At 49.5% G+C, this 69,688-nt stretch overlaps 2 protein-coding genes across 4 annotated transcripts; both read right to left on the reverse strand.

Moving 5' to 3' along the window:
• Positions 1–23,758: 23,758 nt before the first annotated feature.
• LOC113198916 (putative serpin A13) lies at positions 23,759–31,968 on the reverse strand. 3 transcript variants are annotated; one of them, XM_077800088.1, is made up of 6 exons: positions 31,655–31,968; positions 29,754–30,343; positions 28,412–28,682; positions 27,506–27,626; positions 27,336–27,414; positions 27,020–27,111 (listed from the first exon to the last, which is right to left on the reverse strand). In XM_077800088.1, the coding sequence occupies exons 2-6, from the start codon at positions 30,307–30,309 to the stop codon at positions 27,086–27,088; spliced, it is 1,053 nt and encodes a 350-aa protein (XP_077656214.1). In that variant the 5' UTR covers positions 30,310–30,343; positions 31,655–31,968; the 3' UTR covers positions 27,020–27,085. The 3 variants fall into 3 exon arrangements, with proteins under 3 accessions (XP_026267565.1, XP_077656214.1, XP_026267564.2); XM_026411780.2 differs by lacking the exons at positions 27,020–27,111; positions 27,336–27,414 and adding an exon at positions 23,759–24,306; XM_026411779.2 differs by lacking the exon at positions 27,020–27,111 and having other exon boundaries at positions 27,113–27,414.
• A 7,671-nt stretch (positions 31,969–39,639) lies between these two features.
• On the reverse strand, positions 39,640–47,415 carry LOC113198915 (alpha-1-antichymotrypsin). The gene is made up of 5 exons (XM_026411778.1): positions 47,327–47,415; positions 43,968–44,572; positions 41,912–42,185; positions 40,555–40,705; positions 39,640–40,061 (listed from the first exon to the last, which is right to left on the reverse strand). The coding sequence occupies exons 2-5, from the start codon at positions 44,560–44,562 to the stop codon at positions 39,864–39,866; spliced, it is 1,218 nt and encodes a 405-aa protein (XP_026267563.1). The 5' UTR covers positions 44,563–44,572; positions 47,327–47,415; the 3' UTR covers positions 39,640–39,863.
• Between the last annotated feature and the right edge of the window lie 22,273 nt (positions 47,416–69,688).

Consider the following 69,688-nt stretch of genomic DNA (forward strand, 5'->3'; position numbering starts at 1 on the left):
GATAGTACATTGCTTAAACAATGTATTCGGTTATCTATTGCTGCAAAGACAAAACAACCCAAACTTGGCAGCATAAAACAGTGGTGATTATTTTGTTATTATTGTCCACATCTGAGGATTGACCAGGCCCAGCCGGGCAGTTCTCATCTGGGTCTCCTGCACAGTGGCAGTCAAGCAGTCCTGGTGGCGAGGTCAGAACCATCACCAGGCTTTCTCACTGTCTGGCAGACCTTCCCTGCAGCGGGGCGCTGGGCTCTGAGATGGAGAAGCAGGTGGAAGCCCCGTGAGCTTTATGACCTATCACTGCCGCCTGGGAGGATGGAGTCTGCAGGGGTCTGTGGGCTCTCTGTCCTCACCTCACAGCTGAGTGGCAGCCTGAAGGTCATATGGTGCTGCCAGGGAGGCTGGGACAGAGACTTACTGGTGCTTGATCTTGGCTCCAGCCCTCGCTAGGACGCCTAAGAGGAACATGCTGACCCTCAGGAGGTGACTGCAAGACTTCTGGGAAGCTAAGGTGCAGCATAGTGTCTTCCAGATGTACTGGGTCCCTCTCTGGGTCTGTGAAATCTCATGGCTCTCCACCGCCCTGGTTCCCTTCCATGGCTGCTCCCTGCCCTTGTTCCCTGGTCACCCCTTCAGAGCTCTTCCTAGTCCCTCCTCCTGTCCCCTCTTTGGTGCCCCAGGGACCTGTGCTGACCTCCAGTCCAGACCCACAGGGGCCATCGTTCCTATTTATTCTTGTGTCTCCTCCCTGTGGAGCTGAGCCGCAGGGTGGGCAGACCAGATGGCTTCTTCCCCATCTCCGAATGCAGCACACGCAGCAGTGAGCTGGCACACAGTAGGCGCTCTGTGCAGGCCTGTGATGGAGACTTGTGCCGCCCACTTCAGGGAGGGACCTGGGAGCCCTGGGAGCCCTGGCATGGCCTGCCCTCTGCCGGCAGGCTGCATTCCCAATGTTGATTTTCTTTCCATTCCTCAAAGAAAACAGCGTCCAAGGAGGTCCTTCCACCCAGAAGAGCACTCGGGGCGAAACCAGAGAGAAATCGCCCACAGGAAATGGGGGCCGGTTCCCAGCTCAGTAGTGGCCTCTTGATGGAAGGGTGACCCTGCTTCTCTGGATAAACACATTTTCCTACAAGAGCCAGGGAAGAGGTGGCAGTCCCAGGCTCCTGGAGCCCCCTGGGGGGTCCCTCTGACCTCTCGCAGGGGAAGGCCGTGCTGTTGGCAGGCACCGCCCGGCTCTGGCACTCCGTAGGTAATTAAAAGTGAGGCCTTGGATGTTTTCCTAATGAGCGAGAGCCGTCCACCACGCTGCCCTGCAGTCTCTCTCATCAACATTGTCTTCACATTTAATGGCAAATGACAGTGTTTATATAAAAGAAAGGAGGAAAAGGAGGCATATGGATCCCACCCACCCCATCTGTCTCCTTTCCGCTCCCCCCTTCACTCCCCCCCTAGCCTCCTCTGTCCAGTTGGCCTCAGCAGGATAGAATTCAGGTCAGGGGTGGGCAGTGTTTGAGGGCCCCAGAGGCAGTGACACCTGCTTGCTAGGGTCAGGGTCAGAGAATAGAGGCTGGCCCCAAAGGGAAAACAAACGACTGTGTGTGCACACACCGAGGTGTCCATTCTCCTGTACCTGCTGAAATGACCCTGCTTACGTGTTTTTCTCAGGGAAGGGGGAAGGATTATGTCCCCCCAGGGGAGGAAAAACTCAGCTAGTCTGCAGCTCTCCCCAAGAAACCCCCTCTCTCTGTCTCCAACCTAGCTACCTGGTAAGATGCTGCGGTCACCAACCAGGGTTCTCTCTACCTTTTCTGCAAATCCTGATTAGGCATCACCTCGGAGCGTGGGAATATTTGGTGCACATTGTGCCCCTATAGGTGTCCGGGCTTCAGTGAAAGGTAACTCGTGTAACATTTGACCATCCTGTGTGGGGAGGTTGGAGCCTTCAAAGTGTCCTGCTCATCCTTGATGACTCGTGGCCACCCCACCCACGCCTGTCTCCTTGACATGGGGGACGTGCATACAGCGCAGTTAAATTTGTTCCTGTTTTACAGTTGAGGAGACTGAGGCTTAGAGAGTCAAGAAATTTGCTGAAGATCTTAGCCCCAGGGATCTCAGTGTCTTGACTTGGTCTCTGATCTCCTGACACCGCCCCACCCCACCCAGCATCCACAATGAGTGCTCTTGGGGGGCTTGCTCACTCACACTGTCTTATGCTTCCTGCTATCAAACTTGGATGGGACACCTGGCATAAATTACATTAGTATTACCCTGCTCCTATTCTGAGCTCTGTTAGCTTCTGGACGCCCTTATTCATTGCTCCTTTGGAGTGGCACAAAAATAGTAAAAATTAATTTATTCCAGGTATGGTGGCCCATGCCTGTAATCCCAGCTACTGGAGAGGCTGAGACAGGAGGATCACATGTTTTAAAAATAATATTAAAAATAGGCTGATGCTCAATGGTAAAGCACTTTCCTAGTATGCACGAGGCGCTGATTTCAAGCTCTCAAAAATTTTTTTACACTGAATTGCAGGATTGCTTATGCATCTGCCTTTCCGTCAGGACTTCCATGGGAAGGTGCTTAGGCACCTCCCTGAATCCTACAAGGCAGGGAACCTGATCCTACCAGTTTTCACCAGGGGCTTGGTGAGGCCCTAAGGGCAGTAGGTGGACAAGACCCAGTCTTTTTCTTTCTTCCTTTTTCTTTTTTCTCTTTAATTTTATTTAGTTGTAGATGAACACACAGGATCTTTATTTTATTTTATGTGGTGCTGAGGATTGAACCTGGTGCCCGAGGCAAGTGCTCTGCCACTGAGTGACAGCCCCACCCCAGACCCAGTCTTTTTCTTGGGGAGGGCGCTGTGTCACTCAGCTTCTCTGACTCCTACAAGGCAGGATCCTACCAGTTTTCTAGGGGAGACTCCCCTGAGTGACAGTGACCACCAGCCAAGCCATAGGACCCCTCTGGGCTTTTCCTCTGGCCTCCCAGGGGGCCAAGTTCTCCAGCCCTCTGAAGGCAGGAGTCTGACTGATTTTACTTTATTTCCTCTTTCCCTCTCCCTCCTTCTCCTCTTTTCTTCCTGTCCCGTGTCGCCCTGCAAATGTAAAGTTCTTAGAACTTGAGGATCAGCACCTTCAGGAACCCCGGCGTTTCAGGAGACGAACCTCTCTGGGGGTGACTCATGCTGGTCTCAGAGGGTCTCTCCCGGGTGATCCTGCGCAGGTTGGGCATGGCTCCACAAAGCTCTGCTGATGCCACACTGCTGTGCCCGCACCTGGCCGGGCCCTGGGGCATCTCACTGTCCTTATCAGAATGTGAGTCCTGAAGCTTGAGGGCCTGCTTGTCCTGTCTGATGTCCTGCGCAGCGTGTTATGTGTGTGCCTCCCCCCAGCTTGTGACAGATTCTTTGTGAAGAGACTGATGTTCTGGAACTTTCTGTGTATTTCTTCCTAAGGCCAAGTTACAGTCAGACTTTCCAAAGTTGATGGTTCCGTTTTTATTTACTGGTTTTGCTCGCACGGGTCAGGTGATTAGGAGAACTCAGTTCTTTTGACATTCCCACCCCTAAACCTGGCCCGCCTCTGAGCCCCTGACCAGCAAGTCCAGCCGCCAACAGCTCCTCTCCCCCTGTGCCTGCAGAGGACAGAGTCCAGGTGGGGGTTGGTTTACAGACCAGAGGAAGGCAGCTCCATTCTGCCTCCCAGGCTCCCGGTGAGTCTAGGAGGAGGGCCCTTCTGCACAGCTGGGCCTTGCCTGCCTGCCTGAGCACCCTGTCCCTGCTTCACCCCGGGATCCGCCACGGAAACCTCGGGACTCAGAGTTGCAAACGCATCTCACACCAGTTCCGCAAACCAGTTCCACTTGGACATCTGAACAGTGAACTCAAGCAAACGGCGTAAAAGGCTGGGAGGAACCGTAAGAGATTGCGTACGTGATCCGGGAGGGAGACTTTCGCATACTCTTATTTGGGTCACTCGTGTGTGCTGAGAAGTTCAATGGCACCAATGCGTCACTCAAAACTGCCTTTTCCCTCTTCGCCCCGCCCCCAGACTCCACCTCCCCAGCCCCTGCCCAAGGTCACCTTCGTCATCACTGTCAGTTCTGGTGTATTCTTTTAGAGGGATTCTGTGTATTTTTTAAAAAAATTAACATGAAAGTACATTCCTCTCACTGTTTCATACTTGCCTTTTCCAAAACGCAACTGATCATTTCTTATCGGGATGTGTAGGTCTGCTTCTTTTTTTAAAAAAATATATAGATTCATATTGTGGTTTAGATGTGGTGTCTCCCAAAAGCTCTCGTGTGAGACAATGCAAGACGCTTTCCGGAGAAATGATTGGGCCACAACCTTAACCTCATCAGTGAACTCATCCCTGATGAGATTAACTGAGTGGGGGCTGGAGGCAGGGGGTGTGGCTGGAGGAGGTGGGTCGTTGGGGGCGTGGCCATGGGGTATATATTTTGCGTCTGTCTCTGTTTTGAGCTCTCTGTGCTTCCTGCTCATCCTGTGAGCTGGCTCTCTCTGCCACAGTCTTTCTCCACGATGTGCAGCCTCACCTCCAGCCGGAGGAATGAAGTCGGCTGCCTATGGACTAAGACCTCTGAAACCCGGAGCCCTCAAATAAACTTTTCCTCCCCTAAAATCATTCTGGTCAGATCCTTTAGTCACAGCAACGAAAAAGCTGACTAAAACTCTTAATATGTTTTAATAGCAAGCTTACAGGAAGAGCACAGAGGACAGATAATTTTAAATCTGAATTTGCATGTAGGACATCTCGGACAAGTTCAGTAAATGGATGGAACAACAGAAGAAGAAAACACCTCCCATACCATTTAGTTGTAAGAAGTCTATTTTTTAAAGTCCAGATTCTGGTATTGCCAAGAAAAGTTTGACAAGGTTTTAAAACATTATTATAAAAAGTTAGATTTCTGCAACTTGTTCACCATCATTCTTATTGCATGAAAGCTGTACGACCTGCATTTATGTTAACACTTGCACAAAGGAAAACGGGAACTGCCTGGATCTGATTTCTGTCCCCGTTTTCCATGACTGCCCGCCCAGCAATCACATAGTGCTTAGGTAACTTTGGGCCCCAGGGGCAAAAAGACACCTGATGTTCAGAACCACCAATAACAGGAAGAAGAGAAAGATTCATTTTTCAAAAATGCAGTGTTTCCTATCAAGTGGCTTTTTAAAGATGTTCTGCCCCAAGAAAGGTGGTGAGCTGCGTGTGTTTTTTGCAAATTGTCACAGCTGGGCACAGGTGGTGCATAGTGTCCGAAAAAAGGTGGGGACCATAAAACCTGTCAGCTTCTGAAAAACACCAACAGCTGCTTTCTGGAATCCCAGTTCTGCTTTGAAGTGCCAAGCACCTTTGGACACCAGACAATGGAAGGAAAATGTGCAAATCTGAAGTTTAGCAGATTTCCCACCATGTCTGATTGCATGGAGAGCTAAGGCACCTCTAGTCTTGCGGTTGCTTCCCCTGTCCAGCAGAGGGCGCGCGCTTCAGGGTTTTGTAGCTGGTTGCTTGGGGTGGATTTGCAGGCAGGGGACCTTGCTTGTTCCAGCCATGGATAGAGGGCACTTTTTTACCTGCTTCTCAGTAGGAGCTCAGTGAGCTGGAGGCAGTGCTGGTCTGGGGGAAACAGGCAGCACAGGGCCAAATCCAGTGACCATTCCATGATTTATTTCCTCAGTCTCATTGTTAGCTTCTTTCCAGTTGTTTGCCACTAAAATCATGCTTTAATGAATATCTGTGTGCTTATGTGTGTGATATTTGTTTTACTGATTTTTTAGAACATGTTCCTATAAATTTAATTTCTTTTTTCTTTTCTTTTCTTTCTTTTTTTTTTTTTTTTTTTTTTTTGGTACTGGGGATTGAACCCACGGACACTTAACCACTGAGCCAAATCTTCAACTCTTTTATTTATTTATTTATTTTGAGATAGGGTCTGGCTAAACTGCTTAGGGCCTTGCTAAATTGCCAAGGTTGGCCTTGAACTTGTGATCCTCCTGCCTCAACCTCCTGAGTCACTGGGATTACAGGCATATGCCACTGCACCCGTCTGATCCTATAAATTCTTAGAAACAAGCAAAACAGTCAATGAGAACATTATGAATTTTGATAAAAATAGTAAAAAGCTTCCCACAAATGCTGTAAAATTTGTATACTCACTCAAGTTTCTGCAAGTGCCTATTTTCTCATTACCTTGGCTACCCAACATACTGCCACCTGTCTAACCCATTGGCTCCCTCTCAGCCTGAGAGGTGAGTGAACACTGAAGCTGCAGACTTCCTTTAACATGAGCGTGTATTTAAATGCTACCGGTACCTTCCCCTCCGTGAAGACACCTCTTTTCCCCTCCCTCCCCATTCAGTTTTTTTCATTTCTCTTTCTCCCTCCCTCCCCTTTTCCCCCTCTTTCTTTCCCTCCCTCCCTCCCTCTCTCCCCCCTTCCCTTCCTCTCTCTCTTTCTTTCTTTCCTTGCCACCCTCCCTCCCTACCGCTTCTCTCTCTCTCTCTCTTTCTTTTAATGGGGCAAGTGCTGTACCACTGAAGTAACCCCCTCCCCCATATTTAAAATTCTATTTTGAGTCAGGGTGTCACTAAATTGCCCGGACTGGCCACTTGGGATCCTCCTGCCTCAGCCTCCTGAGTCACAGAGATCACAGGCGTGTGCCCCGGAGCCCAGCTTCATAGCCAAATTAATTACATTTTCTTTTATGGCTTTTGGACTTCAGTTCCTGATAAGGAAACACACACATACACAGGCACACGTATTATACATATTAAAATTATAAATACAAAATTAATCTTGTCATCTTTATGCTTTTTAAACATTTCATTTTTGACATTAAGTTGTTACTTCATCTGGAATGTATTTGCATTACAAATAAGAAAGTCAAAATCAATTGTCTGCATGGTTGCATTATCCTGATAACAATGATTGAAGATTTTTCTTTCTTTAAATGTCAAAGATGAAATTGAGAGGATTTTTTTTAGCCTAAAAATAATGGAAAAATATTACAAATAGTGGAAAAACTACAATGTAAAGATCAATGTAAATGTCAAATTTCTGCACATGAAAATGTGCTATATATGAAATTTAAAAGTTAAAAAAATGTAAGCTTTTTGTCTTTCAAAGTAGGACAAAGGATTATATTTAAACTATAAAGAACTCCAACCAATAAATAAATATAGGCAATTGAATATGAAAATAAGTAGGTCTAGAGGAGTCATTGACAAAATACCAAGATTAAAATAGGAAAAAAATACTAATAATTGAAGAGCAAACTTTCTTTTGGGCCTATGCTACCTTCCAGTACTGTGTTGGAAATGTTAATATTGGGAGAGAGAATTTAATGAGGCAGACACATTACTGGTAGTAAAGTAAATCTGTACATCTTGGTGAAGAAATTTAGAAACATCCATAAAAAGCTTCCAAGTGGTGCTCTTCTTGGATCTATCATTCTGTTTTGAGGAATCTACTTATAAAAACAACTAGAGATATTAATTTGTGGAATAGGATAAAACACACAATATTTATTTGTGATACCAAAATATCTCAAAGAACATGATGTCCCATCCTTCAACATTCAGGAGCTTTAAAGTCAACTTTAAATCTGAATCCTGGAGCTGGCTTGTACTCACAAAAGAGAACTGATGGTGTACAATGTTCAGTGACAGTGACATTACATGGGTAAAGTCATAAAACTGACCTCAGTGGGAGCATTGACATCAAGAAAATTGGCAAATGGTATGAAGAGGCAAATAGGGGTCTCCTCCCAGCACCCAGAGAACATTTGCCAGAACATTACTACTTGAAATTACATAAAACCCATAGAACAGACCACCGTGGGGGATTGTAAAATAATTATTTTATAAAAAAAATCTGCTGAAACTGTATAAACATTGTACTCCTAATTATTACTACATATAGATAGATACATTGTTTGTGTTTTATTTTTCACTTTGAAACAAGTATAAAATAATCTACAAAAGACTTAACCAGTTTTGTCTCTAGGAAGTGATATTAAAGATTGTTTTTAATGTTCATTTATTTATTTATTTAAAATAACTTTATTTTATTTATTTATTCTGAATGTGGTGCTGAGGATCAAACCCAGTGCCTCACATGTACTAGGCAAGTGATATACCACTGAGCCACAGCCCTAGCCCAGGAAAATATTTTTATTGCTTCAGGTTTTGCATTTTCCAACTATAGAATCCCTGGCTTATGATAGTTGATTTCCAGTATTTTGACTTTGCCATGGTTCAAAGGAGATATTCTCTTAATAAAAATTCTGAATCAGGTTTGGATTCTTTACCAGGCCTACTGATGCAGTATGTAAGTCACAGCTCCCAGTCAACCACATGATCAGGGGGTAAACCGTCCACCTTACAACATGCTGAGCTGCTAAGTGGGGAAGCTTGGTAAGTTAGGTGTATTAAGTACCATTTTCAATTTAGGATATTTTAAATTACAATGGACTTATCAGGACATAACCTGATTGGAACTTGAGGAGCAACGGTATATGAATTTCATAATCAGAAAATAAAATTTAAATAAAGTAGTCTCTCGAGGACACGTGTAGATTGTGCTTTGGTTGAATTGGTGCTAGTGGTTATTTAGGAGGTTGCCAGGAATTGGGGAGGATGAAGACAAGGTCATCAAAGAGCTGCAGACCAAGGGTTTGCTTTTCCTTGAATGGGTCTGTTTTCACACATGTACCACACTGTTTTAGTTGATGTGGACTTACAACAGGTTTTTGTAGCTGGAAGCATAACAACAGTACTTTACTCTTCTTTTTTGAAAACTTATGTTAGCTATTCTAACTTTTTACAAAAGTAACTCTATAATTGCTTCTGTCAAACTTGAAAAACTTCTAGGGGCTGTAGCTCAGTGGCAGCGCACTTGCCCAGCATGCGTGAGGCACTGGGTTAGATCCTCAGCACCACATAAAAATAAGCAAACAAAAATCGAAAAACTTCTGTTGGCTTAATTGTTGTTACATTAAATCTTTATTTAATTTGGGTTGAATTGACATCTTTTTCCCATGAGTGTCTTCCCATTTGGGAACGTGTTCCTTCAATATTCTTAAATCTTCTTTTATAGTCCTCAGTAAAGTTTTACATTTTGCTTCGTATGGATTCTTCCATTATCTTTTTGGAGTCATCCTTAGGGATTTTTTTTATTGTTGTTATTGAAGAAGGAGTCAATTTCCCGCCCCCTTCATGGCTTCAAATCTGTTATAGCTGGTATAAAAAAAATGCTATTGACTTTGGCCCACTAGCATATATCTGGCCCCATGACTGAATTTCATTATTTCTTAATAGCTTTCTGATGATTCTCCTGGGCTTTCTTGATGTATCGTACTGTCCGACAGTAACATGATTTCATCTCTTCCCCCAGATCTCTCTTATCTGCACGCTGTATGGAGTTGCATTGCATGAGAATTCAGGAACAATGTGGCCTAACAAACACAGTCCCTGGAATCCTTTCCTTGTTCCAGCTTAAGGACAATATCTGTGAGGCTTCCCCACGGAATGTGAGATGAAGTTTGACATTTTGCTTTTCCTAATTTTAGAAAAATGTTAAAGATTTAGATTAAGAATGAATACCAAATTTTATTAACTGCCCTTGTGACATTCGTTAAGTCAGCACACATGCATTTCATTATGTAGTAGATTAGCTACTATCAGGCAGCTGGCTTTCCAAGGGACTCGACTTGGTCCTGGTGGATGCTGTCACAAACAAATTTGGTCTTTGGGTTTGCTAATGCTTACTTGGTTTTCCACTTGTATTTTGTGTAAGTGGGATGAGCGTGGGTGGGTGTGCAGGAGTAAATCCCCTGGGCTTCGAGTCCAGGCCAGTCCTGACATCTGAGGGACCTAATACAACGAGGCTATGAATCAAGGCCCTTGGGGCAGAGCACAGACAGAAGCCCACACTCTCCGCGCCTAGGCATCGAAAAGGTGCGAACCAAACTGCTGAACCACTAAATAACATATTTTATCTTGCCTTCTCAAATATACTCATCCAATGACAAAAAAAAAAAGGATAAAGCTATGACTTTTTATGACTTTTCAGTATAGCTACACTGTAGCAAAATATTTTTTAAAAAATGACTCTAGGGGCTGGGCCTGTGTCTCAATGGTAGTTACCTGACATGTGCGAGGCACTGGGTTCAATTCTCAGCACCATATATAAATAAATAAAAATGAAGGCCTATCGACATCTAAAAAAACACTTTTTAAAAAATTGACTCTACTCATTACCATGTATGTATGTCTGGCTGCTCTTGTGATAGACAGTCAATATCTGGTTATATAATAGAATATATTAACATGAAATCCTAAGAACAGTATTTTAATCCTTACATTTCAGCAAAATCTCCTGTCATTATAATCAATATTAGCACACAATATTTTCTATTGATAGTAATGAGCTAAAGGATTAAAAATAAACTTGTTTTTTTTTTTTTTGGTGTTAGAAATTGAACCCAAGGGGTGCTCTGCAACTGATCCACATCCTCAGCTTTTAAATTAATTAATTAACTAATTAATCAATCATATTTATTTATTTATTTTGAGACAGGGTTTTATTAAACTGCTGAGGCTGGCCTTGGACTTTCAATCCTCCTGCCTCAGCCTCCTGAGCTTCTGGGATTATAGGCATGCATCACCATGCCCAGCTAAAAAATAATTAAATGCCAAGTACTACATATAAAATATGAGTGTATTTTTATAAAAATGTAAAAGAAGAATTTTCCTATTTTTGAATCATGATTTTTTTTCTTCTAAAATATTAAAAATCATCTTTTACTAGATAAGGTTATACAAATATGATTAATGTGCAATTTTAAGTCAGAATTATTGAAATAAAGCAGAACTTCAATGTAAATTTCATTAGATCTTCTTACATATTTTAGGAAATATAAAACCATCTGCAGTTCTAGCAGAGATGCCATGTGTGGTTGTATGGATCGATGTTTAGACAAACTTCGGAGTAATATGAATTCTCAGCGTTAAAAACATTCCTCAGCTGTCGTGAGCATCTGGAAATACGCTAATTCACGAGTACCTTCAGAAGCACTTGTTGTAACACAAAAAGAAGCAGAGAGAGGGACAACCACTCTCCCAGAACACTCCACTGCTCAAGAGCCTCCTGCACTTTTGCTGTCTGAGGCGACGGTTTGGCAAATCTACATATTCGTCTTCCCTCTTCCCAAGAACTCTGCCTTTCCCAGGCTCAATGCAGGGTCTGTCTCCAAGATCAACAGAAACACAACCCACAATCCCTCCTGGCTCCGGCACACTTATCTTTTGTCCTGATGACGTGGATAAGAGACAAGAGGAGTGTTTCAGTTTCTATGGGTCCTGAACGGTGTCAGCGGATAAGAATGCGTGTTAGGGTTGTGTGGCCAGCGCTGAGCACTGCTCTTCAATTCATTTGTATGTGCATATGTGTGTGTGTGTGTGTGTGTGTGTGTGTGTGTGTTTCTGTAACTTACCTTCACATGGATCTACAACCAATGTGTCTATATACACACACACAGAGATACACACATTATATATATACTTTCCTACATAGGTATATTTCTCAAGTCTATCTACCATTTATCTATCAAGAGGAACAAAAACAAATGTGGTACAATGTCAATAGCTAGTAAATCTAGGAGACAGACGGCTGTTGGTTGTGCAATTCTTTTAACTTTTCTGTGTATTTGATATTTAAAAAAATCCGGCTTGCTTCTTTCCTCTTGTTTGTTTTGATCTCAACCTTGTCTTTAACAGAGCTAATGCTCTATCTATGTAGTGGTCTAGTCTTTGCAGGGCTTTGGGCATCCCCACAATTGACCTCTTCCCTGTGTAGCTGTTAGGGGATCGGCAGGTTTGGGAGTTTCCTGGGTATGTACTTTGGAGGGGAATAGGAAAAAAGAATTGAAACTAAATGCAAGGGGATAGTTATAAAAATCGGAAGTGGGCTCTGGACGTGGGCTCTGGGGGAGGAGGGAAGTGAAGGCAGAGGGAGGCTGATAGAGGGGAGACCCTGGTGGAGTGAGTGAGTGATGCTGGGGTTTGGTGGGCTGTGGCCAAGGGCAGGAGACCCAGCTTCTAAGAGCATCACTTGAAGGATGGTCAGTTATTTGTCATGACAGAATCTGGGGATCAGAGGGAGACTACATCAAGGGCTAACCAAAGGAGTCAGGGCGAATTTCCTGAACATTCCAGAGTCAGCCATTAGCAGCCAAGGGCAGAAACTCATTCCAAACTTCCTTGGACAAGGCACTTTGCCTGAGACTCTGTTTCCTCATCTGTAAAACAAGTCCCACCCTCAGAGGGTTAGAGCTCTTGGACGGAACCACTTGAAACTGTTAGCAACCACTTTTGATCTGCAAAAATGTAATTCCTTAGAGTTCAGTCTGTTATTTTAACATTTTATTCCTTTTTTTTTTAGTTGTAGATGGACACAATACCTTTATTTTATTTGCTTATTTCTATGTGGTGCTGGGGATCGAACCCAGTGCACCACACATGCTAGGCAAGCACTCCACCACTGAGCCACCACCCCGGCCCACATTTTATTCTTTTCAATAAAGGTCATGTATTATATTTCCAATGCAATATGGTTTAATAGTTTGAAGTGCTGGTTTATAATTTCCTAACTTGGAGGTTGTCACATGCTTCCTCAGGCCTTGAGGGCCCCATTGTTCGAACAAAGGGCACGTCTGTCTGCAGAGCACCCCTTACTGCTGGCCCAGGGTCTGCATGACTCGGGCTCAGGGACTGATTTCCTCCAGCCCACGTATGGTCATTTCTCTCTGGATATTGGCCAGCCTTGGGGTGGGCTTCCGAAGGCTAGGGCTGGGTGACAAGCTCTGCCAAGGTGCTGGGGAACCCAGGACTCCAAAGGCAGAAGTGGGTACCAGAGCCAACCTGCTGAGCCTGGGCTGATGCCTGGTGAAGGGGCTGAGTGGCCTGGCTGCGTGGTCAGGGCTCCTTGGCACAGAGTTCTGGGTCCCAGCACTTCTGAGTGGGGCTGATTCCCCAGCGTGCTGGAGAGTGCCGTGGACCGTCAGATTACTGTGGGTACACTATGTTTTGTCCTTGACTTGGAGACTTTTATTTATTGTTCCACTTCCTGTTGGGTTTCTCTGTCAAGACACAGCATCAAAGAATTTGAAAATGAACTTTGTGTGCACATGAAAGCCTTACGTCACCAGGGCTGGCCCTTTCCCATAACCACGTAGGATAAAAATGTCACGTCGCTGGTCCTCGGGAGTCATCTGGCACAAGGACTGTATTTTTGAAGAGCTGAGGGGGATGATAATGAGAAGGAGGGTCCTTGAGTCACGCATTCAGAAGACGGGAGGGACTTCAGGAGCCCACAGGCCAGCTGCCTGTTAACGGGAGGATCCATGACATTGATTTGAAGTGATTAAAGGCTCTGACTCTCGGTGGTTCCTCTTAAGGAATCTTGGGCAAGGCTGTCCATTTTCTGTCCCCCCAAAGGCAAGACGCTGTGTCGCGATGACTGTCCTCGGCTCGTGGGCCTCGGGCTCAGCAGGGGAAGGCGCTCCACAGGGACATTGTGGAAGGGTCTCCATCCATTGTCAATAGCAGTGTCCTGGCGAAAAAGACCAGGACTTTCCCAGTGAGGGCTGGTGACCGCACACAGATCAAGAGCACCTGGCCAGGCAGGCCGTGGGACACGCCTTCAAAGACAGGGACAGTGGAAGGACGGCGGTGAGTGAGGTGTTGGTTCCGGAATGCCTCTCGGGAGCTGAAGGCAGGTTGGGAAGGGCAGAGACCTACAGGGAGCAGGGCTGCTTCCACCTGGGGAGGGGGAGGCGTTGGCTAGTGACAGGGTGTGTGACCTGCTGCTGGTGTGGTTCAGGTCCGCAGATGGCAGGCACAGCGTGTAGGGAGGCGGACATCTGGGATTCGTGTCAATCCCCCAGTGAAACTCGGATTCAACTTGGGGTCTTCCTGATTCTCACGCTCCTCCTGTCACCCCATGGCCAGCTGCTTCCTGGTGGGCCCTGAAGGATGGGGGCTTCGTCCCCACCCTCTCCAGAAGTCCCCTGAGTCCCAGATGTATCATTGCCATTCCCCAAAGTGATATTCACCGACAGCGGTTAGGGAAACAGAAAATTCTCCATCTGCAGCGTTAACGATGGTTCTTGGCTTTCTTAGGGCAAAGGCAACTTCTAAGCTAAGAGGGTGGAGAATCCAAGAGCCTTTCTGGGGGAACTGAGGGTTTACTCAGAAAACAAAGCCACACCTCTCTGCCAAGATGGAATGGGAGCTGACCTTCTAAGAGACACCAAGCTCGGGTCTTAAGCTTTTCTATGGGAAGATCACCAAAATAAACTTAGGGCTTCCAAAGGGACTATTCATCTGATGCTTCAGAAATACAAGAAACTCAATGCAGCGGGAAATTATGGTCCATCGCCTTGAACCTTCTAAGTATGAGATTTCCGAGGCATCTAGGGCGACAGTACTTGGTTTTTGTTCCCATCCTTATTTCAGTTGGCTGTTGAATAGGTAAAGTCTTCCTCTAACCCTCTCCCAGGCACCAAGCCCCTTTCCCAAGGCAAACACTTAGGAGTACCTATTCATACACAAAGGGCAGCTCTGTTCACATCCTTGGTGTACAACAGTGATCTTTCCGTGTCACTTCACGGAGGACCACAGAGTTTATCAACTTCTTGTCTGCGTCCTATCCATTGTGTGCACCGAACATCATTCATATAAACCGTTGGCCACCGGGCAGAGGCGCACAGAGGTGAACATCTGGCTCCAACTGCCTCCACTTAAAGGTGACGTGCTTCTGTCACGTTGGTTGATTGAAGCAAATCCCAAGGTCAGGAGGAGAGAGCAATGAGAATACCTGTGAACAGCAGCAGTGATCACTCACAAAACTTACAGAGTCAACGTTTTCTTTCCAGATGATACCTGCCGTCTCAGCCCTACGTGATGACCGACCCACTTTTCTCCACTGATTTGAAGTGTCTTTTTATATTCTCACTCTATTACCTATTTGGACAATTTACATGTTCCCTGTTCTGTTTTATCGATCAGTCTTTCTACTCACGGAGGGCACTGTTTTAATCACAGTCATGAACTGCACGCCATTTTGATGGCCAGCTGTCCACACAACAGTGGTCCTACAGTACACCACCTTGTGAAGCTGCAGCATCTCGCCTTGGGTCTGTCACTCTGATGTTCAAACGTTGGTGATATCACCTCATGATGCATTTCTTAAAATGTATCTCTGTTGTTAAGCTATATATGTTTTATGGTTAATAGATCATAATATTACTGTTAAGGGATTTAGTATTTTGTAGAGCTAGTCCTCCCTCCAAAGACTTTTTTTCCCCAGAATTTTACTGACTTTTTAATGACTTATTTTTCATAGGAATTTATTTGTTTGTTTGTTTACTTGTTTATTTATGGCACTGGGGATTGAACCCCAGGACACTCGAGCACTGAAGTACATCAGTACCCCTATTCTATTATTTTGAGCCAGCGTCTTGCTACGTTGCTGAGGCTGGCCTTGAACTTGGACCCTCCTGCCTCAGGCTCCCGAGACAGGGGGGTTACAGGGGTGGGCCACCAGGCCCGGCTTCACAGGAATCTTAGAACCAGCCTGTCCTCAGTGCGTGCTGCCTGCTCCTACCCAAGGCCTCCAAGGGCCTTCTGATTGCCCACGGCTTTATGTTCTTGAGCAGCACTTAAGATTCCTCCTCACCTCCGGCTGGCTGACGTCGCAGGTTTGTTCCTGAGGGTTTGTCCTTGTTATGGTAAGAGAAAGAGGCCATTCTCCCTGCCTCCTTCTTTTCCTCCTTCTTCCTTCTTCTCCCTCCTCTTCTCCATCTCCTTTTCCTTATTTTTCCTTCTCCTGCTCCTTTTCTGTGAAAGTCATTAGTTTCTCCAAATCCTTTTTAAGTCACTAACCTGGAGGCAGAGAGCGGGAAACAGGCCCAGCCCACATCAGCTTGAGGCCAGTCCACTTGCTCCAGGACGGTTTCCTTCCTGTCTGTCACGGGCATCAACGATGACCTTGGGCTGCTATTTCCAAGGTTCTTTCGTTGGGGAGGTTGCCAAGGGGGCGGCAGTTTGATATTAGGCCATAAAAGCATCTTTTTGAGAACTCCCAGCTTAAGCAACACAGGTGCTTCCCAAGCAGTGAAGCAAACTGAAACGTCACCCGAACCAGGGACCTAGCCCAGGGCTCCAAATATCTGGTGCTCTGTGAGAGAGCTTTGGCATCGCTGAGCCCAGCCCCGGGGTGTTAGAGCTGAAGGGAACTTAAACTTAGCTAGACCAGTGCTTCTCAGCCCTGGCGGCCTACGAGGATCACCAGGGAACTTGTAACGAACACAGATTCCCAGGCTCACCCCAGGCCAATGACATCCAGGGATCCTGGTCACTAGAAGGCCTCTCAGGTGATTTTGTTGCACAGCCCAGGTGGAGAACCAGCCCTTAGATGAACACCCTCACTGAGCAGGAGAGGAGGACCGTGGCAAGGGAACCGCCCATGGCCAGGCTGAGACCAGAACAGGCATCCAGGACCCCCAGCCTGGCAGCAGCAGCCGGGGCCCCCTGAGGCTGCCTGAGACTAGTGCACCCAGGGCTTTAGATTGTGTCTTTTGGGGGCTACGTTGCCCTGATCCACAAGGAGGGGGTATGAAACACCCTGGGCAACTTGCCCAGCATCACACAGCTTAGAGGGCAGCATTCAGGGGACAACCGTGAGCCCCCAGCCAGCTTCCCACCCCCATCACCTAGGGGCCTGGAGATACTCAGGGCCATTTCTCCTTCCCGTAGAAATAAGAAGTTACATCATGTGACTGCTAGGAATTGTGTAAAATTTGAATATTTTCAGGACTGCAATCCACCCCTTCTCACTTGAGATCCTAAATAGACAGGGAGCAGAACCACCAGCCTGGAGCAGGGTGGGGACGCCAAGGGCCACAAGCTGATCCCTCAGGGAAGCAGGGGTTGTCCCCTGCTAGCCGGGACAGTGGGTGAAGATTGAAAGAGAAGAGGAGCCAGAAAACTGTGAGCCACTGAGGACCTGCAGTATGACCCCACTTCTGGGCTCACGTGAAGAGTGTGGCAGTGAACCTGGGCAGAGACCTCTCTGGGATCCTGCTTCCAATTCTTTTGTACCCAGAAGTGGGATTGCAGGATCAGATGGGTCCGTATGCAATGTTGTAAGGTGTCACCATATCTGTCACAGCTGTCACCCATCTTCCATTGTTACCAGCAGTGCACACCAAGTGCTCTGGTTTCTCCACAAACACACCAACACTTGTTTATTGATAATAGCCATCCCAACAGACAGGAGGTGCTACCTCATGGGGTTTTGTTTGTTTGTTTGGGGGTACTGAGGTTTGAGCCCAGGGATGCTCTACCACTGAGCTACATCCCAGCCCTTTGTATTTTTTTTTTTTTTTTGAGACAGGGTCTTGCTAAGTTGCTGAGGCTGACCTTGAACTTGCGATCCTCCAGCCTCAGCCTCCCGAGTTGCTGGGGTTACGGGTGTACACCACTGAGCTGGCTTTGCTGTGAGGTTTTCATTTGCATTTCCTGGTGACAGGGGTGTTGAGCATCTTTCCATTTGCCCACTGTCTTTTGTATGTCTTTTTGGAGAGGAGTCCTTGCCCCAATTTTTCCCCACATTTTTATTGGTGCATTATAGTCGTACTTAAGATGGGACCTGTTGTTACGTATTCATACATGTACATAGTGTAGTGATGTAACTCGGCCAATACCACTCCCCAGCATTCCCCTCCTTAACTCCTCCCACTCCGTGGTCCCTTTCCTCTGATCATCTCCCTTTGATCTTCATGAGCTCCACCCCCACCTTTATTTTCCTTTTTCCTCTCTATGAACACATGACCCTTGACCCTCTGAGTTTGACTCACTTCTTTTAATACAATGGTCTCTAGTTCCACTCATGTTCCTGCAAAAGGCATAATTTAATTTTTCTTTATGGCTGAATAAAACTCCATCATGAGTATAGACCATATTTTCTTGATCCATTCATCCATGGATGGACACCTAGGCTGGTTCCGGAGTTTGGCTGTTGTGAATCATGCTGCTATAAACCTGTGTATGTGTGTACACTGTAGCATGTTGATTGAATTCTTCAGGATAAACACCGAGGAGTCTTTTAAGGAAGCTCCATACTGATTTCCACGGTGGTTGCTCTAATTTACAGCCCCACTAACAGTGTAAAGAGTGCTTCTTTCCCTCCACGTCCTCTCCAGCATCTGTTACTGTTTGTTTTCTTGACGACTACCATTCTGACTGGAGTGAGATGAAATCTCGGTGTATTTTGTGTAATTGCTAATGATGTTGAACATTTTTTTCATAGATTTGTCAGCCATTTGTGTTTCTTCTTTTGAGGAGTGTCTGTTTAATCTGTTTGCCCATCTATTAATGGGATTGATTTCTTCGTGTAAAGTGTTTTGAGCTCTTTATCCATTTCAGATATTAATATCTGAAATAGATAGGGACGATTTTCCCCACTCTGTAGCTCTGTCTTCACATCCTTAGCTTTTGCCCTTGCTCTGCAGAAGCCTTTAATTTGATGCCATCCCATTTACTAACTCTTGGCATTATTTCCTGAGCTTCAGGGGTCCTATTAAGAAAGCCATGGCCTGCTCCTATGTGCTGGAGTGTTCTTGTAGGATTTGCACAGTTTCTCTTCTAATTCCTAGGCCTCTGATCCTCTTTTAGTTCATTGTTGTGCAGGGTGAGAGATGAGGGTCTAGTTCCCCACTCTTTGATTGGTGGGAGATCCTTATGTATTATTCATATTAACTCCTTGTCAGACATACAGTTTGTAAATGTTTTCTCCCATTCCGGAGGCGGCCTACTCACCATGTACATATGATAACATATCATTCAGCTTTAAAAAATAGGAAATCCTGAAATCTGTGACAACATGCATGACCACGGAGGACATTTTGCTAAATGTCCCTATTAGACCACTTTCCAGTCACAGAGGGACAACTACCATGTGATGCCACTTACGTGAGGTCTCCACTACAGTCAAGCCCATAGACACAGAGAGTAGAAGGGCGACTGCTGGGGTGGGGGAGGGGAAATGGGGAGCAGCCAATCAATGGGCATAAAGTTTCAATTATCCAAGATGAATAGGTTCTAGAGATCCACGGTACAACCTTGTGCCTGTAGCTAATACGACTGTGCTGTACCCTGAATAAAGGGTAGATCTGTTGGGAGTCTCCCTGAGAACTCCCCGGGCCTTTCAAACATGGCGGCGGGCAAATTGCCAGTGGGCGGCTAGAACTCCCGGGCCTTTCAGATAAGGAGCCCCTAATGCCACAGGGCGGCGGGCAAGTTGCCAGTGGGCGGATAACAAGTTGTTTTGAAAACCTTCTAATTGGCCCTCCCGTCTTCCGCACTCGTGGACAGCTCCTGCCCCCATGAATCTCATGCAGGGCGGACGTGGGTGCACCGTAGGTGATGACCTGACCTTCATGTGATTGGCCCCGGGAGCTTCCTGGTGTAAGATCACTGACTCTCACTTTCTAGATAAGCTAGCACCAGCTTGCAGTCAAGCGCTTCATCTGTGTCGCGGCTGTCTGTGTGTGTGCATTTTAATCTCCGACCACGAACCTTGGCCTTTCAAGATCTCGTGCTCAAATTTCTTGTTTATAATAAAGGGGGAAAAAAGAGGAATTCAGAGGCCCAGCTGACTTGCCAATGCATTTCCTTCTGAGCAGCCCGGGAGCTTTCCGTGTGTGGGCTCAGCCAGCCCTGGGTCCAGTAGGCAGAGCCCCACGTGTGATGGGCACAGCAGCTGGTTTTAAGGGCCACACCTTCTGGGCTCTCCTAATGAGCAGTGGGGCATCTGGGGCTCGTGCTGCCGACCATATTAGACCAGTTCCCTTAGTCGCCCTCCCCAGGAGCAGGGCAGTCAGGGACGCCAAGGCTGGCTTGGTGAGATCTTGTCCGGCAGGCCCCCGTGGCCCAGGCCACTCCTCTGGCTCTGTCTCCAGGGAGACCTGTAGACCCGTGAAGTGACAGCACTGTAGGGCAGGAGGCCAGCTCCAAGCTCCCTGGAAACAACTCTTCCTGCTTTGCTTTGGGGGCCTGTGAAGTTTTCTGTCCTGTCTCCCGGTTGCCTCCCTCTGCCAGCCACGTCCAGGGCTCTGCTGTCCCTCTCCCCAGCATGCTCCACGTGTGCGTGCGTGTGAGGGTGGGATTCTTCTCCCCTGCTCCCTTCTGTGCTCTTGGGACCGCCCAGGGCTGCGGTGGGTTCCAGCCAGCCAGACCTGATGGCCCGCGGATCCAGAGTTGGCTCAGACGCGGTTCCGTCTGTTGTAGGAGCCAGAGGTGGACCCTTGCCGAAATGCACAGGCCAGGGGGCTCAGGGTGCAGAAGAGGCTTGGGGGGTGCTATGGGATCTGGGGGGAGGCAGACTTCACCTCTGTTTGGGAGACTCTGTCCCTGAGTTTCCTCGGCTGACAAATGCAAGGAGCCCTAGTTGAGGCAGGGTTCACAGGGCGGGGGAATATCCCTCAATTCTGAAACAGTGTCTGGCCTCCATTTACCAAGGTGGGGACAGAGGCTCAGAGTGACCAAGCCACTTAGAGTCACACAGCTGGTGGCTGGCATCCAGTCATCTCCTAGCTCTCCTGGCCCCCACAGTCTTTCCAAAGTGCCACTGGTTCTCCTTGTCCTTCCTGGGTTGATGCCAGGTGGCTGGCATCCAGTCATCTCCTAGCCGGTTTGATTGTCTCACCTCTGGCCAGCACAGTCCTTCCCCCTCTGCCGTGAGCTCCTTGAGTTCTGGCTAGCCTGAGTGTGGCAGGATGGTCTGTCCCATGTCACCTGTGCTTGTTGGTCCCAGAGGTATATTGGCCTTTGAGCTTCCTCCTTGCAGGACTCTGGGGCCATGACAGCTGGAGGGCCCCTCCTGGCCTAGGTATTGTGAGATGTCTGAACCACATCATTTCTCAGAGTGTGGGTCTGGGCCAGAAGCCTGGCCAAACTGGAGGGGCAAAGAAGTACGAGTCCCTTCAGTGGAGATGGGCAGAGGTAGGGTGCACGGAGCTTCAGTCCTCGCAGAGATCCCGTGGTGACCCTTTTTCTAATCAAGGTCACAGGCCCAGGCCCAGGGATTGCACGTTTTGGGGGCCACTGTCCAACCACTCAGGTGGTGACAAGAGTGTGCCCTCCTCTGGCACTGACCTGTTGTGAGGAAAGCTCTAAACACCTCACCTTCATTGACTCTTCCACCTCCACACCCTGTGGAGCAGGTGCTGACATCACCCCCATGCATGATGAGGCTGCTTCCCATTCATTTATACAGAGATGGAGGAGTGAAATGTGCTACCAAGTACAGACCAAGCAGGGAGATGAACTGGCTCCCAACCAGTAGGCGGCCGTGCCCCTGGGTGAGGTGGGTCACTGGCGGGCATGGAGATGTCACCAGCTCCTCTACTATTAGGGACTTGTAGCCTCTGGGTGTTACACATAATGGGCCTGAAGACAGGTGTTATGGCAGGACCAATGGGTGCAGGCTGAACTTCTTGCTGGACTCTTCTCTGAAAGGCTGAATTGTCCAGGGGGGTTGGGGTCCCAGATAGCAGCCCCTGGGCTCTGACCATTCCTCCAAACATGCTATGTTGGCCTGATCTTATAATTTCTTTCCTTGTAAAATATAAAATTAGCTCCACTCTTCACCATATGCCCCCAAACCCTACCCCAAAGCAGCCGCTTAGATCAGGGTGTCAGGGCCCTCCTCACTGGGGTGTCGGGTGCCAAATGACTTTGTCTTCTCCATGGGCTCTCTGGCAGGGTGGGTTCCTACCCCCATTCTCACCCCCATCATTTAAGTTCTGTGAGCACATACCCAGTGCCTGGCATACAGCAGGCACTCAACTGATGCTTGTGGAATGAGTGATGGAAGGGCCATTCAAGAGAGCCTATCCATCCTGTGCTGGGATCCCTGCTGGCTCCGGCTCTTGGCCTCTCTTGGGCTGAGGAGCTGGGGTTCTGCTGTCCTGGGCTCTGGTTGTGAGACCTCAGTTGCTGCAGCCTCCACCCCCCACAGGGTCAGCAGGAGACACCTCCGGAGGCTGGCGGGAGCTGAGGCTGAGGCGGGTGTTCCCCAGCAGCCATTCCTCCTTCCTTCTCAAGGAAGAGAAGCCCTGAGGTCTGTCCTGCAGGTGGTCATCTGAGACAGACGCTCCTTCTCTCTCCTGCCTCTGCAGCAGGGTGCACCATGCAACTGGGGTATGAGCTGGAGACGGGTGTAACTTGTGGGCTGAATCATTCATGGGAATGGGTTTGTCCTTCCCCTTCTCCTGCCTGCTCCTTGCTGGTTGGAAGTTGGAGGTGCTGTGAGCCCTCTGCAAGCGTGCAAGTGGAGAAGACCCCTGGGGTGGCACACCCACATGCTCCACCAGCCAGGGCTCCTGATGCCTGGGTGAACTACACGCCAGCCCACCCTGGCACGTGAGGACAAATACAAACTAGTCTAAGCCACTTTCATAGGCAGCTAACCACTGGTGCCCCTTTGGATCAGGCAGGGGATCTCCAGCTCATCATAGTCCTTGCCACAGACCCAGTTCTCCCCCCTCCTACTCACTTGTATTTCTCCAGAATCCCTGTAGAAGGTGCAGGGAGAGCAGTGGCCTGGGATAGGGAAAGACTGGCCAGGGCTGACCGGGCTCTGCTCTACTTCTCCTTAGAAACACCTGTTCTGTTTTGTTTTGCTTTTTGGGTACTGGAGATTGAACTCAAGGGCACTCAATCCCTGAGCCACATCCCTAGAGAGACACAGGCTTTGGGGGACCAGCTCACAGAGGACCCCAGGGTCCTGTCACCCTTTCCTGCCTGTTTGTAATACACCAGCTTAGTGCACGGGTCTCAATGGACTCAGTCAAGCTGGTTCTCAGTGGACCTGCTTTGCACCAGGTATGGGATTTGGTCTCTCCTGTGTCTGGTCCCAGGCCTGTGTGGCTCCCTTCAGATGCGAAGGCTGAGGTGGAGGGTGATACACACCATGGTTTGCTTAAAACCAGGAGAAATATTTAGAACACCTGTTTTCCCCCAGGACACCCATTCATAGGTGACCCTGAAGCAGCTCTGTCTGCAGATTTCAAACAGATATTGCCAGACACTTTGCTCAGTCCCACAAAGGGATCAAAGACCCAATGCCACTCTTCTGCCTTGCTGGTGACACAAGGTCCACCCTTCCTGCTGTCACAGGGGCAAGAGCATTTGGGACCTGCTACTCCAAATGTGGCCACCAGAGCAGAAGCCTCAGCACCACTGAGAAATGCAGGCCCTCCGGTCCCACCCTGGCCTGCCGAAGAGAGTTTTGCTTTTTAACAAGATCCCCAGGGGGCTGGAATGTACAGTGGAGTTTGAGAATCATTAACTCGTCAAAATGGATGAGAACAACACAGTCAAGGCTTTGAAATAAAATGGCCCGAATCCCAGGACTGCTGCTTGCTGCTGAGCCCTCCTGGATTTATTTCTCAGCTTCTCTAATCCTCAACTATGAAAAGGGAGAAATAATATTAGATTGAACCATAAAAAAGAGCCCTATTTTGTAAAATTTAAAAATGGGCCAAATACAAGCCACTTTCCTATGACCGCACCTCAAACTTGTTGGGTTGCTGAGAGACATTATTTTTAAATGAGATACGATCTATAAAGCAAGTGGTGCCCAGAGGGAGTTCATGGATGGTCGCTGCCTGTGTGCACATGGTGGGCAGGGCCTGGATTCCTCTTATTCTTTGCACCTGTGGATACTCATGAAAACCGAGCCAGTGAGCTGGACATCTGCTGCTTCTCGTTAGACTTGATTCTGCAACAGAGGGTCGTGGTGCGTGGGCCAGAGTTATCTTTGTGGCTGCGTGAAACTGTCCAAGGGGTCCCGCCCTCTCCACTGAGGCAAAATAGTTCCCATTTCACTTCCAGACAAAGAGACCCAGTCTCAGACAACCTGATGATGTCACGGGGTGTCTTCACGGATGACTCCGTGTCTCCTCTCTGTTGGCTCTGAGTCACCCAGCAGGTGCAGAGCTCTACCCCAGCGGGTTCACCACCTTCCCCAGGAAAAGCACGCTGCCCGTTTCTGTGTGGAAAGTCATCACCAGGAAGGGCCGGCTGAACCCAGTGGCTGGAGGGGTGGGGGGCGCACGGTCAGGGTGGGGCCTGGGAGTGAGCTGGATGCTGGTGGCGGCCGCAGCCTCTGAGCCCTTCTCCTCCAGAGTCATGGTGGCCTTATGAGTCACCTGTACAAAAAATTCTGGAATCATCACTCAACCCCAATTTTCTTTCTCTTTCTTTGCATGACCCCATACTTGTCCATCCATCCACTTACCCCGTCACCCATCCTTGCATCTGCCTTTTGAAAAATTCACTCATCTATCCACCTAGTACTCTTAAATATACCTGTCCATCCATCATCGATCCACTGATCCATTTATTCAGCAAACCATAATCCATCCACCTAACCTGTCAACTATCTGCTTAACTATGACTTTATTCATCTACTGCTTATGTGTTCATATAGCCATCTACTCACCCATTCACTTGTCCATCTCCATCAATCATCCATCCACAATCCATCCATCCATTCATCCACCATCCATTCCTCATCCATCCCTCATACATCCATCCACAGTCCATCCATCTCCCCACCCCCTCCTCCATGCATCACCCATACACTCACCACCCATCCATCCCCCTACATGATCCCCTCTGTTCCCCGATCCACCTCTCTGTCCCCCTGTTTAAGTTTCCACTGCTGGCATCTGCATTATGCAGGTCGCAGTGTACTTTGAATATCACGCCGGCATCTACCCACCCGTTTCTCCACTCATTTCTTCCTGTGTCCATACAACGACTCTTCCACCCATCCTTTACTGATTCTTTCATCCACATTATTTTGATCATTTGTTTTCATTCATTCCATCCCTAATTCATTCATGAATAGATTCAGTAAATATTTATGGAGTATATAGGATCCACAGTGCCAAGCACAGCAGGGGGCTATGGGCACGACTCCCGCAAGGCACTTGTGTTTGACAGGGCAGAGAAGACATGGAAAACCAAGGGCGGGGGCTTGCCAGGGGAGACTGGTTCTGCTTCAGGAGCAAGGGTGAGGGATAAGGTCAGAGGAAGCTCCACAGAGGAGGGAGAATTTGGATTTTTGGAGATGAGTGAAGACACTTCAGGTGGGTTTTTTTGTTTGTTTGTTTGTTTTAAAGTCCAAGCCAAGACAGGGAGGGGCAAGCTGAGGACATCTATGGCCCCATGAGATTCAGTGGAATGGTACGGCACAGACAGTAGGGGACAGGGCTGGCCAGGGAGCTAGGATGAGACAATGGAGGAAGCAGATCAGTGAGGAGGGGGCTTCATCCTGGAGTTGGCAGGAGACTTCTGAAGAATATGCTTCCATGGAAACCAAGGAGGGCTTGGAGAGGAAAGAGGTTAAGGAGGACCAGCAAGACACTGGGCGGGGCCACGGAATGAGGGCGGGGCCACGGAATGAGGGCGGGGCCTGGCTCTAGGATCCAGCTCAGTTCTTGCAGGTGAGGGTACGGCAGTCACAGGTGAGGTCCGTGACCACACATCACCCTCCCATGAGCTGATGGGTCGAGAGAAGATCACAGGGGGCCTCAAGTTCTGGGTGCAAGAGAAACGGGACTGGGAGGAGCTGAACGGGAACCATCTCCCTCATTTACAGAGTGGTCACAGCCTCCTGAGGGCACTGTGGACACCCGTACAAGCCTGGACTTGGGAACTATCTGCCCAGGTCCAAATCCCAGCTCCACCTGTTTCCCCTCATCCATCACCTTTCAGCTGCTCTGTGCTCTCACCCCTGTATAATTTATGATCTTTTTCTAACTTAGGGGAATTCATTGTATCACTCTTCTGTTAAAGCCCTCGGTGGAGTTCTGTCTCACTCTTGGGGAAATCAAAGTCTTATTGATCTTGATGAGTTCTGTCCTCTCCACCTCCCACGGCACTTCTTCTTGTCTACTATGTTCCAGTCTCACTGGCTTTGGATGGTGTGATCATGCCTCAGGGCCTTTGCACATATTGAGCACTCTACCAAGAACTCCTTTCCTCCCCTTATTCAGGTCACTTTCCCATCAAGAACTCCAAGACTAGTGTTCCTTGGACAGACCCCATCCCCACCTGCTTACACTGCTCTATCTGTGGGTTTATTGCCACCTGACCTATTGCAGGTCTGTTTGTGTGCTCATGGTCTGTCCTGCCGCTGCATCCACCTGATGCCAACTTTGCTCTGCTCACGGCTCTATCTTTGTACCCCAGCTCTGTCCAGGGCCAACCAATTCCTCACTCCACCATCACATCTCTTTTATCACCACTGCTGAGTGAAAGTTCACCCAGCCTGAAGCTGGAGGACCCTGTGCTGCTGTGACATTGGACAAGGTGTTCCTGCTGAGACAGGGTCCAGGGTCCCAATCGTCAGGTGAGGAAACAAAGGCCCAGAGAGGTGATGTAGCCCAAGGCCACACAGCTAACGTAAGACAAAGCCAGGCCTCAGGCCTGCCTGGCCTCAAACCCACTGTCCCCTCTGGGGTGTGTGTGACATGCAGGTAATGGGGAGGTGCCCAGGGCTGGTTGAGGAGACAAATGCAGGTCTCGGTGCTCAACGACTTGCCCCAGGCTCAGATCCTGGCTGGACACTAACTAGCGTGGTCATTGGGGGTAATTCCCTTGGCCCCTCCAAGGCCCGTGTGGAGAGTCATTGCCAGGAGCAGGACTAAGAGGCAGGCCTTTGAGTGGATTAGACTGTGGAGGCTCTGATCTCACAAATGGATGAATGCCACCTTGGGCGAGAGGCCGGTCACCACAGCAATGGGTGGCCCATTTTCTCTCTGAGCTTTGGCTTGGCCTTCCTCCTTGTTATGACACAGCCAGAAGGTACTCACCAGGTGAAGCCCCTTCACCTCAGGCTCCTCAGCCTCCGGCACCATGAGGTAGTCAATTTACAGATGACCTGGTCCCTGGTGGTCTGTTACTGAAGCAGCACAGGAACTAATACACTGCAAGCTCAGTCTCATCTACAAAATGGGATGGCAGCACTTGCCTCATCTGTCCACTGGGGGGTGCTGATGTGGCACCCGGCTGGGGCTGGGCCTGGTGAATGTCCTTGGGAAAGCCACAGGGAGGTGTGGGGGCGAGGCTATCACCCTCCCCCAGCCTCCAGCTCTGCCCTCTGCTTCCTCCCTGGCAGGGGGCTGGCTCTGTGGGTCTCCTTTCATTCCTTTCTGGGGCCTGGCCTGACCTGAGCCAGCTGCAGAGAGAGCCCACGTCTTGGCCCAGGGGGTCGCAGTGGTGTGGGACGGGGCGGCGAAGCCACGGTCCTGAAGGTTAAGGCAGCAGCATGTCACCTTGAGGGGTCCTGCAGCTTCCAGGGATTGTCAGAAGCCCCCACTGGGCCCCGCCTGGACTTACCCTAGAGATGCCCAGTCCAGGCTGCCCGGGGAGGCCTCCGCCCACGGGCACTCGTGGGAGGAGCATCTCCAGTCTGGTGGTGCTGGAAATGGAAAATTTGGGGAAGTAGAAGTCGAGTTCTCTGTGGGGAGACAGAAATTGGTTTGCTGAGCCGATCTGGGAAGGGCCTGTGTGAGTCCCAGGGGGCCCCTTCCACCCCAGCTCTCCACCAGCCCTGCGGCCTCGCCCTGCGGCCTCTCCCTGCGGCCTCTCCCTGTGGCCTCTCCCTGCCTCTGGTCTCTGCCCCACTCACCCCCTGCCAGTCGTGGGCAGGGTGAGAGCTTTCTGTGGTGCCCAGCTCCTGTGCTCAGCGTCTGCCTCGTGCCTGCATGTCCAGGGCCCGGGGCTCCAGCCCATGCACCTGTCCACACTCCTCCCTGTTCCTGCCTCCCTCGGGCTCCCTGGACCAGCCAGGCCGCTCCTCGTTCCTGGACCCTTGTCTCACCAGCCTCTTGGGTCCTTTTCTTTCTTAGGGACATGCTGGGCTGGGGCTTGCTGTGCAGGCTGCCAGACCCCAGCACGGGCAGGTGTCCTCCTCGCCTGCTACCATAGAACAGAGTGACCGTTGACATGTCCCTGTGGTTATCACTGGCCTTCCACCTCTGAGGAAACCCGGATCCTGGGAGGGGAGGCCCTGGCCCAGGGTGCTGCCTGGTCTGCAGCAGAGCCAGGACCAGAACTGGATTCCAGAGTCTTGGTCCCGGGCCCATAATGGTGCTTTCAGGGAGACCAGGGACCTCACCTAGAGGTGACATTGTCTGGGCCAGGTGTGACCAGGCCCAGGAGTGGCAGGGCCGTGGGGTGTGACAGCACCCTGGGGTCTGGGCAGGGAGGTGAGGCCCTGCCTCCGGCCTGCTGGGAGCCCACCTGGTCCTGAGCAGACTGTCCCACTTGATCAGCGTCTCGGGCAGCAGGGCCTCCTCCACCTGCCCCAGCTGGCCCCGGTTGGGGAAGACGAAGAAGGTGGTGGCGTTCCCGGCGTGGTCCATCTGCAGCACGGTGCACTGTAGCTCGGGGTCGTGGAGGAAGCGGTGGCTGGCCTTCTGCTTCACCATGGGGACCTGCACGGCCCTGCGCTCGTCCAGGAAGAACTCTCTCAGGCTGGTGGCCCCGGGGTCAAAGGGCTGTGCCCACTCAGCTGAGGGGGAGGGAAATGACACATTGTCCTTGCAGAGAACGGAGGAGGGCCCGGGGTTACCTGTGGCAGCTGGGGTGGGGCTGAGGCACCGGGTCCTGGAGTCACACCTGGATGCAGAGCCCTGCTCCACCACCCACTCCACCTTATTACCCAGGTGACCCCAGGGGCTGAGCCCTCGTCCTGTGTGAGCTTCTCTCTTTCTGTTTTTACAATAATTTAATAGTGTTACAATTGCAAAGGTACTACCACCCTGCTACACCTGGGATTTTGAATGTCCCCCAAGGCCCGTGTGTGGAAGGCTTGTCCCCAAGGTGGTTCAGAGGGACGTGGTGAAAATGTTAAGGGGTGGGGCCTGGTTGCAGGTCTGCAGGTCATTGGGGGACTGTGGGACCCCAGGCTCTCTCTTGTCCTCTCTTTTGCTTCCTGGCTGTGGAGTGAGCAGCTGTGCCCTGTCAGGTGCAGGGCCTGGTGCACTGAGTGAGCTCTGGCCCAAAGCAATGGGCTGAAACCTCCCATCGGTCGGGACAGGCTAGTGACGGACCCTGACCCCGCAATGGTGGGAGTGCAGGCCTCTTGGCTCTTTTGGAAAAAATAAAGGAACCTCTGCTTCAGGACTCTCTTGGTGAACCCACATTTCCTGGGACCTGCCAGAGGAGGGGGACCCACGCCCTGTAATTCAGCGGTGGCTCATGGGGCTGCACACAGGGAAGACCCCAGCCCCCTGCAGCAGAGTCCCCTATGGAGGAAGAGGGTCTGGTCCTCTGGGGACTTGTCCACCCCCTGAGCCAGAATCCCTAGGGGATGAGCTCTCCAGGGAGCTCTTAAGCACATTAAAGGTTTGGAGGTCCTTCTTTGAAAACAGTCTCAACAATTAACATTAAGAGGTGGTGGGGAGCCCCATCACTGCAGGTAACAGGCAGAAGCATCCAGGATTCAGGGGACAGACGCTGAGTGCCTTCTATCCAAAAGTCGAGGGAGGCTGAGGAAGCTTCTATTGGTTGTGGGGAGCAGGAGGAGGACATGGCCAGAGCTGGGGACCCAGAAGGATCTTGCCTTGGAGGCGCACCTTACCTCTGAGAGCCACGTGATTCACCAGAACCTCAGCGGCTTCCTCCCCGAGGTCCTCCACCCAGGCCCCAAGCCTCCCCTGCGTCTGCTCCTCCACGTACTCCTTGATGTGTTTCTGGGTGGCCCCGGGGCCCAGGCTGCGGAAGCTTCTCTGGCCTGTGGTCAGGAGCAGGTGGGAGTCCCGCGTGGGGAGCCTAAGCAGCAGGTCCTGGACGCCCTCCTGGATCTCGGCCTGGGACATCACGGTGAGGTTGAACCCCAAGCCCTCCAGGAGCTGGGTCCTGCTGGCCGCCGGGGCCCCGAGGGACACTGTGGCCAAGGCCAGGGAGATGCTCGCTGGGGAGAAGAGGAGGTTCTCTCCAGGGGCGTCCAGTGCCAGCCGTCTGTACAGGCCGAAGGCAAAGTCGATGTTGCTCACGGAAATTCTGTGGCAGGGCAGGGCCGGCCTGGGAGGGCTGACCTGGGGGCCACGGTCCGTGAGCTCCGAGTCTCCTTGGGCCAGAAGAGGAGTTGCAGCCACGAGCACAGTGACCAGCGGCCACCACCCCGAGGCCTCCATCCTCTAGGGTCCTTGGTCTGAAAGTGGAGGCAACCTGCAAGACAGCAATGAGCACCTGAGTGAGGGCAGAACCCGCCATCTCTGCCACCTCTGCTCTGTGCCTGCGTCCTCTGTCACCCTCACCATGGCCCAGTGGGGGAGACCTTGTCTTTACACCCCCAGGTGAGAGACAAGAAGACAGATTTAGAAGGGTTAGGAAACTTGCTCAAGGTCCAGCAGCCCGTGGGCGGTGGAGCCAGGACTTGAACCCAGCCTGGGGTGGCGCTGTGGGTGAGGACTGCACTCGGCCATCCCATCGTCTGTCTGCACAAAGCACCCACACCTGCGCCCGCAGGGAGCCCGGGTTGCACTGCACTGGGGACACTTAGGGCCACTAGGGGCACTCCTGCCTCCTCCAGGCCTGTTCCTGGGCTGGGGAGCGGCCATGGGTCTCCACAGCAGCTGAGCCCTTCTCTTGTCCTTCCTGTGGCCTGGGGGCGGGGACTCCCATCACCAGCCCCCCCCACAACCTCTCCTGCCTCCTCCTGCTCAGGCTCATCTGATAACTCAGGGGCCTCCCCCAGTGGACCCTTCTTTGAATCCTGGTTCTACCCAATACCAGATCTGTGCCTTGGGGGATCCACTTAGCCCAAATCCAAGACCTGTTTCTCTTCCCTGGTCTTGGACTTGCAGAGAGTCCGTGAAGAGGGAGGTAAGGAGGGGAGGGGAGGACAGGAGGGGAGGAGGGGAGGTGAGGAGGGGAGGGGAGGAGGGGAGGATGGGAGGGGAGGAGGGGGGGAGGGGAGGAGGGGAGGAGGGGAGGGGAGGATGGGAGGTGAGGAGGGGAGGTGAAGAGGGAGGTGAGGAGGGGAGGAGGGGAGGGAAAGAGGGGAGGGGAAGAGGGGAGGGGAGGAGGGGAGGTGCCTGGAGGAACCGAGGAGAGGGGCGGCCTCAGTGACTTTAGTTAATCACTTTGCCTTTGGGGATGTTGACTTCTGCTCTGTGGGATGGTGCTTGTCACAGGGCTGTAGGGGCACAAAGGGACCCAGGAGGTGACACATGATATTGTCCAAAAGGACCTGAGGCCCTGGTGGAGCCTGGAATCTATTTTAGTAAGGGCCTGGGTGGCCTTTCCTCCCCTAAGGTGCCACCGTGGCCCTGTGAATGGTAAATCAGAACATGCTCCTCTACCCTGGATGTCCCCGGCCCCTCACACTGGGACAAATCCTATGCCCTCATCCCACCACCTGGAGAGGAAGCCCTACCTGCCAGGCTCTTGCTGGCCTCCCAACCTCACCTCTAATTGTCCTTCCCCTCCCTCCCTTGGCTCCAGCTGCTGCAGCCTTCTTGCAATTCCAGAACTTACCAGGCTTATGGCTGCCTCGGGTCCTTTGCACTTGCTGTCAGCTGTCTGCAACGGCTGTTCTCCAATTCCTTCCACAGCTCGATTGCTTGCTTCATCCCTCCTCAGAGGCCCCTCCTCAAAGGCCACCTTTTGCTGGCCTTGTTTATCCCGTGTCCTGCTGCAATGACATGGCGTATTTATCTGGCTCCCCACTGGAAGCCTCCTGAGGGCAGACACTCTGTCTCATGCACTGCTCAATTCTGGGTGCTCAGCAGGGTGTGTGCTCAGCAGAGGGATCGTGGTCTACCCTCTGCAAAACCCCATTCTCGGGCTTCGGCCTTCCCTGGCCCTCTGGGACCTCTCCCCCAGCACAAGGCCATTCCCAGCTCCCCTTGCGACAGTCCACTTGTCCCCTCTTGACCCCTCTGGATTTGGGTAAATGATTGACAGAATCGATCCTCGTCACGTTCCCTTGCTCTGGCATCCATTTTCCGCGTGACCTTGGGCAGCCTTGGACCTCAGTGAATTCGAGCTCCCCCTCTGTATAGGGAAGGGTCAGCGGGCACACAGCCTCTAGCAAAGCCTTGTCTGTCTGCGAAGGTCTGTTCTGTATCGTTTATTTCTTGACAGAGAACCAGCCCGTCTGCTCTTGTCCACCTGCGTGTCAGAAGGCTGTGAAAAATACCTGTGAGAACGACCGAGAGGAAGAGAGTTTATTTTGGCTGCACGAGGCTCAGCTCATGGTGGGCTGGCTTCATCGCTTAGCACCGAGGTGAGGCAGCAGGTCACTGAGGAAGGGCCTGTGGGAGGACAGCTGCTCAGCTCACAGCAGCTGGGAAACAGAGATAGAGACAGACAGAGACAGAGGAGGGACTGGGGAAGGTAAAACCAGCCAGGAGACGTCCCCAGTCACCCACTTCCTCAAACATTGGTGCTTGCAGCCCCCAAATTCTTCACTCACTGGAGTCTGCCATGGGCCAGGACTAGAGCTATATTCTGGGGGCAAGAGGGGTGACACATGCCTGCTCACTCTGTGGGCTCAGGCCCAGGGGACAGGGGCACAGAGACAGAGGCAGAGCAGCATGCTTTGCGGGCAGGGCTGGTGACATCTAGCGTCCCGACAGCTAGTGAAGCCAGTCATCCTTGCTCTGCCTGGGCTCCCCTGGGTTGTGCGGAGCATGACCTTATCTGGACTCTATTGCTCACCTGCCTTGACGTCCACACCCACGTCTGCCCAACACTTTCCTTCTCTCTCTTCCCTCTGTTCCCAGGAGGAGAACGTGCAGGGGTCTGTCACGAGATTCATTCATTCCTTGGCAACGCAAAGCCTCCTGCTTGCTGAGCTGGGGAGGAAGACACCATCCTGCCCTGGAGGATCAGACAAGCTTTTTATTATGCAAAGTTTCAAAAGTGTACCAAAATGGAAAGAGTAGCAGATAAGCCCCTGTGTTTCCATCAGCAGATTCGGTTATTTTCAACAAAGATCAATACCATTTTGGGGTACCTCCTGGTGTTCCCCCTGTGAAATGCTTTAAAGCAAATCCTACGTATCATTTCATGGTCACAGATTTAGAACATCAGAACCTGGTAGCCTTATCACACCCCCAAAGCAATAATCCCTTAATATCACAAATACCAAGTCATCGCTTCCCTAATACACAAGGCCTTCTCTCTCTCAATCTCTCTGTCTCTCTTCTCACTATTTGTGGTAAAATTCACATAAACAAAGTTACCCTTCTAAAGGGGTCAGTTTGGAGGCATCTAGCACACTCACAATGTCGTGCAGACACCACCTCTATCTGGTTCCATCACCCCTGAGGACTTCACTTCTTTTTATGGCATAAGGAATTAGTGGGTAGCCATTCTGTCTGTTCATCTGTGGGTGGACACTGGAGTTGGTCCTGCTTTGGGGCCGTTGTGAAGAACACTGCAGTGGACATAGGCTACAAGTGTCTACTCAAGTCCCCGCTGTCAGTGCCTCTGGGTCCATTTTGCTTTTGGAGCAAATAGAAACTGTTTCCCCTGGACAGGGCGTCATGATCTTACCTACCCACTGACTGTCGGGGGGTTCCAATTTCTCCATATCCTTAATGACACTTGCTATTTTCCTTTTTAAATTTGATTGGTAGATTGTGGTACTAGGGATAGAAGCCAGGGGCTTACACATACTAGGCAACTTTTTAAAACATTAAAGGTGTCCTGCTGGATGTCATGTGGGTGCTCACTGGGGTCTGGGTTTGCATTTCCCTAATGACCAAGGATGGTAGCATCCATTTAGGTGCTTGTTAGTTGGCTCATCTTCTTTGGAAACATTGTATTCAAATGCGTTTCTTTTCTGTTTTTGATTGGACTGTGTGTTATTTTATTATTGAGTTGGAAGAGTTCTCCAGATGTTGCAGTATGATCTCCTTATCATATCAAGGATTGGCAGATGTCTCTACCCATTCTGTAGGTTGACTTTGGACTCTCTTGAGAATGTCTTTTGAGGCACCAGAGTTTTTAATTTTGATAAAGTCCTGTTACCTGTATTTTTCTTTTCTTGCTTGTGCTTTTGGTGTCAGATGTAAGAATCTGTTGCAAATAAAAAACCTTGAAGACTTGCCCCTATGTTTACTTTGAAGAGTCTGATGACCTTAGCTCTTAAAATTTAGGTCTTTGGTCCATTTCATATATGGTGGAGGTTAGAGGTCCCTCCTGACATCTCCTGTTTACTAAGGAATACAGCACAGGACATTTTTTTTCTTTTGGTATCATATTAGTAATATACTTTATTATTATTATTATTATTATTATTATTTGTTCTACTTAGTTGTCCATGACATTGTACACAAATGGAACGCAACATTTCAATTCTCTGTTGTACACAGTGTAGAGACACACCATTTGTGCAATCACACATGTAGCTATGGTAATGATGTCCATCTCATTCCACCATCTTTTGTACCCCCATGACCCCTCAGCACATGACTTTTAATTGAAAACTTTCTTATTTGCACTTGTTAGTACTCTCAATGCTGTTTGAGAGGTGACACCTTGACACTTTGATTCACCATATATTCTCAGTAAGATGGCAATGATCAGCACATAGAATATAATAAATATTTAGTGAATAAGTGAATGAATGAGTTGCTATGATTTTTGGTATAGGGTATGGTTACTGATATCATTGGGTTTAGATCTTCTAATATGTTTGTTTTCTATTTTGTCTATCTGCATCTCATTTTATTTTCAAGCCTATTAACTTCTGTTTTGGGTTATTTGAGTCGTATTCATATTTCCATTTTATCTCAATTGCTGACTCGTTTATACTTTGGTCTTATATTTTTTTCAGTAGTTTCTTGAAGCCCTACAACATAAATTTCTGATTTGTTACGGTGTGCTTTCAAATAACATTTTATCTCTTCAAGTAATGTGTAAGAACCTTTTATGAACGCACTTGCTTTTTTCTCCCTCTGGCCTTTATGCTACTGTTATTATCCTTTTATTTTGGAATATGAAATAAAATCCACAATACAATTATTTTTTCTGTAAGCACTCAATCATCTTTCCAAGAGACTATAAATGAGGAAGATTCTACCTATTTGCCACTGTTTATTCTCAGGTTCCTATACCGATTTCCATCTGGCTCATTTTTCTTCCTTCAAAGCATTGGCTTTAACATTTGTTGGGGGGTGGTTAGGAGAGTCTGCTGGTAATGAATTTTCAAATCTTTTATTTGTCTGGACATATTTTTATTTCCCTTCAGTTCTGAAGAATATCTTTTCTGAATATACAATTTGCTTTGATCTTTAATTCTTTTAGTAGCTTAACCAGGCCAGTCCGTGACCTTCCATCTGCATAGTCTCTTATTGGGAGTTCAATGTCATTCTTTTAATTTTTTTCCCCCTCTTTGTGCACACTCCGTCTTTTCCTCTGATTTTAAGATTTCCTCTTTATCACTGACTTCCAGTGTTATGATTTTGATGAGCCTTTGTGTATTTTTTACGTTTACTGTGAGTTTGTTGAGCTTAGCATTTTTTTGAGTCTTTGAGATTAGCATTTTTAAAAAAAAAATCACATCAAAAAATTTCAACCATAATTTCATTCAATGTTTCCTGTCCCTAATCTTTTCTTCTAGAACTGTAACTATTTGTTTGTAAGACCGCCTGGAATTTTCCAACAGGCCCCTGTTTCCCAGCCATCTCTCACTTCAGCCTTTTTGTTCTCTGTTCTTTATTTTTATAATTTCTCTTGCTATGTATTTAAAATGACTGATCTTTTTATTTTCACTCTCTAATCTGCTGTTCATACCAATTGGTGTATTTTTAAAAAATAATTTCAGATATTGTACTTTTTAATCTCAAAAAGTTCCATTTAGTTTTTTTTCCAAATATCTTTTCAATCATAGCCATTTCCCCATATTTTATTGAACATGTAGGCCATATAATTAGAGTTAGTTTAAGGTTTTTTGTTTTGTTTTGTTTTGTTTTTGTACTAGGGATTGAACTCAGGACCTTGTGCATGCAGGACAAGCATTCTGCCACCGAGCTACATCCCCAGACCTAATTTAAGGTTTTTATCTTCTAGTATTTCCATGTCTGTCCTGAGTCTGTTTCTATTGATTGATTATTTTCTTGTGTGGTGAAAGGTCATTCCTGTTTTGATGCATGCCTGCTGATTTATGAATTTCACATTGTCGGGTATTATATTTTGTTCTATTTCTTTAGATAGTGCTGGAATGATTTTCATCTTGCTTTTAAGATTTTTAAAGACAGATTAAGAGTGGCCTTTGGTGTGGACTTATTTGGCACTACTTTTAATTCTGTTGGCTCTACCCAAGACTCTCATTTTTCCACTCTGGCTGCTGGCAGGTAGGAAGCATCACCAATCATGTTACTCTGTACTGGTTCCTCACCTCATCTCAGGTAGATTTCCTAGGTGCCCACAGAGTAGTGCCCAGCCTGAGGCCTGAGCTGGCCCTCTGCAGATCTCTGGAGCATGCTGTCAGCATCTGCATCTTTGGTATTCTACCTCACAGACGCTAACCACCTTGGCCTCTTCATGTTCTGAGATCTATTTCTTCAGCTCAAGGAGGCAGACTTTCTTTGGGTTTCCTCTTCCTGACCTAAGGCCTAGAAACTTCCTCCAAGCCATCAGATAGGCAACAGTAGAGCCCACGTTGTGTGTTGGCTTCTCTCTGTAGGACAGTCGCCCAAAGCCTATTATTACTCAATATTTTAACATCATTGCCTCACATATATTGTCCAGCTTTCTGATTGTTTCAGGAGAATTTGTCCAGTAATTATTATTCCATTATAGTTAGCAGGAGGATTTTTAAAAAATTACTAATTATTTTTATAATTTGTTGGTGATCTTTCAATAATCCATTAAAATTTTCTTCATTGAAGTTTAGAGACTATGTTCTGTTAACAATTTTATGAAGTTTTAAGGTTTTGTTGCAGTTGTAAGGTTTTGTTTTTGTTGTTCATAAATAATTTTAAAAAGGTACTATGGACATATAAAATGCATATTTTCTTTTGCAGACTTGGGGATGAAACCCAGGGTTTGGAGAATACCATGCAAGCATTCTGCCACTGAGCTATATCCCCAGCCCTTTTCATTGTTATTTTGAGACAGAGACTTGCTAAATGACCCAGACTGGCCTCAAACTTGAGATTCTCCTGCCTCAGCCACCTGAGTAGCTCAGATTACAGGAACGTGCCACCATGTTCCATGACTTCCACATGTTTATAGAGTCCCACACACAGAATGTGGGAGATCAGGGGGCACAAGGCACCTCCAAGGTCACTCACCACTGCAGGATTCATTGGGCTTAGAGTCCTGAGGCCCCAAGTCTTGTTTGCTGGACCTGCTCTCTCTGCAGAAAGTTCTAGGTTTACTGAGGTTGAAGTAATGGCATTAAGACCACCAGGAAAACCTGTGGATCAACTGGGTTTGTTGAACTTACTGAGCAAGGAACAGCACCACTGCTGTGGTTGGAATATATCCCCCCAGATTCATATGTTGGAGACTTAATCCCCAAATTCATAGGTTAATGGTACTTGGAGGTGGAGCCTTGGCAAGGTAATTAGGATTAAATGAGGTCATGGAGGTCCCACATGACATCGGTGGCTTTATTACAAGAGGAAGAGAGACTAATCTAGTGCCCTTGTCCTGTCCTGCCATGCGACACCCTCTACCATGTTATGATGCAGCAAGAAGGTCCCCACCAGCTGCTGATTCATGGTCTTGGACTTCCGAGCCTCCAGAACTGTGTGCTCCCTGAGCCTCTATTCTTCATAAATTATCCAATTGCGCAGTACTCATTATGGAAATAGAAAATGGACCAAGAACCCAGCTTGACAGCATCTCTGCAATGTCTTAAGAGGGTTTTTTTGGGGGAAGTCCCCATAGAGTCCCCTGGGCTGGAGCCTGCCTGTGGATTTCCTGCCTAGCTTTGCATCCCAGCCTGAATTCCTGTCTTGGTTCCCAGGCCACTTTCTTGTTCAGCACCTGGAGTAACTTTTCCAAGGCACAAATCTGCTCACACAAACTCTGCTCAGATGCCTTCAAAGCTCCTCCTGACTCTCAGGACCCATCCCAGAACCTCACCAGGATCCTGGTCCTCTGCCGTCCGGTGCCTGTCAGGGTCCCTTTCTCCCCACAGCCTCGCTGTTCTGTGCTCCAGAGCCACCCACCTTCTTCAGATTCTTTGAAATGCCACCATGGCTTTCTCCGGCCAGTGACATCCCCTTTTAGGGTCACCTAACCACCTCTAGTCCTCCTCTGATCTCAGCACAGAAGTCTCTTCCTCTAGGAAGCCCTCCCAGACTCTCAGACTGAGTTTGGTGCTCTCCTTGAGGCCAGGCCTACTGTTGTCATCCATTTCCCCTTTAGGTTTGAAGGCCCGTGAGGGCCAGAGCCATGAACATCTCTGGGAGCACTCACAGCTTGGCTCTGGAGATGTCCCTAAAGTCTCCTGTGTGCAAGGCTTGGTCCCCAGTGCAGCCAGCTTCAGGGCGGGGGAGCTTTGGAAAGTGGTTGGATCATGGAGGATCTGATCTCACCCATAGATTAATAATTTGGAAGCATTATTTGGAACTTTAGCAGGTGGAACCTGGTTGGAGGAAGTAGGTCACTGGGGTTGTGCCCTTGGGGACGACATCATGCTCCTGGCCCCTTCCCCTCTCTCAGCTCATGCACCTGCCATGAGTTGAGCGGCTTTCTCTCACCACACCCTCTGTCATGATGTTCTGCTTCATCTGAGACCAGAGCAATGGGTCCAGCCGACCGTGGCCTGAAACATCTGAAACTGTGAGCCAGACCGAACCTCTCCTTCTTTGATTGGTTTATGCCAGGCATTTTGGTCACTTTTATGAAACACTAACCCAGAATCACTAGGTGGCTGAGGGTGCTCCTCTGGCGGCAGGTGGCCCTCACCAATACCTTCGACGGTGAGTGCGGTGCCGTTGTGTGGTCCTCACACCGAATCCACTGTGGTCAGTCCCCAGTCCCGCATTCTGGTTGCTGAGGGGAACCGTCTGTCAGGTGAGATTTTGGAACTGGGGAGGCAGTTGAAGCGCTCAGTCTGGGAACCCAGAACAGAACTGTTCTCCCCTCATGGGGGATGCTGGGGTGCAGAAGGGGGAGATCCCACCAGAAGACCCCCCCCCTCAATTGCAGGAGCAAAGGGTCGGTGGCTGTCCCAGATGTGGATAGGACCAGGAGTCCCTACAAGAGGCAGTAGGTGGGCAGAAGCTGGGCCTTGGGACCAGGTGACTCTGGAGGCCAGAATGGGAGAGAGGGCAGCAGGGTCTCCACTTTGCCCTGGTCTGAGGTCCTGGTGACCTTGGTCACAGGCTTGTGTGGTTTGGCCCATCTGCTAAAGATGAAGGCAGCAGCCCAGACCCTGGGGTGGGATGGGACTGTGTGAGAGGCCAGGGGGCTTGACTCAGGGACATAGGCAGAGCAGGGATTCAGATGGTCAGCAGAGAAGGACACCAGGAAAGAGTGCAGGCACAGGAAGATGTTTATTGCTGTCAGGAGACCTCAGAGCCTCAGAGCTCCACAGTCCCCAGAGTCTCTGTGCCTATGGGAGCCACACATGCAGTTGCCGTCACCTTCCCAAGGAGGAGCGAAAGGGCCAGGCCACTCTGGGTGCTCTGCATCAAAGCCAGGCTGTGTCCAGAGACCCATGCCTGGACTTCCATCCCTGGCTCCTAGTGGGTGTCCCACTACTCAACAGAGGGCTCTAGGTTGGCTTGGGGTTGGTGATTTTGCTCATAAAGAGGATGACGTCTCCATGGACGATGGTCATCAGGAAGGGCTTGTTGAAATTCACAATGGTCTTTGTGCCTATCTTTGCCGATGTGAGGACCATTTTGACTCCAGTGGCAGCAACTGCTTCCGTCCCCTCCTCAGTCACATCAAGCAGAGCCTTGTGGATCACCTGCGGGGACAGGAGTGGGCAGAAGGGAAGCAGCCTGCCTGAGGCTTTTAGGGAACTGATGCATCACAGGTTTCCGTCGAGACTGTCATGTAACCATTGCTGTTGCCTGTTACCATGACTGTCCTAAGAATAGTCTGTGCCCACAGATGGAAAAGCTCATGGTGGAAGCCTGCACTTATTTTCCAACTGGTGTCTAGCATGAGGTAGTGTCTGCTGCGGTCTGATCCCAGGCCCAGGCTCCTCCCCATGAAGGGCTCCTGTGTCTTGTCATGATGTGTGTGTGTTTGCAGGGTGGGTGACCAGCCTGTAACACTGCAGGAGGCGCTGGGCTGTAGCCCGGCTCTTCAGGGTTTGGTGGAGACCCAGGGAGGGTGATTGGACATTGAGAAATACAGTTATCTGTACAGATTCAAGAGTCCCCAAACGTCCACCCTGGCCTTCACTATTCAGGTTTAGCCGTGGAGAATGAACTGCCCGGAGTTCACAGACTCACCTTAGAGACCATCAGGTTCTTGTACCCCGTGACCCCTGACAGGTCAGCCTGCTCGGTGAAGACCTCCCTGATGCCCAGTTGGTGAAGAGCATCTTCCAGATTGAAGTCACTTGAGATGCAGAACTTGGGCAGATAGAGCTCATCTATCCACCTAAGGAATGAGAAAAGTGAGATCTGACCATCGCTTGACTCCGTGGCCATCCTCCCCCACTGCAGCACTGGATTCCCCAGTTTCCTCCACCACTATCCCTTCTTGCAGGAAAAATGTTCTCTTCCTTGATTTCTTTTGTTACTGTTTGTTTTTTTTTTGGAGAGGGGTCCCCGGGATTGAACTCAGGGGCACTCGAACACTGAGCCACATCCCCAGCCCTATTTTGTATTTTATTTAGAGACAGGGTCTCACTGAGTTGCTTAGCACCTCAGTGTTGCTGAGGCTGGCTTTGAACTCGAGATCCTCCTGTCTCAGCCTCCCGAGATGCTGGGATTACAGGCGTGCGCCACTGTGCTGGCACCCTTAATACACTTATCACTGTGTGCTTGGTCTTACAGCTGCTCGATACAATGAGGCTCTGTCTCCCATTGAACTCCGAGTTCCATGGGTGCATCCTGTTTGTCTTTAGATTCATTCACTCATTCAAATCTCTGAGCACCCAGCGTGGGCTGGGCACGTGCACAGATACATCAGAGTTTTGTAAATAGGATGTCTTTGATGAATATTCAGAACTTCTCATTGAGATCTGCTCTGTACTAATCAAAGATGAAGGAAAGGGAGAGTTTGGAAGTTGAGAATAAGTGGACAGGGAGGGCCCTCTCCAAAAAAACCAAGTGGACCCAGGTGTCCTGGGGTCTCCAGGGAGCTGGTGTGAGGAGGGTTGAGAGTAGGTAGCCCCAGCAGGTGCCACTCTGGAGGTGCTCGGGGCTGGGGCTGTGGCCTCAAGTCTGTGTTGAGGCAGATCTTTGCCTTCTCTGTTCTGTAAGTGTCTTCCCTGTCTATTGCCCCCATCCAGTTCTCAAAGTCACCCCAAGAGGACAAGGACCACAGAACAAGAGCTCCACCTTCAAAAGGCGGAGGCCAGGAGAAAGCAGGTGAGGGTCGGGGACGGTGCCGGAGACGCCTCGTGACTTAGAACATGTCTGAGTCAGAAGAAGCCTGGTTACATTTGATGTCCTCTTAAAATATCTGGCCTAAAGCCACCAGGCAGCAAAGGGAAGAGTGGCCTCGGATAACCCCTGTCCCCACATGGGTTCTTCCACCACTGTGTCACTGGACCCTGGTGAGACCCTGGGGTGGAGGGAGACAGGGCCCTAGGGGCTGGGATGGAGGGGCGCCGTCAGCTCCAGTCCTGGGGATACGCACTCCATCTGCAGCGAGCTTCTCCACCTCTTCAGGGTGTGTGGGAGCAGCATGGCCTCCACCTTCCCCATCTTGCCCGAGTCAGGGAGGATGAAGAGTGCACTCGCATTGCCAGCGTAATCCAGCTGAATCACGGTGCAGGAGAGCGCCTTGTCCCGGAAGTAGGGTATGTACAGGTCCTCGGCGCTCATCATGGGCACTTTTATCCACTTCTTCCCGCTCAAGTAGAACCTGGCCTCGGAGGTATCGCCGGGGTAAAAGGGCGTCATCCACTTGGCTAGAGGGGGAGCAAGCCGTCGCAGACCGTGAGCACCAGGGCATCTGTGCTCCACCCCAGCTCTGCCCCCAGCCACTCAGGGTCCCTCTCAGGGGTGGCCCTGCCTGGGTTTGGGAAAATACCTTGGCAAGTGGAAAAGCCACGGGGGAAAGGGGAGACCCAGGGGCCTGGATTGGAAAGGGGACCCTGAAACAAAGACCTGGTTACTTGGCGCAGCCCGACGACCCCTGCCAGGCTGGCATAAAAGATCCTCACACTGAAGACCCAGCCACTGGGCTTCCTGTCACTCGGTGCCAGGCGACCAGCTTTCAACGAGAAGCCTTGTCTCCCTGCTGTGGGGCGGGGGCTCCCCTTCCTGCCCTCCCAGGATGGTCCCCTGGGGCCTCCCCTTCCCTGCGGTCCTCTCACAGGCCACCACTGACTTCCCTGGGAGGGGCGGGGGCTCTGCTCTTAGTCTGTCTGGATTCAGAAGAAAAGAAAGCCATTTTTCTGGCAAAGTCTTTCTTTCTTGGCTCCAGGCCCCGCCTGGCCCCCTCTGGTCATCCAGTCTGCATCCTGGCATCCCTTGGTGTACCCTTTGTGTACCCTCTGCCATCTGGGTGCAGAGGAAGAGGAAGGACAGGGCGGGAGGGGGAGGGGCCAGTGCTCATCAGCTGTCCTGAGCCTGTCCCCGCTGGCTGTCCATGCTGCAGCCCCAGCAACGGCCAGGCCCATCCCACACTCTCCAGGTCCTGTCTGTCAGTCAGGAGGATGGGAGGGGTGACGAGGGAGGGCAGGGCGGCACAGGTCTCCATCCCCACCAGGAGGAGGAGCGCGCCCAGCTCCTGGGCACTCCATGGACCACTTGGTTACCAGCCCTGCCAGGAAGAAGGGACGATAGGAAGGGGCGGTTGGCTTGTGGCTGGGAAGGAAAGGGTCCTAACAAAGGGACAGGTGTTAGGAGGAGCAACAAGGAGATTCGAAGATCAACAGAGCACATCAGGCCAGGACCAGTAGAGGAGGGAGGCTTGGTCCCGGCCTTCCTCTACAGATGCACCTGCAGGCCCGAGGCAGTGCTCCCCGGAGCTCTGCCTAGTCCACCCGCTCCCTGACTCCGTGGTCCTTTTCTGTGTCCCCATCTCTTCTTTTACTTGTATCTGGGCCACTGGTGGGATCTCCCTGCCCATCCTCTGTCCTTCAGAACTACAGGCTGAGGTTGGCCTAGCTGGGTTCCCATCAATGGGATGTGGCACTAGACCAATTAGAACCTGAGAAAGGGTCCCGCCTTTCACAGTGCCCTTGCCAGAGCCTCTTCCCTGGGGGTGGGCCAGAGTCCTGGACCCTCAGGGCTGCCAGGCCCCACAGGGCCATCTTTGTCTTCCCCTGAGAAATGGCCCCAGGCCTGCCTGGACTCCCTCTAGAGACAGAGGCCAAGCCAGGATAAGGACTACCCTGGGTGGGTAGGTCAGAGATGCCCAAGAGGGCACAGGCAGAGAGTCTTCCTGTCCACATTCGGCAGCATGGGGACAAGGACAAAGCTGTGGTTCCTGCCTTCCCTGATGGAATTTGGAAGGAGTGAGTTTCACCTAGGTTAATGGGATGCGTGGAGGTCGAGTGCTGGAAGGACAGACTGTGATTCACAAGCCACAGGGGAGAAGATGAGGCCTACGGACAGAGTGGGGTCTGGTGCCCAAGTCCCCCAAACCACGGACACCTCCTCTCTAGTGGTGGCTGGTTCTCCAAGCCAGGACAGACAGCTCAGAGCTTGGAGTTCCTTTCCTCTGAGCCCAGGCCTGCACTCACCTTTAAAGAAGATGTAATTTAACAGGACCATCACCGTCCGGGGGTCCAGCCCTTTGATCAGGTCCACGATTTTCCCCTGGGTTTTTTCCTTCACATAGTCATTGATGCTCTTCTCGGCAGCGTCAAGGTCCTGGAAGTTGGTGGTGAAGGTCTGGGCCTCATAGAGGCTCTGGGCATCATCAGTGAACTTGGCCAGCAGCTCCAGATCATCCTCGACGAACATGGCGTTGCCTATGCTGAGCTGCAGCTGGTCGCTGGGCTGGCTGAGGGTGCGCAGGAGATGCTGGAAGCCCTGGTGGATTTCCGCCTCCGTGATCGCCGTGAGGTTGAATTTGAGGCCCTGGAGAAGCTCCCTCAGGGTGGTGTTGTGGGCCCCCAGGGCCAGGAAGGCCAGGGCGGTAGAGATGCTCAGTGGGGAGAAGACGACATTCTCTTGGGGATTCCTGGAAGCCAACTGTTTGTAGAGGCTGAAGGTGAAGTCGGCATTGTTGGAGGCAAATCTCAGGGTGTTCGGAGTCGGTGTGCCAGGTGAGTGGCAAAGGACGGCAGGGCAGAACCCTGCCACCAAGAGCCCTAGAGCCAGGAGGGGGGACATTCTCTCCACTCTGAAAAGCAAAGATCTTTTAAGTCTGAGAGGGCCAGGTGGCACCCTGACAGCCTCCCCTGCCTGTACTCTGTCCCTGCTCTGCTGTCCCTTGCCAGCGCTGTGACCCCCCCCTCCTTGTAGGTGCTCTCTGGGCACCCAGTGAGCACTCAGGAGCTGCCCTTGAAGGGTTAACTTGCCCAGTGTAATTACCTTTCTCCCATAAGGTAATTACAGTCACTTGGTCATTTTTCCCAGTGGAGAAACTGGGCAGAGAGGTAGGGTTGTGCCAGGGTGGCACCAGCAGGTGGAGGCATGCAGGTGGGAACTGTTGGGAAAAGTGTAACAGCAGCTGCACCCCAGAAAAAAAACCCAACATGGCGCCTAAGGACCTTCTCTTCCTACTTTCCCCTTTTTCCACTGGCGCGAAAAGTTCCCGCGGGTGTGAACTCTCCCGCGGGCGCCAATATTTCAAATCTCGCTGGCGGGGAACCTGAGCCCCAATGAGAACTAATTCCTGGGCTCTGGAACTGATATCTGCAAGAACTTGCCAATAAACGGGTGGCCCGCCATTTACCTAAGCCCTGCCATCTCCCCTTAGATCTATATAAGCCCACAGCCTTTTGCAATAAAGTGGAACTCTCCGGGCGAATTGTCTTGCGTGGAGGCTTCTTTCGGGAACAAGTTGAGACACTCAGAATGCCTCCCCCTCCTGTCAGCCGGCAGGCCCCAGGCAGAGGGGATGGAAGGCAGGATCTCTCCCTTGGAACCTCCCTTAGATGACAATTGTATGATCCTGGGCAAACCCTCCACTGCATGGTGCCTGGTTTAGCCAGGGTTAGTTGGGAGGAGACTCAGAAGATAGCCGGAGTGGTGCCCGGAGGCTGGCGGCCCTGGAAATGGTGACTGTAAAAGCCAACAGCAGGTAGGTTGCTCTTTTCAGCCTCTGCCAGGTTACCACGTGGTGGTTTCCACCAAGGCCTGGGAAGACCCCTTATTGGAGGGAGAGCAGAACATGCACCAGAATTTCTGACCTGGGCTGGATTTCATTTGGGTGATTGCTGGGTGGCAGGGCAGTGGCACCCCCTCCTCCACAGGAAATCCTAATTAAGCTTCACCAGAAATCTTCCCCATAATTGATTTTAGGACTATTGGCAGAAGAGTCTCTACAAAAGAATTCAATGTAGTTAAACTTCCTGTTTCCTGTTGCTCTAGCTTACCTGGCCACCGGGCTGGAAGAGATCAGCACTCCAGGTGCCCAACACTCTTTACTAGTTTTGCACAAACATTTATGGACTATCTCATGTAAATAACAACATACAGAATAGTTTGTAAAAGTGTGTTTGCAAATGCACAGAGTGAAGAGAAAAACAGATTCTTTTAACTAGGCTGCTGGGCCTTGGGCCAGAGATGTTTACATTTCAAAGAGAAGAGGTTACTCATTGAGCTCTGTGATAACAGCTGGCAGGGGAGGGGAGAAAGGGGAGAAGAAGATCTCCCCTCCTCAGGAGCTGCCCTTAAAGGATTAACTTGCCCAGTGAAAGAAAAAACTGCTTTTGTGTGAACTTCTGCAGATTGTGAACTTCTGAGCCCCTCCAATCACACACCAGGTATAAAGTTCTGAAGCTGCCTGAATTCGGGGTTCAGGGGGATTCACTGGTTACAGGAAAAGTTTTGCCCTCTGAGCCTAACTACGGCCACTAAACCTGCTTCCTGTTTCCTGTCTGGGGTCCTGCCTCCTGTCTCCTACAGCAGCACACGAGTGACTAACCCAATCTGGCCTCTGTCTCTGTCTTTACCTGTGAAGTGGCTTGGGGAAGGTCCATGATGAAGGTGTGGCCCCTGGCTCATAAAATGTGTTCCAGAGGGCCACCTCCCCACACTCCCTGAGCTAGGGACCAGGGACTGAGAGGGCTGAGCTCAAAGCAAACAGGGAGCTCACCTGCAGCTCCTGCCCACTCTGTCCCAGCATCCAGGGAGAAGGGGACAGCTTGAGAGGTGGGAAGCAGAGGAAGAGCCAAGAGGGAGAAGGAGAGGGAACAGGAGGGGGAGGGGGGTTGCTGAGCTGCTGTCACCAGGGAGATGGAAGTGGCTTCAGACAGGCCCAGGGACTGTGGCAACTTGGTTGACCGTCCTGGTCAGCTTTCTGTTGACCGTACTCTCAGGCCGAGGCAACCATTTCTTTGGAAAAGCATCAAATAATATTTTACACACAGATCATTTCAGGAGGGGAAGGATGGTGAGTTTGGGCTGTCGGAGGTCTGGCTGTTTCTGAGCTGTTTCAGGACAGAGATGCAGCCTGTCTGTCTGCTTGGCCCTGGGGCCTTGGTGGGAAAGTGAAGTCCCCAGCCCAAGGCAGCTCTCACAGGGACCCTAAAATCACCCCTGGGTCTGCTGCCTCTGTCCAGAGGGACTCGCTCCAGTCATCATAGCTGTTCTTTGTTCTGGTTCTGAGAGGACACCCTGTGCCAGGAGAGGGCACCTCCTCCCCCTGAGGGCCAGACTCCAGCTGGTTCCGCACAAAGAATCTACCAGTGTTGCCCAGAAGCACCTCCACTCTTTGTGGGCTTGAAAACACAGCCCCGGGGGTGGGGGGGAGGAGAGGGCTCCCCTGGGAGAAGAAGTGGCAGCCCCAGCGCTGCCCCCTTGCCACCGAGCAGCTACCTGCAGGACTCACGGGCCCCTCCCTCCCCACATGTTCTAGGCCTGGTATAGCCCCATCCTGGAGAAATGGAGCCCTTGGCTCCCAGACAGAAGGCTGGGGCCTCAGGATTACCTGGCAGGAGCGCTGGCTGGCTGGACTCAGAGGAGGATCCAAAGCCCAAAGCCGGGGCCCCAGATTGCAGAGTGCAGGGTTCTCCCCAAGACCCAAGCCTATTTATCCGCTAGGACTCCGCCCCCTGCTTAGGAAATGTTGACCAGGAAAAGGGAGGACTCTGTTTTCAGACTGGAAATGCCCTGACACCAGTTTCTGGTAACATGGATTTATAAGATCTTGCAGAACAACCCAGTTACAGGAAATAGCCCCTAACTTTTGCTAACATCAAAAAGCGACATTAAAACCATGGTCTCATTAGTGTGATTTCTGTTTATGAAATGCTCACTGAGAAACATGGAGAAAACCAGAAAATAAGAAGACATCAAAAATATCCCCCAGATGTTTATCGCCCAGAGAGGGACCTAGCTAACATTTCCATATATTTCTAAGTCATTTCTTTCCTATCTGAGTGTATCTTTGTGGGGGTGTGATATGAATCTCTATGCACACTCAGATGTAGTGTTTAAAAATACAGGACTTTATTTTTCTAGACCTCCATTTGCATTTTGAGCAATCCTCCCCCAGAAGGGTTGGTCTCAGGGCTCTGCCCCTCCCCAGAGGTATACAGAGAAATAGGGTGGCAGGGACCTCATCTGAGCACAATCACTGTGGAGTCCTTGTCCCCAGGTACTATGTGTCATGGGGGCCTCCTCTGGCCACGACCTGATCCTGAAGCCAGAATTAGGCAGAAAGGCAAGGGTCAGATCCAGAGATTGGAGGAATTGAAATGTTAATTCCTTCAGAGCCCTTCCTCCCCCTTATCAAGATAACCTGCCCCTGCTCCAACCTGTTGCTAAAGTAAACTGTCTCAGGGATTGTCCCCCTTCCTGTCCAGGTCACTCCAACTTGGCCCCTCCAGCCCACCTGCTTCTCACCCTCTGGCCATCCCACTGAGCATCTCCTGGGCTAGTCAGGAACCCAGGAAGGAGACAGAGAAGGGGAAGAGAGCAGAACAAAGGAAGCCTAAGACCTGCTTCCTAGGACACCAGCTATGGCCCCTTCTCCCTCCCAGGAGAAGTCTATATTCCCCCTTTTTAAATAACTCTGCTTCATATTTCATGCCTCTGCGCGTTTCTCTCATGTTAAGCTTTGACACGTGAGGGAGGGAGCAGGACTCGTCATCGGTAACCGGCGTTACCAATCCTTCTGCACCTCTGTCGTTGGTTCACCCCAACAGCTCCTTGTCCCTCATCCCTGGCCTTTGGTTCCCCTCAGGTCTCTCTCTTACTTAATCTATCTTGGGGTGGGGAAGTGATCCCGACATTCCACAAAATCACCCACCCCTATCCACAATGGCCTCTGAAAAAATTCAGTGTAACCCTTGGGGTTCCACAGAGCACCATTTGGAAACCGCTGATTAATGGCACGATGTAGGTCTGATTCGAATCCTGAAGTAGGTGCTAGTCATGACCTCCATCACAAGCAAATCACTGGAAATCCCTAACCCTCCATCTTCTCATGTCTAAGACATAGATCACCACATTTCCCTGTCAGGTGCTTATAAAAATTAGGTAAAATACAGTCCGGCATTGCTTAACGACGGAGACGTGTTCTAAGAAATGTGTTATCATGTGGCTTTGTCATTGCACAAACATCATGGAGTGTACTGTCACAAACGTGGCTGCTGCAGGTCAGTTGCTTCATGGGGCCCTCAATGCATGTAAGGTGGCTTTACAGTCAACTGTATTTTTATAAATAGAAGTTCACTCTAAAATGGTAAAAAAAGTCTAGCGTGGTAAACAGGAATCAGCAGCACAGGGGTCCACGGTCATTATCAAGCCTCACGCACTGAAGGGAATTGTACATACTGTACTTTGATAGACTGGCAGCGCAGCAGGTCTGCTCACTGGGCCAGCTCACATCAGCATCTCTGCAAATACGAGGGCAGAGTTGTGCGGTGACACTCTGCCTGCCCATCACCAGCAGCAGAAGTTCTTCAGTTCCATTAAGATCCTATGGAACCACGCTGTACATCCTGCCTGTTGTGGGCTGAAACGTCGTTAGGCAGCGCACGATTGTAACTAAGCTCTCTGAGGACGGGGCTTTCTGCAGAGCTACATCCCTTGAGTACTTGATGAGCAAGTGTTGGTTGTGAAGATCAGTCATCGACACTAGGAGTTGACTGATCTTCCGCTCCCTCCTCCCAACTCCCTACCACCCTTCCTTATGTGATGATTGACACATTTTCAGGCTCCCCAGATTTTCTGTTGAAGACATATTGAATCTTATTTCAGTTGGGGAGTGAACCCAGCCCCTCCCGGTGCTAAGCATGGGCGCTTCATGAGCTGAAAGTTTATTTCTGTCTTGTGTAAGTCCAGATGGAGATGGTGGGGTGAGGGGCAGCTCCACGTTGTCAGGACCCCAGGCTCCTCCGCTTTGCTCTGCCATCCAGGTGTGGTTGGCTCTGCAAGACGGTGCAGCGCCATGCCTACTTTCCAGCCAACAGGAAGGGCAACGGGGAAGGAGGCCCACACCCTTCCCATTTGTCACTATGTCCTTTCCACTTGTGCTCCATGGGCCAGGACTGGGTGTCAGCCTCCCCCCAGAATGAGCAGGTGAACTGAACTTCAAATAGCACGTATGTTTTTGTTCCTGCGGTTACCAAGAGCTTTATAGGAAAGCTCTTGGTAACCGCAACACCAGTGCTCAGCAATCCACGATCCCCCACATAAAGCCCAGAGCAGAACGCTTGCTTTCCGGCTCCTCAGCTGGGATTCAGCCTTGGACCTTGCAATGAGGCTCTATTTGCCCTGGGGTTTTCCTGAGCTTATCAGGGGTCTTAGGCTTCTGTTATTCCTGCCACCTATCTGTGAGTGATAAAGTTGATCTGGGTGACTTGTGCAACCAACCCTTTTGTCTCACTGTTTTCCTACTTGGGCAGCTGGATTTAGGCAAAAACCTCCTGCCAGATCTAGAAACTGGAGCAGAAGCTTGAGACTCAGCGGTTACCAAGAGCCTTCCTGTAAACCTTCCGTTCGTTTAATCCTTCCTTCATTTCACAAATATTGACAGATGGATTCTGTGTGCCACGCATTTTCTCAGGCATTGGGTGTCCAACAGTAAAGGAAATACACAGTGACCCTGCTCTGAAGGGGGCTCCGTCTCAGCTGTTCTGGAAGAGTGCCCTTGCTATAAGGGGAGGCCTATAGGATTTTAGACTTTAAGAGCCACAGATGGTCTCGGTCTCCTTCCCCTCTGCTCTTCCCGTCTCTCCCTCCCTCCCACTATCTACTCTTCTCTTCCTCCTTTTCTCTCCTTGCTCCTCCTCCTTCCCAGTCTTCTCCATCTTTTACAAATCTGTAAAGCCACCCTTAGCCTGGGAGCTACTTCTGTGGATTGGCTGTTCTGATCCCAGTATGGTGGGCTGAGGCGGTAGGGCCATGGAGAGGTGGGACCTGGGGAAGACAGGACCTGGATACCACCCTCAGAGGGGATTAATGCAGTTCTCGTGGAGCCTCTGTCAGTTCCCATTAGTGAGAGTTGTTATAAAAAAGAGCACATCTCGTTCCTGAGCCTCTCTGGCTTCCTGTGTCACTGTGTGATCTCTTTGTCACCCACTCTCTTGTGATATAGCCCACCATGAGGACCTCACCAGGGGCCAAAGAAATGGGCCCACCTGATGTTGGATTCTCAGCCTCCAAAACTGTGAGCTAAGTAAACTTATTTATAAAGTACCTCGACACAGATATTCTGTTGTAGCAACAGAAAGCCGACCCATACAATATGAAAAAACAGACTGAGGCCTGGATTTGGCCAGTGGACCTAATTGGTCAACCCCTAGATAACCCCTTTAAACAGCTTTCCTGTAAAGTACAGCAAGGCACTTGGAGTCCAGGAACGTGAACACTTTTCCTCTTTATTTTAGTTCAGGCCCACAGCAGGCATCGCCCAGGAGATTGGGAGCTGCAGTGAAATTTGTTGCTTCTGCTCCCTCCTCCCAACTCCAGGCACCCTGCATGCAACTTCAGGGAGTCCCTTTCTAATTGGGATCTACTGTGTGTGAATGGACGCCAGGCACCTGGGGCCCTCGCACGGGAGGAGTCTCAAGGCCTTGAGAGCTTCTGCTCATGTTTCTAGATCTGGCAGAAGGTTTTTGCCTAAATCCAGCTGCCCAAGTAGGAAAACAGTGAGACAAAAGGGTTGCACAAGTCACCCAGATCAACTTTATCACTCACAGATAGGTGGCAGGAATAACAGAAGCCTAAGACCCCTGATAAGCTCAGGAAAACCCCAGGGCAAATAGAGCCTCATTGCAAGGTCCAAGGCTGAATCCCAGCTGAGGAGCCGGAAAGCAAGCGTTCTGCTCTCGTGGATTGCTGAGCACTGGTGTTGCAGGCTGCAGACTTGGCTTCCGGCACCTCCATCCTGCTTGGCTTCCTCCTTTTCCCACCCTCTTCTCCCACCCTCTTCTCCTCAGCCCCTGGCAGGTTGTCAGGTGGCCAGTCACTCATTCAGTCCCACCAGCCTCCTCACTGGGTGGCTCTGGGCAGGGGGAAGCTGTTTCACAGGGAGAATACCTACCAGGCCGTCTTATTTCAATATTGTCTTTTCCCAGGGGGGGAATGACTGCCTTTTTGTATAGATCCTGTCTCTGACTATGTTGAAACAAACCTCCACCCATCTTTTACCCTGTGGATTATTACCGGGCTTTAGCCTGGGTCCACTCTAGGAAGAGGGGTTCGGAGAGAGGGAAAATCTTCCAATGTTTAGACCTGTGGTTTGGCCAACTGCAAGCCGTTAGGTGGTAGAGCTGGCAGAACTTGGGTAAAACCTGTCCAAGGCCAACCCAGAACTCAATCCCATGCTCTTTCAAAAAACACAAACAACAGCAGCAGCCTCCCCTCCCTACAGCCCCCACCCCCGAAAAAAAGGAAGAAATTTTCCTTCTGGATACAGAACAGCAAGTGATTGTCTCCCAGGTGTTGGGGTGAATGTTGGGCTCGATGAGTCGTCAAGGGTCCACGGTCTGTGTGGTTGGGGTCCAGCTGAAGAAGAGCTTCATCCCTCCCAGTCACTGTCCTCCCAGGGGATGGTTTAACCCCCTGACCTAACATGGACCCAGCTAGGAAGCCACGGTGGTAGGGAGCTGGAGGTCACCCTGGCCTTGGTGAGGCCAAGGCCAAGCCTCCACAAGCCTATTGAAAGAAGTGGAGAGAGATGGGGACCCCAAGTGGCACCGCCTTAGGTGCCTGTGAGTGTGGCTGTAGCACCTGCCTCAAAGTGTCCCAGGAGCTGTGACCAGCAGGTGTTCCTGTGGAGGGACAAGTACCCTTACTGCCTTCAGCCTGGAGTCACCGTGGTACTAGGGAGTCACTCAGAGCCTTGGGTGTCTCAGGTTGGGTTGTTGATGCTTTCCCCTGTTTCTGAGTCGTTGGCTTTGAGGTGCTACTTGCGATTCTTCAATGCAGATTTGGCTACGATGGGCTGAGGAAAACCGTAGGAAGTGGGCAGTGTCCACTCTGGGCTGGGAGGTGAATGGGGAAGGGTGCACTTGGGGCTTCACAGGGGTATCAGCAGGAATTCAAGCAAGAGGGAGCCCCACTTCCATGGAAAGGATGAGGCCGTGCGTGACAGAGCTGGTTCCTTCTCACGGGAAGGGCCTCACTGTCCCAGGCTTGGGTCGCAACTGACACATCCATGAGCTGGGGACCTTAGACCAGTTACCTCTCCACCTCTCTGAACCTCTGTTGTCTCAGAGCTCTTCCAAGGATTCTTAGGAGGAAGAACTGAGATTCTGAAATGACAATATCAAGGAACCCCAGAGAAGGTCCAGCCTTCTTTGCTACAAATGGCCCCTGGTCTAGCTGGATCAGGAGGGAGCCTGTTTTGCTCCATGTTCAGGCCTGGTTTTCTCTGTACTAACCTGGTTTTGTTGGAGAAGATACTCGCTGCAGATTTGAGGTAGAATTTGCAGATTTCCTCCAGCATAGCCACCCCAGCTTTGTCCCCACAGGGAGCACAAGGCACCTGCAGAAGGATTTGGCAGGAGCAGGCAGGGAGTTCCTGGTTCTCATCTGAATGCGGCTTAGTCTGACCTTTCTTCTCTGGGCTGTGTCTTCTTTTCCTCTGGGCAGGGCATGGCTACTGCAAATTGCTGTCCTCGGCTTCTATTTCACAACCGCTTCCTGGGTGACATGCCATTGGAAACCACTGGTAAAGGAATCAGACCAGCCTGGCGCCTGCCCTTACGAACTGGACGGCCTTGCGGGCACCCCGATCTTTCTATGTCTTTGCTCCTTTTGCCTGTGTGAGGTGAGCCCGCGGCACCCTCCTTGCTCACCCTCTCATTTTCTCATTCTGTGAGTTTTCATCCATTTTTAAAATTAAGAACCTCCTAGGAGGGTGTCATTGGGAGGGGGTTCAATGAGGTCTTTCTAGAGGCAGAGGAGACCTACTTGGAACTTCCAGGTTCTTGACACATCACAGGAAATAATTTAAGGACAAGTCAGGTCTCAGTAGCAAAGAAAAAAGTTTATTATAGGAAGTGAAGGTAGGCACTCGGAGCAGATTAGGGGCTGTCTCGAGGGTGAGAGGTGCTTTGGAGGTCCCAGGCTGTTCTTTTAAAGGACACTTTGTGAGGAGTGGGCATGGACAGGTGTGTGGAGAATACATCTGTCTGGTGATCCACGATGGTTTATGTCCGTCTGTTCCTCCAGGATCTTGAGGTAGACATGGTCTCTATTATCTGATCAACACATGACATTTGGAATGTACCTTCTGTTATAGCTGCCTGCTGCCTTCTTGCTTTCTTTCTTCTTTTCTTTCTTGGTACTAGAGATTGACTCCAGGGGTGCTCTGGCAATGAGTCACAACTCCAGCCCATTTTTTTTTTTTTTTTTTGAGACAGGTTCTCGCTAAGTGCCAGGCTGGCCTCAAACATGTGATCCTCCAGCCTTAGCCTCCCAAGTACCTGGGAGTGTGTACCACCGCATCCAGCTTATTATAGGTTTCTTAAAATGTTGTGTCTCCCTTTGTTTAATCCATTCTAAAAATGCATGTTTTGCAGGGCAATTTTGCACAGGGCAATTTTCATAAGTGAGTATATTTCCAGTAACTTCAGGGTTGTGAAGGAATTTACAGTAACATTAAGATTTGTAGATTTCTCAGAAATTTGGGAAAGTCGTGGGAGAAAAACTGGGTAGGAGGAAGGTATGAGAAACTTTAGCAAAGTAACAGTCTCCTTTTTCTTTCTTTTTTCTCCTTTCAACCGCTTTCTAATCCTACCCCGCTCACCTCTGTTCCCTTATTCTTAGGGGCTAATGGAGGGCAAGGGGTCTGTCCTCCAGAACTGCTTCAAGCTGGCAAGGGACAATGACCCTGCCTAGCCAGGGATGGAAAATCTCATCCTGCTTGATCTAAAGGAGACCCAGACAGTGATCTGTGTTTCTGGGATGGGTTGGAATCCATGCACTGCCACCCTCTCAACGTGGAATTGTCACAGTCTGGGAGATGTGATGCTCTTGGAACATAAAGAAGGTAAGAGGCCAACAGCAGGAGGATCAGGCAGTCAAAGGTCCTGACGGTCGTAACAGCCAACGGGGGTCAGGCTAGAGGGCCTACAGATCTGCTCTCGGTCTAGGCCCTGCTTTGCAATCAGGGTAGGCTCTCATGAGGAGGGGAAGAGGGCCTCAAAGAGAAAGCAGATCCTGCCCAAGGGACTGGTTTCTGGTAGAGCAGAGAAGTTCCAACCACCAAAAAAAAAAAAAAAAAGGTTCTATGTCAGCAGAAAGGAGTGAGGCTCCTGGGACCTAGAACGCAGGGGACTTGGCTTAAACAGGGCTTTTCATTGCTTTGAACAGGACCCTTAGATCCTCCAGTGGCTCAGATGAAGAGGAGTCCTGTTCTCCTCTCTCCGGTGGCTTACAGTCCTGGTCCTGTAAGACCTCAAGACGGGCAGGTTTAAGTTTTCATAAATGGCTCCACAATGTTTGGCCGTGGATTCTGACAGCCACCCGGGTGCTTAAGGAGACCTGGAGGGGGCCCTTCCATCTGGGGAGTAGCTAGCCAGTGGGTGGGCACCTTTTTCAAGGTTTTAATAGAACAAGTTTCCTTGACTCAACTTGTGGGGTGATGGGGCAGGTGCTGGAGGTACTCGATTTCTGTATTCCAGATGGGTCCTTCGTAACTGCCCCCAATCTGAGAACGTGTTTAATGACAATTTCTTTGTGTTTTAGGACAGTGGCAAGGTCTGAGATCAGAAAGGGTCTCTGTATAGTATCTTGCAAGGACAGGGTTGGAGAAAGACTCTCCCCTACCCTGTAAACCCAAAAGTGAAAGTACCAAGATACATTGTAAAGCAGAATACAAGAGGGGTCCAAAGTCAGATGTCTAATTAGGGGGTGGGGTGGGGGATGGGGTAAATTTCTTTTAAATGGCGCCATGAGTGTGGCCTTCCTTGTGCCCCTCAGTAGCACACCTGCCTCGGGTTATTCTTCCCGGCTGGGTGTTCAGGGCTAAGCAGGCCCCTTCCTTAGCCAAAAGTGAACCTCCTTCTCTTCCTTTCTTTTCTGTTCCTATTCAGGTCCGTCAAGGCTCCTCAGGAGTTACTCTTAGGGACTTTGTAAGGAACATCCTGGCTCCTTTAGTCTTTCCCCCTCTCCCGGTCTTTCCGTCCGCCAGGATGGTTCAGGATCTTACTGACTCCGTGGCTTTCCTTGGGAGCGATAGGGACATCCCATCTCCAGTGAACCTCCTCTTTGCAGAATTGACAATGGGTTGGCTCTTAGTCTCAGGGAGTCTTTGCAAGCCCCCTGATTGGGATTCTGGGTGACTTGTCAGAATTGCAGGGCCCTTAGAGGATTCCCACTGCTCCCTGAGTCCTAGGAGACCTTGGATGCTGAGGGCCAAAATGTTAGCTTTTTTTTTTTTTCTTTTTGCATCCTTTTATTTCTTGATTCTGGCCTTCAAATTTCAGCTGTTGAACACTGAGAAGGCTACTCCTGCCTGTCCTTTTTAATGAACAGGGGTTAATATCTGTCCTGTGGGTGATGACTATTATATCAAAATATTGCTTAGTTCTGTTCTAAGTTCTACTTCTGCAAAATATGAACAGACAACAGTTACAAAGTTGTACAAGGAAAATACAAAGTAAAATTATTAAGAACAAAGCAAATTCAGTTTATATAATAATTTTAAATGAAGAAACACACACACACATATGTACCTTTTACCAATAGGTTACTTGATCTGTTAATAAATATTGAATGATTTACATGAAATTTGCTATTTTTATATTTTTGTTATTTTTATATTTTTTTGTCTTTTTAAATTGATTTTATTTTTTTTAAAAACACAACAGCAGAATGCATTACACATATAGAGCACAATTTTTCATATCTTTGTATATAAAGTATGTTCACACCAATTGATATCTTCATACATGTACTTTGTGATTTTTTGCATTACAATTCTTATTACACATATATACCACAATTTTTCATATCTCTGTTTGTAGATAAAATATGTTGACACCCAATTCGTGTCTTCATACATGTACTTTGGATAATGATGTCCATCACATTCCACCATCCTTGCTAGTCCCCTGCCTCCTCCTTTTTCCTCCCACCCCTCTGCCCTATCTAGAGTTCATCGATTCCTCCCAGGCTCCCCCTCTCTACCCCACTATGAGTCAGCCTCCTTATATCAGAGAAAACATTCAGCATTTTTTTTGTCTTATAAATAAATGAAATGTCTTGAAAATAAAGTAGAGCATACTTTTTCCTGATGTACTTCCTAGGTGATCCATGCCCAATCCTTTAATTATCAGAGTGTCAAGGTTTTGAAAGACAAGTGTTGAGCATATTCAATTACCTTTGATCAAAGATAATGGCCAGAATATAACCAAGAACACATAAATGTGAGCCTGAAAAAGGCTATTGTTACTAACATGTGAGTTCAGGGGATACCAACTTGGTAAAGTGTTTCCTTCAACTTGCATGTCAGCAGGCTTTTGTATTTGGGGAATACAGATACATTTTAACACACAAGAAGTCAGTAATAATTAGCGGTTACACGACATGGTTAGGTAGGAAATTATAATGATGTTGCTCTCCCTTTAACAGCTTTACGCAGGTAACTAATGCTGGCAAAAATTAAAGAGTAGCTTTAGATATCTTATAAGTTTAATACCTAGTGCCAATTACCACAGATAGACTTATGGCCTCATGCATGAGTGCATCTCATATATACAGTAAGAAAACACCTATTTAAAGCAAATAGATGTCAATTGGGTTTTAAATGGCAGAGTTTATTTTTTAAATCTAAATGGTACTAAATACAAATGACAGAAATTCCAAAAGTTCCACTGTTTGTTTTATATGCTTATATGAAATATGCAGATACAATGTAAATTTTCTAAAAGAGTAGTTCTTGGTTACCTTGCATGCCTTAAACTTATATAACTTTAACACTACAAAATTATGCATAATATTTAGAAAAAGCTCAGGCAAAGCTCATAATATTTAGACACAGCATATTTAGCTCTCAGGTATATATACACATCTCTAATCTCAGATATGTTGGGTCTCAAGTACACTATAGTAACCATAATCATAGTTGTTTATTTTTTTAGAGTTATAAAGTGTTCATTAAAACATAGACACTTAAATAAGCCCTGACTTTGATAAGAGAATTTCCTGAGTAATTAAAAACATAAATAGACAGCAAATGCAAGAGTTGATCTCGATAAAACACAAAAATCTTTGTTCATTAAGTCAGTTTTTCCTTCATAAATGTTACTAAGAGTAGAAAATTTTAAACATAGAGAATTAATTCTGGCTTTACCTAAATGTCTTAAATTTTTACCTTAGAAAGTCACTCAAATAATCTTTCAAATTATATTCAACTAATCACACGTAACTGTTCTAATATTCATCCTTCATAGGCATTCTATAATTACCTAATCACTAGATAATTTGTTTACATCCTTATGTTTCTTGTCCTTTCTTTTCCCCATCTTTGAACAATCTAGATATTTTATTTTAGGACAAAAATCTTACTTTACCGTATGAAATTCTTTCTTATTCCAAAGTATTCCCTTCTCCTTTCAACTTTCCTCACCTAAACTATTCCCATACCTATAACTCTCATGAGTTTTTATTTAGTGGTTTTCTTTTGCTTTAGCATTTTTTAAAACTGACAATTTGAAACAATCCTTATAAAATTCTTGAATTTAGACAAAATTATTATTATTATTTTTTGGTACCAGGAATTGAACCCAGCAGTGCTTAACAATTGAGCCACATTCCCAGCCTATTTTTTTTATTTTTTCTTTTGAGACAGGGTCTTGCTAAGTTGCTTAGGGCCTGGCCAAGTTGCTGAGGCTGGCTTTGAAATTTTGATCATCCTGCCTTAGCCTCCCAAGCTGCTAGGATTACATGGATTAGACAAAATTACTCTTTCTTAATGAAATAATAGACTTTATGCTGTCTAGAGTTTTCTCATCAAAACACAGCTTAAATTTTTTATTTTTACATATAGAGTACACATTATTCAATATATATACGTTATATATAATATTTAGAAATTGATTTTTTAGTATTTTAACTTAATTATAAACAACTCAGCTATTTTTCTAACATATATTTATAAATGTTTCTTTTTTTCTACCTAATTTATCCACTTTATCAGCTAGTTTTAGATTACCTATGAAAACCAAGATATCTAACAAGCACAGTTAACATTGTAGGTTAATTCTTATCAAAGAAATTCCCTAAAAGCAATGGACATTGTGTTCTAAATGTCTAAGAGAGACAAATATACAACGCTGATTGGTTTTCGATCTAGGCAAAAACATGTGTTAACAAGTTTAAAGACATCCTCACTTCTATCTTACCAACAAACGTAAAGTGACCTAAGTCATATGAACTAAAGGTATGTGGCCCTTGTTCCCTTAATTAGTGAGCACTCATTTATCTGTGAGTCAGTTAGGTACCGCGTCAAGGAACACAGCCCACAGGCAGGGACCACCTACAACACACACATGTGCAAAAATACACATAAAAATAGAAGATGATGACTGTAGAGCTTTCATGGACCAGGTATTGGATCCCTACAGTAAGAACTAGAGAGCTACAGACGCTCCCTAAGCAGAGTATGGGCCAGATTTAGAGTTTCAGAAACCAAAGGAGGGCCTGTCCCAGGCATCTGCCATGTGGCACAGTGAGCAAGGATGTTAAGAGGAAGACCACAGCACACAGACACGGGAGGCCCACACAGCGGGGGGTGGCCGGGCAGCACTCACCGGTCACCCCTGACACTGAAGCAGCGGCATAAGTGGCCACTTGCCCTCCCCAAGGCAGATCCTTGTTGACCACCCCGACTGTGCACCCCATCTTCAGACCCTCTGAAGGGGAAGAGCCCCTCTCTTTGTCTCACTCTCAAGTGAGTTAGCGTTTGCTCCTGCACACCTGCTTTGCAGTCACAACCGGTTTAACTACACTTGCATAACTTTTTTTTTTTTTTTTAAGATAGCAAAGAAAAAAAGAAAAAGACTAGATTGGCAGAGAGGTAAAAAGCTTTCGTGTTAACCCATAACTGTAACGTGAGAACTATCTTGAAGTCATTTATAAGAAATGTTTTAGGCACATCAACCAAAAAATATGGGCCAATTTTCTTGTTTTCTAGCTTATGTTGAGGCCATGTGATACTGTATAAGAAAGTCTGCCACAAGAATGAGAAGTTACACTCCATTTATGCATGATGTGTCAAAATGCATTCTATCTTCACGTGCAACTAATTAGAACAAATTTAAAAAGAAAAAAGAAAGAAAGAAAATTAGCCTCTTCTTGAGGCCATCAGCCTCAAAAAGATAGTCTAGTTATTTACAATGCTGGAATGGATGAGGTGTTGCCTGCTTTGAAAGCGAGAGGCCTCAGCTCGTGCATGAGCTGGGACCTCAATCTTTTCATGTCTGAAGGAGAGAAAAGGGGAGTGATTGCCCCACCTCTTACAGAGATGCCAACCCTGGAGGCAAGCGTGCCCGCGGTGGAGCTCATGAAACGCTAATCTGAAGGGGGCATCACCCACGTAATGAGCAGCTCCAGCTCATTCCCTCTGCCCCACTCCCAGTGGCTGGAGCACCTTTGTCTCTGATGAGCAGACACACTTCTGCTTTCAGGTATCCCTGGAGTCCCAGGATCCAATGAACCATATTTTCAGGGTTTGGAAAAAAAAAAAAGAAGAAAAATGACGTCATAGAAAGGCCTAGACTGCAGTGTGATAATGCAAATGATTCTCATTTCTGTTCTCATCCAGGGAAGCATGATCACTCACATAGCAACAGGCAAACACCCTGAAGACTTTCCAAATGTTGTGTCAAGGATGTTACCTATTTGGATAACTCAGTGATGGATATGCCCCTCTGGTTGGCGGGGGGAGACACTTCTTCATCCACCGGTGGGTGAGGCCGTGTTGTCTATCAGGACAGAAACTTCCAGAGGGTTGAGAACCTCACTGAGGATGGTAAAAACGATCTGTTCCCAGCTGGCCATGTTTAAGATGAGACAAAGAATCCCCACAGGCGTCTCCCCTACAAGGTGGTGTACCAAATCCACTTGGGTGGGATTTCTAAAGTACACAGTCAACTTCCTCAAGAGCACACGTTTAGCAGACTAAAGGCCCTGAGGCTTCGCTGGCGAGGGGCCAGGTATCCAGGAATCTGCAAGGTAAAGGTGGTGGAAAAGAACTAAGGGAAGCCACGGAGCCATCCCTGCTGCTCATGGTCACCCAAACCTCAGGTATCATTTTCATGGAAATCTTCAAGGGGCAGGAAGCAAGGAGTGAAGAGAGGGGGGCAGCAAATGTGACAGTGCCATGGAACAAGGGTAGGGATGGCCCAGAGAGAAAGCTCACCCGTGTTTTGAAAATAAGGACAGGAGTCCAGTTGTGACCGAGAAGAGAGGTGAGCATGGGGAATAGTGTTGGAAGAGAGGACTGACTGCCACCCCCTAGTCATCCAGGGACCTGTTTGTTCTGGATCATTGTGAGAGCTGGTTTGGGGGCCCTTTCACATCATGGCTGATTGCCTCCTCTCATTCTCAGGTGTGGTCTGAGAACATCACGGAGGAGATGTGAGGTTGCATGAGACATTGGGTGAACTTGTCTCCCTGAATGAGCTTGGGGAGTTCCACTGGAACTGGGAACAGGGTACGTTCATTTGGGACTTTTCCTGCGAGGCCACTGCCCATCCTGGGGTGCACCTTCACCTGGCTGAGTTGGAGGGAATGAATGCCTCTTATTTTTGGTGTCTTTATAATCCAATGCGTATTGTTTCACTGATCTGGAAAAGAGGAAATCTGCAGGCACTTTAGGAGGAGAGAAGAAAGAGTGAGAGAGAGAGGAAGGGCCAGTGAGCTTGTGTTTGACTCCAAATTGTGGTTCCCAGTCAAGCCCATACTATCACTCAAGTAGCTCAGAAAAGGGTAGAAAAAGAAGTTGCAGATTCTCGTGGGAGTGCAGGAAGGGGACCTCAGACCACTCCCCTGACATGCCTTGCCAGGTCCATGTCAGCAGAAGGGGGCTCCAGGAGGTCTCTCCAACCGGTACAGACCTCCACTCACAACTTCCTGGCTCTTGACATGTCACGGAAAAGAGTTCAAGCACACATCAGGTTTTGGCAAAGAAGAAGAGCCTTATCAGAAAGCAAAGGTGAGGATCCACGTTCCCGGCCCCCTTACGCTGACACGGGCACCTGCTCTGCTGGTTCTGGGGTTATGATAAACTTACGGATGTGTCCACGAATGCTCTGAAGGTCCTCCTTTCTAAACACAGAGCTGAATGACACACCTGCTGCACTGTGACTTGCTTCTGATGAGTGGGATATGTCATAAGGGACTGGACATCATTTTGGTGATTGAGTTGTATAAAGACAGTGCTTCTTGGGCTCTGTCTCTCTTCTGTACATGCTCACACTTGCTCTCTCTTCTTTGAAAGTCACATCAGATCAGCTTCTGCATAGACCCTCGTGGAGGAACTGAGACCTCCTGCCAAAAACCCCACGAGAGCCAGAGCGAGAGCACTTGGACACAGAACATTCTGCCCCAATCATATCTTCAGAAACTGCAGCCTTGTCCCCCAACTTGACTACAAGCTCAGCCCCTCTGGGATCTCTTGAAAATGTTTATCATTTCAAGCTATGGGTTTGGGGGGATTTATTCTGCAGGGGAAGGCGGCTAACACCAGCTCACATCTCCTGTCCCACTGGCTCCTGGGATCAGAGGCAGAGAGTAAGAAGAGAATCTGAAGATGGTGTGAGAAAACAGGCTGGCCTCAGGACAGTGTGTGCCGCAGCTGAGACGGGTTCCTTCCTTCACTCCACAGAGGCCCAGGGTCACTGATGAAGGTCACTGCCGGTGCCCTGGTTTTTATGCTGAGGGGCTCATTGAAACCTATCAAATACCAGTGGAGGCCGGTTTGATTCCTCTCCTTTACACACCACACGGAGGAGACCTTGGCACAGAGAGGTAAAGCGAGTTCCCAAGGCCACGTCACCATCAGCGCTGAGGGAGCTGGGATTCTGAAGCAGGCCCCCTGCGGGGGGTCCACCCTCTCCCTCTCAGGCCAACAGCACTCCTCTCCCAGCTGACCGGTGCCCAGACTGGCCTTGGGGACACAGTGACCTCAAAAGAGAGGAGTCACCTGCTGTGGTCCTCCAGCGGTGGCAGCCTGAGGAAGAATCCTGGGATTTGGGTCAGAAAGCAAGGGTTTGGGCCGGGCAGCATGGATGAGGAATCACGCCTCTCTCCTCTCAAGACACTGGGAGCCTCTGAGGGGCTGGATGAGAGGTCCCGCCAGGGTTTCAGGTGGAGATCCAGGTCCCACTTTTTACCTGGGTTTCCGCAGCTCCTTCCACGCCTCTCACCCTCTGGTAACCAGGGTTCTGACGGAGGATCTTGATGCAGGCATGGCCCTGCGCCACCCAGAGCCTGCCTGAGCAGAAACCCCTCCGTTCCCAGGGTCCTCATCCCAGAAAAGTGCTGCTTCTTCCCTGGCAGCCAGCAACCTGGGCAGCACCCTCCTCCTCCAATCTCCCGGTGAAGCGGGCAGACACCCTCCTCCGCTTACCCTCTGCTGCACACACCCATTCCTAGCCACTCTCCCTGTCCCGCTGCAATGACCCTAGGCTGTCCCACACTTCCACGCCTGCCCCGCCAGCTGGTTTTCTTCACGGTCACCCAAATATCTTCAAGAATACGAGGCCTTTGCATCATTCGCTGGTTTCAAGCCTTCAGCGGGCTTCCTGAGACCCAGAGACCCAAGCCTCCATGCTCACCCTTCCACAAGCCCCCAGCCTCTTCCACTGCCACTGGAGGTGATCTGGCCCCACCCACTGCTGCCGCTGGTTCTAGTCCCACAATGCTCCCTAGACCTGAGCTCTCCCAGGGGAAGTAAGGAGAGGGCTCGAATCCCAGGGGAAATTGCTGCAGAAAGGCATCTTTGACACCACAGGCCGGCCAGAGTCCCAGGGGGTGCCAACTTGCCCTGGTTGAGTTAGCAACTCTGCTGTAGCCCACAGAACCTCAGGGAAGGTTCTGTCTCAGGCTTCCACCTCCCAGTCCTGCGTGAGTAAGGCTTTGTTATACTTCTGGCTGTATGTCACAGAGCAGGAGGCCTCCCAGGGTCCGCTCCTGGTTTTCCAGGCCTGGTTCACACACCCACTGGTGAGCAGTCTTTGCCTGTGGTCAGTGACTCCCCCACATCTCTGCAGAGAACGGCTGGCTTCTGGCCATAGAGGCGGCCACCTCCGGCTCATTGCTGTACCCTCAGACAGAGTTGCCTAATTTGACCAACAAAAACACCACAAAATTCGCAGGACAGACTTGCAGTAAAATTTTTTCCTTATATGAAGTTCACATTTCTCTGGGTCCCATGAATGGTCAACTCACCTGTGGACAGTGCCTGTGAGAGGTGGTCCTAGGCTTCAGGACCAGGAGTCCCTAGGCACTATCTTGGGGACTTGCAGAGTCGAAAACATCAGTATGGTTGGGAGCACAGGGGAGTCACTTGGATCTGTGATTGTGACATGGCAGGTTCCCTGGTAGTGGCTTAAGAAGCAACGACTCTGAGGCCTGCACCACCGAGGGGTGCAAGGGTCATCTTGGACACGGAGGTGGGTGGGTGGTACTGCAGGGAGCAGAAAGTCAAGGAATCCCCAGTGTTTGGGTGTCAGGGTGGCATGGTGAGCTGATTGAAGAACTCTGCCTCTCAGGAATGAAAGCAGTAGAAAGAAAAACCCTGTGTGTGTCCCCGTTCCAAGGGGAGCCTGAAGGCCCTCATCTCAACTCTTGTTCCTGGGTGGGCCAGACAAACACACTGGAAAAACAAGCTTTCCTCCACAACCCTCGGAAGGCCACCTCCTGTTCCCTTGCCTACCTCCTCTAAGCCTTCAAACAACCACAGGATCCAGACATCCTTCCAATGGATTTGGGCCATAATCCAGATAATCTTACATGTCAATTCTAAATGTTGAAATCCCCAAAGATCAAAATCCCCAAAGATCAAAGTCCCTAAAGTCTGAAATCCCAAAAGATCAAAATTCCCAAAACATATTCTAGAAAATGAAAATGATTTTAAGATTAAAATTGAAAAAATAATTTTAACTTAGTGAGGCCCTAAGCAATTTAGCAAGACTCTGGGGACATGGCTCAGTGGTTAAGCACTCCTGGGTTCAATCCCTGGTACCCAAACAAAACAAGCCTTTTGGGGACATTTATTTACATTTTGAAAGGGCATTTATTGGAGAAAAGCAATAACAACAAAGTACCCAACAGAATGCTCCCAAGGCCACTTTGAACAGTAAAACAGACAATCACAGCATATATCTTTGCATAAACCTCAGGAATACTGTCAACAGCCACAGGCTGTAACAGTTATAAGCAGGTCATATTCAAAAAGAAATAGGTGAAGAGTGTTAGGTGCAGGACAGGCTAAATAAGCTGTCTGCAGGTCATGCCAAACAAAGTTAGCTGCAGGATGACCTGGCCACTCAAACCCTCTGTCTGGTTCTTTATCACCTGTTTGCTTCAAGCCCAAACGCCCAAGCCCCTGCTCAAGGCTGAACACTCAACCCCCTGCTCAGGGCCGAGCACCTAACCCCCTTGTGTGCCAACAAGGCAGCTTGCAGACCCAGAGACCCCATTAGATTTGGGCTTTAAAAACTCCCTTCTGCCAGGCCCCTCTCTCTCTTCTCTCTCTTCTCTCTCTCTCTCTCTCTTTCTCTCTCCCCTTCTCTCTCTCTCTCTTCTCCTCTGTTGCACTGCTGCAATAAAGATCTCTTGGTTGCTCTGAGTGTTGTGGTCACTTTTATCACTGTGGTTGGTAAGGGTGTACACTTAGTTGGTTTTTTTGTTTTGGTTTTTTTTTGGCAATACTAGGGATCGAACCAATGGGTGCTGTATTTCTGAGCTACATCCGCTGACTCTTTAGTTTTATTTTGAGATAGTGTTTCTAAATTGCCCAGCTGGCCTCAGACTTGCAATTGTCCTGCCTCCACCTCCTGAGTAGCTGGGATTATAGGTGAGTACACCCACAGTGTCCACCCAGCTGGATAACTGGTCATCTGGAATACTGCAAGGGATAGCTGATGTTTTGAAGAGATGGATCAAAACCTGCAATGGGTCACCTCTGCAAACAGTTGCCCCAGGAGCCCACCAGTTGGAGGAACGTGTGGCCAACGGACTCATTTCAATTGTCCCTTTCCAGATTTCCGTTTTCCCTTGCCCTCTTACATAGCCTCCATTTCTCAAGGGGAATTGTGGGTTTTCTGGGATTTCTGCTTTCATAATATCCACACTCAAGATTTTAATCTTTCAGGATTGTGATGCTTGAAATTTTGATCTTTAGGAATTATAGACTTTAGAAATTTTGAATCGGAAAAATCGTGGTGTTAGGGATTGTCTTTTGGGATCCTGATTGGCACAGTCACCTTGGTGCCCCCTTATTCCCTGCTACACGATCTTGGGGAGGTAGGGGGTGGTCAGTGCTGTGGAGTGACCACAGGAAGCTGGAGAGGGCCAGTGATGTCACCTGCTTACCATGCCCAGCCCTTTGAAGGTGCCTCTCCATTAACTGAGTCAATATATACAAAGGCTCAGACAAGTGCCAGGTACCCGGACGTAGCCTTGGTATCCCTGTGACTCTGCTCAGAGCCCTGCATGGTGTCTGGTGACGGTGGAGGAGGGAGCCTCTGCTCTCCTCCCCTTCCGCCACCTGCTCCAGCCACAGGCACCCTCTTCACACCGGTGCCCACCTCTGGGACTTTGCTCACAAAGCCACACTGAGCTTCTGCCTCTTTTGCTCCTCTGTCCCCTTGGGTCTTGGCTTCAATGCCTTCACCCTGGAGACACCTTATGTGCCCTGGTTCCAGAAGGCCCCAGAAATCCTCTCTTAGCACCCATCCTCTTCCTTACCTAGTTGCCTTCTTTGGACTTTGGGACTCTCGACCCCAGTGCTCTCCCCTTTCTGGATTTTTTTGGTTTTTCTTCTGGAACATTGTATTTTTTAAAAAATGTTTTTTTAACTTGAGACACTTTGGGATTTACAGAAAAGTCATAGAAACCGTACGGAGGGCTCCAGCTTTGCTTCTCCCCTAACATAAGCAGCCCGTGGAACCGCAGCGGATTTGTCAACACCTGGAAGCGAACCTTGGAGAGCCCAGCCTTAGCAGGACGCCACCCACTGCCCGTTCACGACTCCCACGCTGTACTTGGTCACAGGTCTCCTTAGTCTCCTTAGGTCCCTGGTGGTCCTCAGGATCTCCTTTCTGTTCCTGAATTAGCACTTTGCAGAAGGCTGGTGGCATCTTTTTGAACGTCCCTTTGCTTGGGTGTGACCGCTGTTTTCCATGATGGACTGAGGCACGGGTTTGGGGAAAGATGCCACTGATCCCTGGCTCCTAACACGGTGTCAGGGACAGGAGATGTCAATACAGCTCGTTGCTGGTGATGCCACTTCCATCCCTCAGCCAAGGTGGATCCTACTAGTTCTCTGCTGTCACTGGACTGTCCCCCACTTCCCGTGCCATGCTCTGAGGTGTGTGTCACCCTCTGCAGCCCTCCCCCTCCTCAATCCACATGCAATGAATTCTATTTTTCTGCTTTTTTTTTAAAAAAAGTATTTTTTAATTTGTTATTGCTCCATGTTGGAATATCAGTTCCCCAAGGATAGGAATTTTAGGGTTTTGGAAATTTAAAATTTTCCTCCAGAACTTGGAACAGTGCCAGGCACACAGTGGACACTCGGTAACTATCTGAGGACAAATGAGTCGCTCTCATCACAGTTTGTGACTACGCTGATCTATTGGCTTCCCTGGTTATTGCCAGTTCCGTGGCTGCTGGGCTTACCAACTTGCACCAGCTCCAGGGTAGACTCCTAGTGGCACCCACGAGTAGCCTTTGATTCATGAGCTCAGTAAGCCTGGAAGTGGGGTACTGGCAGGCATGGCTCATCACTGGAGGTGGGAAGTGTTTACCCTGGAGACCAAAGTCACTGTCTCACCCAGGTCTCTGTGGGGAGAGACGGTGGAACCAATCCTGGTCTTCAGCACAGTGTGGTTCCTCTGCATCAGGTTACACTCCTGAGAGGTGGCCCCAGAGTCCCTGTGGGGAGACAGAGGAATCAAGTCTACTTTCCAAAGGGTGAGCTCCACAAGGAGCATCAGGGACTTGAAAGGTGAGCTGGCCTATGGGTTGAATGGTGTCCCCCTCAAAACTCACATGCTAACGTCCTGATCCCCAATATCTCAGAATGTGACAATTGGAAATTGGATCTTTAAAGAAATGATGGAGTTAAAATAAAGTCATTAGCTGGACCCAGCCCAATATAGCTGGTGTCTCGATGAGAAAATTCAGACACAGACACGCACAGAGGGAAGACACAGGGACATGGTGCCTCAAGCCAACGGGAGAGGAAGCCAATCCTGCTGGCCTCTTGGTCTTGGCTAGTAGCCTCCAGAACTGTGAGCAAGCCAATTTCTGTTGCTTAAGCCCCCCTGACTGTGGCTCTTTGTTAGGACAGCCTTAGGAAGCCAGTTCTGTGGCTAAGAACGAGGGTCCTGAAGGGAAAGGTCAGGCCTGTATGAGCAGGGACCCTACAGGACATTACCTTAGTTTACCCAATGGCAGAGGTCAGCCCTCAGAAGGGGCTGGTGGAGCCTTGGAGAGGGTGTGAGCGCCCCCTAGAGGGGGAGTGGAGGCACCGGCTGAGCTGCAGATGGAAGAAGGGGTGCAGGAGACTCAGGGTGTGCAATGAACCCCAAGGTAACGTGAGAGCAATGAAAGAAACAGTGGTAGACCCTGTATCCAGGATCCTTGTCCCTGAACCACCAGCACGGTCCCCTCCTTCACACTCCCAGCACTGGTCCAGAGAGTCTGCATGATTCCCCCGCACACCACAGCTCGCCCACATCATCCTTTGCCCCGGACGTTCCCTTGGCCTGCGGGTCTCCTACCTGTTCCCAAGCCTTCTTCTCACTCTTCAAGACCAGCTCTGTCTCCCTTCGGCAAAACCTTTCCTGGCTCCTTAAGAGTTTCTCTCTTTCTCTCTCCCTGGGCTGCTATTTCATTCTGTGCACCCCAGGACCGTGTGATGATTGAGCTAAATGGCCTGTGAGGACCCTGACAGCAGCGCTTTGATGTGTGGCAGGCAGCAGAGGCTCAGTGCACCAGACCCCACCCCAGACTCCCCACAGCTCCTGCTTTGGGCCTGTTTGCCCAGTGAACTTTGGACGGCACTGGACCATGTCCTTATCCATGACACACGGGCAGGGCCCCCCTCCGACCTTGGACAGGCTGGGTAAACAGGGGGAGAAATATTTGCCAAGAGAGACTAGACATTATGCAAGGGAAAGGCACACAGAGGCAGGGTGACCCCATGAGGAGGTCCAGTCCTGGCCAGCTGCCCTGAGCTCTAGGCATAAACACAAACAAGAGGTCTGGGTCTGCTTGCAGCCACACACCCTGCCATGGTCAACCGGTGGGCCACCTGGGATCTCGGAGTCTGGCCCTCATTGTCACCAGCTATTTTCCCCTATAAAATGAGGACAATGACAAATCTTGGTGGATTGTCAGGGAACGAATGAGATCACGCATGCAAAGCATCCGGCACAGGCTGGCACACAGCAGGTGCTCAGTTCTATGGGGGATTGTCAAAACCCAGGCTTCTGGCCTCAGTACTCCCGTGGGTGCCAGCTTTAATACAGTCCAGGCCCTGAGGTCACAGCCGTGGGCACAGCCTCAAGGAAATCAGGATAAGAACATGCAGGTCGGGTGGGCAGGGGCTCTGGGGGCAGCTAATTTGGGGACAGTAAGAGGCCGAGTGAGGAAG

Source organism: Urocitellus parryii, chromosome 6 (assembly GCF_045843805.1).
Source record: "Urocitellus parryii isolate mUroPar1 chromosome 6, mUroPar1.hap1, whole genome shotgun sequence".
NCBI classification, from domain to species: Eukaryota; Metazoa; Chordata; class Mammalia; order Rodentia; family Sciuridae; genus Urocitellus; species Urocitellus parryii.

Excerpts from the sequence above, each read along its gene's own strand:
- LOC113198916 (XM_026411779.2), bottom strand. The coding sequence starts at position 30,309 with ATGGAGGCCTCGGGGTGGTGGCCGCTGGTCACTGTGCTCGTGGCTGCA. Across the intron at positions 28,683-29,753 it reads GAATCACGTGGCTCTCAGAG|CTGAGTGGGCACAGCCCTTT; the intron begins GTAAGGTGCGCC and ends CCTCCCCCTCAG. Across the intron at positions 27,627-28,411 it reads GACAGTCTGCTCAGGACCAG|AGAACTCGACTTCTACTTCC; the intron begins GTGGGCTCCCAG and ends GTCTCCCCACAG.
- LOC113198915 (XM_026411778.1), bottom strand. The coding sequence starts at position 44,562 with ATGTCCCCCCTCCTGGCTCTAGGGCTCTTGGTGGCAGGGTTCTGCCCT. Across the intron at positions 40,706-41,911 it reads AGAAGCTCGCTGCAGATGGA|GTGGATAGATGAGCTCTATC; the intron begins GTGCGTATCCCC and ends CTCATTCCTTAG. Across the intron at positions 40,062-40,554 it reads AGAACCTGATGGTCTCTAAG|GTGATCCACAAGGCTCTGCT; the intron begins GTGAGTCTGTGA and ends CTGTCCCCGCAG.